Raw genomic sequence first — 72,089 nt, forward strand, 5'->3', positions numbered from 1 at the left:
GGAGGTGGCGTGCAATCATCAGCTAACTTCTTAATGTGTTTTTTCCAGAGGCATTTTAAACAAAAATTAAAAAAGCAGCAACTTCGTTACGATCATGCATTCACATGTTTAAAATCTGCTTTGTATTCGCGCAGAAGATTTAATCTGCCAAAGTTAAAAGCTTTTTATATACACAGGCATTAAACAGAAGAATAAGAACTGGTAAGTCTCTGGTGGCAGGAGACAGGCGTCCTAAAGTGTTCTCCCAGTCCAAAGACGTAACTTGTTTAAAGGCGATCTGCAGGTTTCTGAAACAGATCACTGTTGGGCTGGGTTCTGATTTATTAGACACCTCTTTCGTGGGCTCTAGGCTTTGTAAGGAGATACACTGTTCTGGAGAGTATTCCCAGGCAGGTGTCTGCGGCTGAGCAAAAGACAGTACTTGGAGCTATAAAGGTCTAATTCAAATCTTGAAAAGGGAGGCAGAGTTTATTATCTACAGGCTTATTTAGTCCTTAATGTATGTTATTAGCAGCATTCTCTGCCTGCGCTAAATATATCAGATGTATCTGAGATCAAGGCTAGATTGCTTTGTTTACTCGGAGAATTAACAAAAAAACAACAGCAACCACAACAAAAGGAATCAAATCATATAATTTGTTTATAAGTACCAACTATTTTCACAGAAGGGAGAGGGGAAGTTCTCTGTGTCATCAGATCACAAACCAAATTACAAAATCCCAAACGAACACCCACTGGCACACAAAGTTAAGAGAGAATACTGTTTTGAATTCATCCCCCAAACCCAATTCCATCAGTAGTCTCCATCTCCAATTACAGTTTTCCTCAAGTGTGGCAAATTGGATGGGGTCCACAAGAGCTGGAAGCAAGGCTGAGAATACCAACCCTTCTCATTTAAAATGAAAATATTTTTACTTATAGTCAAGTCTGGACTGAATGTAAAAGGTGGAAGTTTTCATACCTCATTGCCAATGCAATGAGCCTTGTAAATCCATCTTTAGCATGGCAAGAAAACAGGAGAAAAAAAAAAAAAAAAGAGGAAAAAATATTGTTCATCAAGCTAAGGTCAGAACAATAGAGCATTAATAAAGAAAAGGAAAAGCATTTGCTTGAGCTGCACTCTAAACAAAAGGAGATGACAAGGCTGTTACATTACAACATCAATGACTTATATGCATTGACTCCCGCGTTTCAGTCCGGTTCCTAAAGGAGAGTTGTTTTGTTTGGGGGACACGTACTGCAAATGGCTTTGAGTGGATGGAAAGATCAGGCTTTCTTCATCTCAGAGACAGCCCTTTTCATGATATCTGAAGAGGTACTTGAAGTAAACTTTTACATCTACTTATTCTATAAACAAAAACAATGTTTGGAGTTTCCGATACTTTTCATGAATGTTAAATCACTCTGAGAAAGAGACTTTATATAGAACTATATATGAAAATTAAAAGCAAGCCACTGATGAGTTACTGAAAGGAGATTACATGTCCATAATTTGGAAGCAATGATTGTGCTGAATTAAAATAATTCTAAATGGTTTAAAGACTTTCAGAATGAATGGCAAATTGATAATAAGCAATTTCACTTTGATAGCATTACAATGCCAGGGATTCTTTCAAATCAATTCCTATTTCCTCCACAAAAGAGGTTTGCAGATAGTAATTGCAGAAAACACATCTTTACTGTCAGAGAAGATCAGCTTTTGTCTCTGAAATTGGATCAGCTCGCCTCCTTCAATTGCTATTTTCCACCGAACTATAAAGCAGTGCAAGTATTACATCGTTGCGCGGTGGGATTGGAGTGGGGGCCCTGGGAAGAAACAATGGGACTGCTGCATGATCTGTGCATGCAAAGTCCACAATACTTGATCTGGAACCCTGTTGGTTTTAAGGACAACGGTGACCGAACCAGGTATTTTAGACAAGCCTGGAAAATAAGCCAAAAGCAAACCAACCTTTATCTGTGGTTGGTTTGCTTTTGGAGGTCAAAAGCTTAAGAGTCGGTGTTACCCTTCAGCATGACTCCTGAAGCAGCAAGACTATAATATCAGTATCAGTCTGTCAGGCATCTTATTCCTTTCAAAACTACATTTGTTAGACACTGAAGTTTTCCAGGGGTGAATCCTTTAAAAGCTCTGACACAGCCCCTCCTGTGCTAACATAAACCATGCGATATCACCAGCACTGTCTTTGGTGACTTCAGAAGCTGTTGCATGTCAGAGAGGAGGCAACACAACAAAGCCATGACATGTAAGAAGGCAACATTAGCAGCTAAACAAGAGAAAAAGCAAATAGAAGAAGATATCAACAGAAAAACAATAAGCAATAGTAAGCACCACGGGGGAAAAAGCATGGCCAAAACATGTTTGTGGTGATTACATGGGCACCCGTATATTTCCAAGATTACATCAGAAACCCTCCTACATTTATCAAAAATTGACAACAGATCTTTTTCCCATCCCTCTCCTTGCATTTGCAAGAAATCAAAATGCTTCAAATCAGGCACTTCACAATCTTCCAAATCCCTGGAGGGTTGCATGATCCCAGATCACGGCAAGTACAGAGTTCAGTGTCCAAAACAGGCAATGAAGAGCTGTCATTATTTCACTACCTCTTAAAGACAGGGTTCAACCTGCTTCTCAGTGCACAAAGTGACTGCACCAGCCGCTAGCTTAAAAGGCTGCTGGCTTTCCAGAAAGAGAAAATACGGATTGCGTGTAATGTATCAGGATTTTGACTGAAAGACAGGATGCCAACAAAATTTTTGGGACATCATAGTGTGATACAGCTGCTAATGTGAACCTCTCATGTCCAGCCTTGGCACTGAATGTTTCACGGTAATGTGGGAGCTGATCTATCCCACCTAGACAATTAGTGGCTTCTCCTCATCACCAGCTGTGCAGGCTGGCCATGACTGAAGCTCTCCCCAGATACCCCCTATACACTCTTCTTCATTTACAGCATTTACAAAAAGACTAGTTTCACCCATAATTCTGAGTTCTTGCTTTCTGCAGATTTCCACAAAGGCTGCAGCAAAGGAAATTTCCTTTAAATTTGCTTTCAAGAATGACCTACACAAACCTGTAGGGTTACTATGCCATGCCCTTTGCAGACAGTCCCCGTCCAGCTGAACCGCTCACGAGCACGTTCCTTTGCACTGCAGTATCAGCAACTTTACTGCAGCATAAATCACACATGCCCAGTGGCCACCCTTCAAGAAAGGAAAGGCGATTGCTTGGCTTGGAACAACATAATAAAAACAATATTGGAATCAAAGACTGGGAGAACTTCCTGAATCCTACATAGGGCCATCAGTGGGAGGTCTTACAGTCTGGTTAAGGGGGACCACTGCTCTCCAAGATAATATGTTGCTAAATCATCACCTAATACAAAATGTAAATAATTTCCTAGAATGACAGTTGATTGAGCAAAGTAGCTGCTCAAAGTGCGTCAGGATTCTGTTACCAGCTCTGAGCTTGCTGATCTTGTGGCATGTCTACTAACAACGCTGCTCACGCTTTGCAATTCTACTACAAGCTGAACAAAGATCACCATCTACAAAAGTCAGATGATTAAAACCACTTCTTCTTCCTTTCAAATTGAAAGGTGGTTTGTCAAGGGCAATGAGATAGAATGAGAGGAATGGACATGTAGTAACGGACGCTGAGCACTCCCACCCGGCAGCAATGCAGGAAGAGCTTCTGCCTGGTGAGTTTAGGGGGATAAGAAGTTATTTTTCTGTATATTCCATTTGCCTTGAAGGGAGCAAAATAAACCTCATATATTGCAGATTCTAACACAACTTAAACAACAGTCCCACGTGGGGCAGAATGTTTTGGGTTAGTAGTATAAGAATTTTTCTGACTACAAAAAAACCCTGGAAGATTCTGGCCAGCTCTGCTCATGGCTTTCATTCCTTCCATAAAAAGTTTAGGCTAAGCAAAATATTGAAGATTTGTGTTTCACTGCTGAAATGAATAACACTAATTAAATGCATTTCACCATGCTTTTGCATTCTGTGATGGTATAACTAGACAAGATCTGTCAGGGTCTGTTGGTGCTACTGTAATAGATACAATAGGTAATAATGAGTTTGCAGGCTACAGGTAAGCATAGACGGTACAGGAAACGGTTGATAAATGACACGCAAATGGGAATTCTCTTCTTTAGAAGTCTGTCTGGTCAATATATATGTCGCCCAGGGGTCAATACTTGGTCCAATTTTGTTTAATATATTCATTAATGACCTGCATGAGGGGACAGAGTGTATCCTCAGCAAGTTTGCTGATGATACCAAACTGGGTGGGGTGGCTGACACCCCAGAGGGCCGTGCTGCCATCCAGCGCGACCTGGACAGGCTGGAGAGCTGGGCAGAGAAGAACCTAATGAGGTTCAACAAAAGCAAGTGCAAGGTCCTGCACCTGGGGAGGAAGAATGCTAGGCACCGGTTTAGTTTAGGGGCGGACCTGCTGGGAAGTAGCTCTGAGGAGAAGGATCTGGGGGTCGTGGTAGACAGTAAATTATCCATGGCCCAGCAATGTGCCCTTGTTGCCAAAAAGGCCAATGGAATCCTGGGCTGCATAGGGAAGAGGGTGGCCAGTAGGTCGAGGGAGGTCATTCTCCCCGTCTACTCTGCACTGGTGAGGCCACAACTGGAATACTGTGTCCAGTTTTGGGCTCCCCAGTTCAAGAGGGACAGGGAACTGCTGGAGCGAGTCCAGCGAAGGGCAACTAAGATGATTAAGGGATTGGAGCATCTCCCTTATGAGGAAAGGCTGAGAGAGCTGGGACTCTTTAGCCTGGAGAAGAGAAGGCTGAGGGGAGACCTTATTATGGCATACAAGTATCTAAAGGGTGGGTTGAAGGAGGATGGAGCCAGGCTCTTTTCAATGGTTCCCAGTGACAGGACGAGGGGTAATGGGCACAAGTTAGAACACAGGAAGTTCCGTTCAAATAGACGGAAAAACTTCTTTACGGTGAGGGTGACAGAGCACTGGCACAGGCTGCCCAGGGAGGTTGTGGAGTCCCCTTCTCTGGAGATTTTCAAGACCCACCTGGATGCAGTCCTGAGCAATGTGCTCTGGGCAATCCTGCTTTGGCAGGGGAGTTGGACTAGATGATCTCTAGAGGTCCCTTCCAACTCTGAAAATTCTGTGATTCTGTGATTCTGTGAAAATAGAGAAGGACACATTTTGAGTTTCACACATCCCTGTTGGTTCTTTTGCTTGGAAATCCAGGAGTGTTATTGTAGTATCATGCCATCACAAGCACAAAGTAACCCCACCGAAGTAAATGACATTGAAGTAGACCAAAATGACAATACTTACTAGCTACCATTGAAATAATGTAACATTTTTATCAACATATAATCCTGATTCCTAGTGGTGCTGGTATATTATAATAAGAGGAGGCTTGAAATCATATTTGGAGGAACAAAAGTGCCCGTGCTGTTGAGATTGAAATACAGCATTTCTTCTTTCGCCGTGCAGATAGCAGGTGTCTTTAGGAAGGTCTCCCACAGGCTCCAGTGAGAGGGCATGGCAAAGGCAGCACTGCCATGGTTTTAACCTACTCTGGTTTTAATCCCTGCAATCGCTTTCCAAGTCTTGATTTCCAAGTCACACTTTCTACTAAAACCTGGCTTGACCTATGGTTTGGGAATGGTTACTTCCACAGTATGGGCCTGGTACAGCGCTGGGAGCGCTGAATGACAACTTCAGAGGAAAAAAGAAATCCAGGGGTGCGACATGGTGAAGAAGAACACTTGGGATGTTATATTCAAGGGCTGGTGAAAGAGAGGGAGAGAAAGAAGTGTTAACAAAAAGGTCTGTTAGCCTCTCACAGAACGAGAAATTTATGTGCGGTATTCTTATTGGAGCTAATAAGAACGACAGACAAAGAGAGAAAACAGCAGACTTCACACTGCTTACCAATTACCGCTGTTTCTTCCCAAGGTCTGTAAACTAGTTGTGCTTAGAAAGTTAAAGATAAATGGTATTGATTTAAGCACGTTACTAATAGTACTTTTGCTGTAGCAATTGGATTTCACCCAAAATTCTGTTGCACCTAAATTATTCTGTCATACTAGCTGCTCCTGTAAAAAGGCAAATTTGTCTTTTAAAAGCAGGATATATTGTGCCAAGTACCCCCATAGCATTTATGACCAAAAATATTTTAGTAAAAATGTCTGGATATTTTCAAATAGTATTCCAATGGGTTGTCAAATTAATAGTAAAAAAACCCAATAATCATAATTCAGAGCTGTAAGGTAATAAGAAGTTGTACTACAGCTATGGACAGTTGAAACCCACCAGCAGATAAGAACACAAATTTGGAAGAAATACAACCCTTTTCAATTGCCTGTTTTCTCTGATTGAAATGTGAAATATGTATTATTTAAACAAAGAAACTGGGTGCCTACATGGGGCAGGAGGAGGAATTTCCCTGAGCGGTTATTTCGACTATCCGTCAGAAGACTGCCATTCCGCTCGAACAGCAGTACAGTCACACACACCACAGACCCATATCCCTACACTGGTGTAAATGCAGAGCATTCCGCTCCTCTGAGTACAGTGACTCCACTGTGTACCAGCAGAATTCACAGCATTCGATAGAGGGGGCAAACAAAGCAGCTACTAAAGTCTACGGGACCTTTAGCACAGGATGAGGCTGCAATTGCGACATCAGTTCAAGAGGATTCAACATTGCGTTTGAATTGATGATAACAGCGTACAGATGGAAAAGTATTTCTCCCGCAAGCTGCATGCGGTAAAGACAAAGAGCTGCTGCATCAAGATCATGTGGGATAAGCAGTGACTAACTACCACACTTATCTTAATTCGGCAAGCCTCCCTGCTTAGAGGTTTGGGTTCTTTTAATCAGAGCTCAGGGTTTGTACCTGCCTAGTCACTGGTTTACAGTTTATACCCTCTTAGCAGCTTTAAACTGTTTCCAGTATTCTGGCAACATATTCTGTCCAGCTAGAACTGACTGAGCTGTGCCCATCTTGTTACCCTGTCTCCAACTTTGGGCATTCAGGCCTTCTACTTTCAGCAACCCATTGTAGCTGCAGTGGGACAACAGCAGGGTGTGCAGCTCTTGACAAGAAAGCAAGAGCATGTGGAATGCCGAGGCTCAGACCTATCATTGCATAAGACACTTCTAGAATCATTTAGGTTGGAAAAGATCTTTAAGATCTTCAAGTCCAGCTGTAAACCTAACACTGCCAAGTCCACCACTAAACCATGCCCCTCAGCGCCACGTCTACATCTTTTAAATACCTCCAAGGGTGGCGACACAACCACTTCCCCAGGCAGCCCATTCCAAAGCTTGATAACTCTTTCAGTGAAGAAATTTTTCCCAATGTCCACAGTAAACCTCCCCTGGTGCAACTGGAGGCTGTTTCCTCTTGTCCTATCGCCTGTTACTGGGGAGAAGAGACCAACACCTACCTTGCTACAACCTCCTTTCAGGTCGCTGTAGAAAGCGATAAGGTCTCCCCTCAGCCTCCTTTTCTCCAGGCTAAACAACCCCAGCTCCCTCAGCCGCTCCTCATCAGACTTGTGCTCCAGACCCCTCACCAGCTCCGTTGCCCTTCTCTGAACATGCTCCAACACCTCTATGTCCTTCTTGTGGTGAGAGGCCCGAAACTGAACACAGCACTTGAGGTGCTAGAGACTTTTAGGGTCTTGAATCCAACCTTCCCTTTTTGGTAGCTCAGCACCTCATGGCCCACATTGCAGTCACATGGAGATCCTAGTCAGTAGCTGATCCCTCAGCCTTAGAGACAGCGGCGCTCCAGATTAGCAGAGCAGGGGATCCTGAGTTAGGTAGGAAAACATAAAAAAATTTTTGCAAAGACAGAAGGAAGTTAGGTGGAGCAGGATTTGGAGGAGGCATCAGAAAAACAAAGGATACAATATCAAGGCAGGTGCAGTGGCCACGAGGATCCTACAGTCATACTTGACATGCGAGAGGAGCAGAACTAAGGTGATGGGTGACAAGTAAGTAAAGCAAAAAGACTGCACGGCAAAGTGGCACTGAGCCACTACTGCTAGTAATGTAGCTGCAAGGAACTCTCGGTGAAGTTATTCAAACAGGGACCTACGTGGAACATACTCTGCCTTGGTTGCAGGCGAGCAGACCCCAGGCTAGACAGCTGAGAGGCAGCACGGGGAGCTGCAGTCAGGAGACCAGCAGGGGACAAAGCGTGGAAATTAAAGACCCTGAAATGAAGGCAGAGAGTAATCCTGCGTTCGGGGGAGCGACGCTGTAGTATATAGTAAGAACAAATGCGGAGAAGAGCATTAAATAAGTGTTTGCTCATCAGGAATTGCAGATTATCACTGCATACATCACACAGAAAGATGCAGAAAGAACAAAACATTATCATGACCCACTTCAGCAACTTAAGGGAAACTCATGTACATAACTTTCAAAATCCTTTAAAAAAGTATTATTAAGAGGCAAAATTAAATACCATAGATCAGAGCCTCAACCACATTAGTGGATCAACAGCATTTTTGTGGTAAGTCTTTCAAATCTAGTTTTACTTGTCTCTAAAGGATCCTTAAAGGGCTTTCTAAGTTAGCTCTGCTAGCTTTGGCTAACTATACAAAGCAAAGAATTGATTGCATTCCTACAGAAATGCCCCTAGTAACTCCTTAGAAGGAGCTGTGGCATTTTTCTACTAATTGTAGAAATAACTAATGGGCACCTTGAGCACATTATTTATCTCTGTGTCAATTTTAAGAGGTTTCAGTTGTGAAAAACTACAAGGCAGTATTTACTCTAGAGCACGCACTCTGCACCAGTAAAAATAAAATGCCCATTGTGAACTGGAAAAATGAAGAGGAGTTTTGATCACGCGACTGTACAATCACTAAAGATACAGAATCCTGTATTAGCTCCCCAAAGAACAGGGGATTAATCTGAGTTCAGTTTTCCTTGCACAAGTTCTCGGGAAGGTGATAGGAACCATAATAAAGTGTGTTCCAAGGATCGTAACTCTCCAAAGGAGAGATATTAAGCCAAGCAGTTTTGGACTGTAGCTATATATTTCATCCGTTTCAACAACCAGAAAAGAAAGAGTAAGTGCAGTTATGCTTTTCTGCCGAGTCACTCCATGGCACACGTGTTCTACTTTACCTCATTTCAATTTTTTTCCTAAAGATGCAAGGTCCAGAAGATGAAAACAAAATAAAGCACAAGAAACTGAACAAAATTACAAATCCTAGATGGGGATATACTTCCCCTGGGATGAAGATCTTCTGAAAAACACTGTTGTATCTTGCACCTTTGTTCTTCGTTTTCCCTACAGGTCTGGTCTCTCAGTTCTTGATTCCCCACATTCTCATTGTAAGTTTTCCTACCACGAGTATGCCATTTCAAAAATGTGGGCATTCGCTTGGAACAAAACAAAGATCTTTCCTGTTTTTCACAGATATGATGAAGTCCTTTTCTTCACATAGCTTAGATGGCTGGGACATCCACTAAGGGTATGACACAGAGGCTTCAGGTTCCTCCTTTTGGCCATTTTCCCACTTTCCGGATTCCCTGTCTCTATTGCCAGGATGAAAACTGTGTTGAGGTAACCAGCTTCCAAAATTTCTTATTGAAATTCTTCCATTATGTATAAATAAATGTGGAGCAACCAGACCTTGAACCTAGATATGGCTATCTGTGGAAGATCAATGACTGAAAAATTGAGCAGTGGATAGGGAAAATTTTATCTAATCTTACGTGTTCTCAGCACAAGTCCAGTTTTGCTCAATCAGCACTTTCTAATTAAAAAAATACTGTTGGCAAATTTGTGTGTGGCTTTCTCCACTATGTTACCCTCAGTCACCTCTAAGTTCTGCTGGAGCTGAATCGGATCCAGAATCAGCATAAGGATAGCTGGGATTGGCATGAAGACTATTTAAAAAGAAAAGAAAAGAAAAGAAATGAAAGAGGAAAAGAAAAGAAAAAGCTTACTGCTGTATTTATAACTCCGCCACAGGTTCCACGCCAACAGCAATTCAACGGGGCCCCCGGGAAACCCAGTTATTTTTCAATCTGGGAAAATGCCTTCCCACAGCCAAGAAGATCCTGATACAGTCTTCTTGCAGAATTTCTGGGAAAAAAATAGAAAAAAAAGACCCCCCGAAACCACTGGGGGGTGAATGGGGGAACTATATCGCTGTGCGATAGATGCTCAGGTGCCATATTTCTTCATCTGCCTTCCTTGAGTGCAGTTTCATAATGAGTGTTAACAGGCCAGCTTTAAACACCGAGGAGTACATTTGCGGTGTAATGTGTAGAGATTTGACGGGACAATTTCCCATTAACACTAATGTGCGCTGCACGGTTAAATCCCTAAACACCACGTTGAAAATTTAGTTTCAAAAGTGCCCATTACGTTTGGGTGTTGGATTTTTTTAAAGCAGTTGTTAGTCTATTAAACATTCATTGCTCTCACACTAGTCAGACAGAACTTTCCCTTTTCGTTTCAGTTTAGACAGTTAATCACAAGGTACATTTTGCAACAACTTCACATACTAAACGAAAAATTTAAAATGAATCTTTAGAGCTGACACTGATTAACGTCTTCAGAACGCCTCATCTAAAGTTCTCATAAATGCTAAAAGCTTCAGATAAATCTATGATCTAACTAAAAATTTTGTTCACGAAGGGCAATGTTGTGTTGTTTTTTTTTTCACAAGCACAATAGCTATGACACTTTATATAATTTTTGTCACAACTTAAAGACAAAATGAGTGGATGCATATTTGTATTTGTTGTTTGGAGGTTGTTGTTTTTTTTTCTTTTTCTATTTAGGCATTTAAAGCAATAACCAGGGAAAAAAAACGTAAGGACTTTCACATTCAAGATGTGAACGCGCATAAAACCAGTTAGAATACAGGAGCAAAAACTGAAGCATCGGGCAAGATTATGATTATAAGCAAGTTCTGAGTGACAACACTGTAAGAATTAAAAAAATAAAGTATGAAAACAAGTTTGTCTCCACCTTTCCTACCATACAATCTAAGCATGCATCTGCTTTGTAAATCATGAGATCTTAAATGAAGTGTAGCGTAGCCTATGCATGAATGCCATAATCTTATTGAGAAAAGGCACACAGTATTGGACCAGTCTTTCTGCTAATTACATTTGTTAAGGAAAACAAAGAAGAGTTATCTGTGTGTGTGCTGGGGGAGAGGAGCTGAGCAAAAATTCTTGAATGTATTTCAGAGAGTAAACGGATATGAAATGCCATCTACAGACAACAGGTGAGTTTAAATTTATACTGTGTGGCTGAGATTTGTAAGCGGACGTGAACAAACAGAGTCCACTACATTTACAACAATCAGTAGCTTTCTGAAGTGGAAGCTTGCCATTACAGACAAGCATCTAATTCTTCAAAAAGCCCAATTTCTTCTTACGAGACAATAAAGTACTTCCTCTTGCAACAGCAGGTAAGCACTGAAGGCATCCTTAAAAATCTAACCCAAATGTGCTAAAGACACTTAATAATCTTTAAACTACATACAATACCACTTCCTTCCTGGTACCAGGATGTTGTAAAATGTCTAATTAGTCCTTATAATAGTGCTGACACCTCTGCAGCACATAAAAGAGGACTTTTAATTTACAAAAGACAACTCTGGTTGTCTTGATTTTTACCTTTAATTAGACTGCAAGACACAGCTCCGTAAGCCCTCAGATGACTATTCCATTAATTTGGCTGTTAACCAACGTATGAGGTATCAGCTTAGGGTACAAGATAGATTTGTGCGGCTTTTTTAAAAGCAATATTGTAATATTTTGAATTGATTTTTAATACACATTGTCTCATGGATTATTTAACTCTCTAATGAGGTAGCAAGAAATATTAAAGCAAATATTTTAAATGTCAGGTAAATGACCCAGTTTAAGGAAAAAAAAAAAAAAAAGAACTTTTATGTTGATTTTCTTGCAATGGTACCAATAGCTGCCTAGATTTTGGAAATAACTTTGTGATGTTTAGATTTTATATTGGTGCAATAATTGTGCGCAGTAGGGTACTGCACCTAGCTATGAAATTCATTTAAAAATGAAATAGGAGGCATGATGAAAAATACAGAAAAGTCAGTTGCCCCAAAGGAAACATAAATAATTTTGAAAGTAAAAGTGTTTCTGTGGCAACATGAACTTTAATAAGTCAAAATCTGCAATACTAGTAAGCTATAGCCCAATGACAGGTAAATGCATGTGTCTGAATAAGAGAACCAGTGGAAATTATAGTCTTAGAGCTGTCTAATGAAATCAGAGGAAGTGAGCAATACATGTCTGAGCACTTAATAAAAATCACTGTCCAGCTCACAACGTGTAACACAAGCCCTAAAATAAGGGGAAATCTGCACTGTGATATGTAAGGGACGTAGTGTATCATTTGACATGAGCACTTGCCTCGACTGCCATCCACTCCAAACAGGACAAAGAAGGGGGGCAGCCTGACAGCTCCTTCTTTTTTTGTGTCAGCACACATCTGGAAGTGGCAAGGAATTGGCTGCTGCCCCCCTATAATTCTCTTCCCAAACAGGAGCTTCAAGAAATCTCTTTATGCATCCCACTGTACTGATCACAAGAAGACACACGAGATACAGTAAAGTTTCTGGTGAAGTTACACACCACAGGAGAACTATAAGCAATATGTAGCATCTATCAAAAGCTGTCTGAAGACACAAATTCAGACACAGAAGTAAAATGACCTCCCTGTTTTGTAAAAAGTGGAGATGTTTGGGAAACAGAATGTCTGCCCTGGAAGTGGGAAGAAAAAACACCCAACAATTTTGATTCAGAAATTTCAGTAGGTCTACAGAGTAATTCCATGTTAAAACATTGAGTTCTCTTACATAAAGAAAATCCATCAGAAATTATTTTTCTCACCTCCTTTGGAAATGTCAACTCAGCACTCGAAGCAGAAATTGTGGTCCTTTGGCCAATTCGTACAATCAGTGTATGGCATCCATACAGACTTAAGGGTTCTGCACAGCTCTTTCCTAGCCAGCAACTCCTGCCAAGTGTCTGAGAAACTGCACTACAATATTAACAGATGGACTGAGTAACGGGATGCTGCATAGCAGGGAATCACGCCCTCAGTCATAGCCATCTCCCCTTGTGTATTTATATCTTGAGCTACGGAGATTTCAAAGTAAGGCTTAGGGTGACAGAAGTAACCAGCTCCCTTACCGTGGATACAGGCAGATCTCTTCAAGATGAGTTCTCTCCAGCTATGGACTGACAAAGCACAGTCCAGGCTAGAGGGGTTATTAAAAACTGAAAGTACCTGACCTTAAATTTCAGTGCACATATTACTGCCTGGGTAACGCCTCCTTTACAATTGTTGCTCCAGCAGTCAAGAAAAAAGTTTGGGGTTTTAATAATTGAAAAATGCAATTATCTAATCTATAAGACCTAATTAAAAATTTAGAAAGCTCATAATGATCACCTATTCATTTCAAGGGAGAACGCTGGAAAAGAGACAGGAGAGGTTTAAATATAAATAAATTAAAATAACAAAAACCTATTCAAAGTATGATGGCTGCGTTCATGGCTAGCACCGGAATTCCAATGTGCATCATACCCTCCAAGGATGACTATAAAACTTTCTCTGTCCCATATTACCAGATACATGATGCATTTTAATGCTAATCTATGCTTTGGTTACATCCAGACACCTCCGTAGTGGTGGTAAGCCTAGTTTTAAACCACATTCCCAAACCACTGGGCTCAAACAAGAAAAATGAAAATAATCAAAGAGAAAGCTTCAAAAACGATGAGACACTGAGGAGAACAGGAGTGCTTTCTTTGGATATGAGAAGACTTGGGAAAGCCTGAAAGAAGTACAGAAAAGTAATGAATGGTACAGAGATTATTGGGGAATGGCTGCATTGCCTGTATCGCTATAGAACAGGGTTAGATGAAAATAAAAAAAAGTGAGAAACATGGTTAAAAAGGTTTTTTTTTCATTCTACATCATGTTGCGGAAGTCACCAACATCAAAACCTGAAGATTAAAAGTATATTTCCAAAAGCATTCACAAGGGATCACCAAATATGTGGAGCAATAATTAATGACAGTTCACATTTAAGAAGTAAGAAAATAAGTTTTCCAACTATTGAAGACCAGAATGAGATCTATGTAAAGGCAAATGATTCTATTAAAAAAAGCAAGTGGCTCATGTATGATTGGACATTTGCATTTAAGACATATGAAGAAAATCTTTTAAATGGGACATTAATATTTCCTCAGCTGGGAGTAGTGGGTCAAGTTTTAGAAATTGCTTCATGAGATGGACCAGCTAAAGAGGTTCCCAGAGACACAAATGAGGATTACTAGAGGTCTTAAAAGCATGACCTATGAAAAAAAAATTGAGGTTGTTTAAGCTGCAGAAGAGAAGCCCAGAGGACATGACCATATTCTTCAAAACATAAATTATTGTGAAAAGGATACTCCTTATCGGTGGTAGGCGGGACAAACAAAAATGGGCTTGAATTGCTGCAAGAAATAAGAAAAGCTTTTATACAAAGTTAAACGATGGAATAAAGTTCCAAGGAAGTTGCAGTGTTTCTTTCATCAGAAGTCTTGAAAACAGCTTGGGAAGTATTTGCAAGAGATGAGATAGCTGGACTTATCTCAGGACAATCTCAAAACTTCTCTTATTTTATCTGATTTTCTATATTCTGGGTGAAAACAATAAGATGGTGCTTTGTTTTAGACGTGTCAGTATTCTAGATCACGTGACTAAACCCCTTACAGCTAGTCTGCGCCCATCCTACTAACCCAGCTATTAACTCCTGAGGCAAACAACTGGTACCCTCTCTACCTCCGCTACTTCAATGTACAACGCTGATTATCTCTGAGTAATGGAAATACCTATTCCAAACAGTTTCTAGATCAGGCAGACTCTTCTTTTTAGAGACACCGAACAGAGGAATAAGGTTATCTAGCTTTTTCCCCTAAAGCTGCCTTTCCCACAGAGATATGGTCTTAAATTGTCTACAGCTACCTAGCTTTTACTTTTAAATAAAGGCAGATTGTTAACAGCTGTTCCAGAGAAAAACATCTAACAAAAGATAACCCTTTCCTTCGCCAGAACAGTAACAACAAAACCAGAGCTTTGGCCAAGGAGGTCAACGCGGGGCAAAATGCATGGGCAGGGGAGGGGTGGCAGAGTATTCCAGCCCAGACCCAATTCTCACCTGGACTAAAAGCCGGCCGGTCTATTCAGAAGAATGGGTTCTGTGAAAGTCTCACACAAATACACCTGCAGCGAAAGTGCCAGCACAGAGCCGATTTAAAATGAGAATCACACTTCATCTTCGTTGTCTCGGTAGAGGCACACAGAATCCACAAACCACCTTGCCTTCACGCTCCTCTTTCTTCTCTCATACGTAAATGTCCAATTTAAAGTACAGTCCCCGACAGTCTCAAATCATAACCATTTTGTTTACCAAAAGCAGTGAGGAAAGCGAGTTTCATGAGGCCTCTGTAATTACGTCTGAATCATTCAAGCAGCTGCAGGGCCCAGAATACAGGCTTTGTTCAATAAAGATATACAAACTATAAACTCTGTTTTTCTCTTTCACATCCTTTTAGATGTGGATGAACCAGTTTGTGTCGCCGGTGAAAGGACACCGGCATTGTTTGCTCTAATACCCTGACGATATTCCCCGAGAGACTGGCCTTTTTCACCCTTTTCTTCTTCCCCAAGAACTGAAGTCTCATTTCTCACAAGACAGATCAAGAGGGCAGAAACACTTAAGCTCGCAGGTGCCACAGCTCATCATCATACAGTTCTCTGGGGAGACTTAAGGTTAGTTATCATAGCCAAAAAGAAACAAGGAGGCATTTCTCTCAGAGCAAAGTGATAATCCACAAACAAACCGTTCTCTGCTCATCCGAAGTTTCCGTGTGCTCTCACATCTCAGTCGGTCTGCTATCCACAGCACAAAGCTTTTTAGCAGTTTAATTCAATGTACTGGCAATACATTAAAGAAATATACACATTTCTTTGATTTTGGTGCTGGTGATCCTTTTGTTTTGCTTTTCATTTATATCTAGGCAATGTTGTTAGCTCCTTCAGTTAGAGATTTTATTCTTACTATCTAAATAAAAAGACAACAAAAGTATTCCAATCCCTTTTTACAGACACATCCAGAATTTTTTAAGATGTTTAAAGGAAGGAAGAGGACAAAAGGCCCATAGCTAAAAACAGCCTTTCCTGCCTCCAGACAAGGAGCTGGGACGCCTCACTCCTGAGCTGAGCCCTGGAGCAGGCTGGAAGCCCCACATCGCAGGAGTGACCCCCAGAAGTTACAAGCTAAGCAATAAGCCATCCGGTACGGCACACTCAGTACCAGAGTATTTCCAACATTTTTCCCACATTAGGCTCTTAAAAGCAGGGAGGAAACCCACTCTGTCCATACTTTAGAGCCTTCCTTTGGTGTCAAAGCACACTCACTTTTTCTCCTTTTTTTTTTTCCAAGTCAGTGACTTGGGCCACAAAGATGGGAGCCATCCTCGCTCCCTTTCCTGTCCAGTCAGGGAGCTCTGTCGGCATTCTCTGAGGAAGGAGACATGGTTTTAACTCTCAAGCTAGGGTAGCAAGGGTAGCAAGGGTTTTTTCTTTTCTTTTTCTTTTCTTCCCTTCCAGACTTGGGGTAAGTACTCTAATCCCTAGGCCCTTGTTTTAAAAATGACTCACATTCTTATCCATAGCAGCCACACTCGTTTTTTCTGAGGTAGTCTACATCTCCACGTGTATGTTAGCCATGGTCCGAGTGGATCCTACCGCTGGATCAACTCTGCCATCTGCTCATTTCCGAATTGTGCTGCTGCTGCAAAACTGCTTAGAACAGCATGCTTCTGAACATGCCAAACAGCAGAACAGGAGGCACTGAGAGGAATTTTAAGACAAAAAAAATGAACCAGAAAATGAGTATAAGGTCTTCCAAGGGCTCCCCCAATAAAGGCCAACTTTTGAGTTTGGGGTTGGTTTTTTTTTGACCAGCTGACTTTTATTTGGAAGTAATGTCCTAATTTTTGAAGGAGTCTTTTAGCTCCTTAGAAACTCCCAGCTTCATGATTTACTTGATCATTGCGCAAAGGTAGTTTCAATATCCTTATGTTTCTCATTGTTTTGCATGTGGCTATCCATTACAACAGAAGAAATTACAAAACTCCCAGAAGATATTATCATTTTCATATCTAGGGAGTCTGATGAGTTTTCTAGGAGCAGGACACATGAAAAGATGCATAAGGAAGCTGGATTATAAGAAAGAAATAAAAATATGGAGAAAGAGGAGAGGACAAAGAAAGGTGAGTATATTTCACATACTGGTATAAAAAGGAGGGCAGAAGTGCTATCTTTGTTTATGGAGGCTACAGCTCTCCTCTGAGGTCATTAATGATTCATTACATATCACAGGATTAAAAACAAGGAACGGGTACACCAGCAGGCTTGAGCAGCTAGCCAGATTTCTGACTCAATCAGTCAGCGTTTGCGAAAGCCTCCTCCTATTCTTTCCTCGGAAAAAAAAATCCACATCTATTTCCCTCCGCAGGACTAACATCCTGTTGTGACTCGTGAGGTCCCACAGAGCCCTCACCCGAAAGCACAGCCTCCGGCCGGCAGCCTTGACCGCAGCATGCCTGTGCTGCGCAGGGCCAGGAGAAAGGTGCTTGAGGCTGGCCTCGGTTACTGGAGATGCCTTATAACCCCCTCCCACCGCCAGAGCTGACGACAACAGGGGCAGAAGGAGAAATCAGTCTTCATTGTTGAAAGTTCTTTACTTTAAAGAATGCTCAGGTGGGCCTTTGTTCATAATTTAAATGCTTCAAATTAGAGGTATATGTTTCACTAATGGTCCCACTAGCATCAAGAGGGCATTTATCAAAGGCTTCACTGGGAACCAAAATTATCCCTTTATGATTTTGCCATTACAGGACTTCTCTGTTTTGCTATTGCAAATCATAACCCACAGTCACATCAACGAAACATTACAAAATCAAGGCGCAGGAACTCAGGAAGTCTTGGAAATCACCGCTTTTGTCTGCCGGAAATGAAATGCCCTTCTCCAGTTTCAGTTTCTCCTGTTGCGAGTCAGGTTGCATTGCAGTGCATTCTGCTAAATCAATCGCACTGTAAAATGCGTTAACACTGCTCACCCCAAAAATCCTGTTTTTCACGTAATCTTAGGATGATGGTGACACAAAGCGATCAAAGCAAGATCACTGACATATACAGCTAATGTTCTACCCTCATCTCATCCCAGCATCCTTCAAAGTTATAGCCCAAACGGTACTTACACATTCCATTGTATTCTGCTTCTTCCACCACACCCATAACAACGGCAGCAATGACATAGAGAGCAGCACAGCTAGGATCTGTCACATTCAGCTCAAGTTTTCTCAAAGGGGGAAGCCTGCTAGTGTATATTTTATATTTAGTTTCTAATTACTGTCTTAATTTATGCCTCTGCTGTCACATGTGCTTTTAAGACAAATGCAAAAATCAAAGAAAGCTTGTTTTGTTGTTCTGGTAAAAATAGTGGGGTATGGCATTCAGCAGATTTCTTCTTCAGAAAAGGGTGATGTTTCTCATAAGAGCATTTAGTTGAGTCCAGAACAAGAAGCAGAAGTCGGCAGTCAAGATTTCAGCTCTGCAGTGTTTGGATCGGATCGCACCCGCGTTCTGGAAGAGAGAGATGAGTACATGAAATTTGAATATACCTCAGGGGCTTTCTCCACTCCAGTGAAAAACAAGATGCTCATAGATTGTTATTGTATAGAGTTCTCCAGGTACAGCTAACGATTCATCATGTACCTGTTCTGATAATCAATTACTCAGTGCTATACCGTAGCTTATCAAAATCCTAACTATGTATCGTTAGATGCTTGTTATACATCTGATTGCAATATGGCCAAAAAGACAGAGAACTTCTATTTTGTAAAGTAAAAGAAAAAGTTGATATACTGAAAAGCTGTGCCTGCGTGTCTGGAAACTCAGTAAAATGTGTACAAATTAAAAAAAAAAAAGGCAAAAGCAAACTTACGTGAACAAATGGAGTATTTAATTAAAAACAGGATGAACATGGATTCTGAGCATTTTTCAGGATCAAGTGACCTGGAAAAAGAGAGAGAAAACCTTGAGTGGATAAAAAGTGTTTACAGTACAAATGAGAAAAAAAATAAAGTTCAAATAACAAATTTAAGTAATTAAAATTGGAAAGGGAACTTCAAAAAAGATTTTAAAAGAGAAACTCTGGAAATTATATACCCAATGATATTCGACACCTTATTTACACAAAGACACTTAATTTTCTCCTCATTAGTGCGTATTTCTTCCCCTTCTACAGTTATTTAGCTGCTACAGTATCTCAGACATGATCATTGGGTTTTTTCCACTTTTGTTCATGGCAGTGGCTCCAGACACCTATAGGATGCCCATATTTGAGATGAAGTACGTACAATGTAGGAGAGAGATTCCTGGTTCAGAGGTGCAACAGTCTAAACCTTTTATCCAGCAAAGGCACTCATGCTCCTTCTCTTTTCAGAAGAAAATGACAGGTTAGTGAGAAAGGCTACTCGCCAGTGAAGCTACATTTTGCAGAGGCGTAATAGACATTTCCCTGACGGCTTTGAATAACTCATTCACACGAGGACTACGTATGCATGCCAGTAAGACACTTCCTCCCCCAGGTAACCCTGTCTTTGGACTAGTATGCACGTTTCTACAGGAGAAGGTTTCCACATCTTCACCCTCGTACCATTCTGAAATTTCTCGCAGTGTTTCACACACCAATTCATCAAGAACCTCTGAATTCTGCCTGAGTTTTGGAAAATTCTGGACCCCGACATGTCAGACTGAAAGCAAGGAATCAGCGACAATTTCTTTCTCACAGCTACAGAGCAAAGTTACTCACTTCAGTTTTCCCCCATTCTGGCAATTCAGGGCACCATGAGTCATTATCCTCTCCTGCCAACTACCGTTTCAAAGCACAAATCTCCATAAGGGGAAATTAAGTATTTCTACAAACTCACCCTTCAAGAGCCAAGAGAACTGTTTCGCTTGAGAGTGTTTCTTGACATGACACACGGAAAAAAAACCCCTCAACATAATCACTGCAGAGTAATGAGAAAATGTAATCGTATTCCAGACCTGTCACTTCTTCTGTTTCTGAGACAGGCAAGTACATTTCTGACGTTCGGGGCCCGTTTCTGCTGCTGCTGAAGTCAAGGGAAAACCCTCCACTGCCTTGAACAGGCACAGACCCACTACTACGTTATAGAGCAGAGCTGCTGTAAAAGAGCACGGATCTTCCTCAGGAGGACAGATATACATAGCCGAGCTGCGGCTCTTCTCCAGCGCTTCTGCAAGGTAAGCTGCAGGGTTTCATAAAACAGAGAGAGACAGGCAGGAATAGGATCAAGCGCTGCTCTTCTTGTGAGAGGGACCAAATTAAATTTTCCTGAGATTAATTTACCTTCCCTATTTCCCCTAAATAAATAAATAAACAACACAACAGCAGAACAAAACAAGCTTATTCTAGTGCTTAACTAATTAACAGTCCTAATTAGTGTTTAATGGCAATGATAATTATAATCATACCCCTGTTCGTCTATTGAGGTTGCCACATCAGATGGATTGCAATGTTCCCCCTCCTTCTACAAACTTAAATCAATATCACTTCAAACACGACAGGGTCATTTCATGAAAAGTGATCAGAGAGTCACCTTTAATTTCTGCGCTAAACTGAGAAATTCAAAAGCCTTTTGAGTGGTGGGAGGAGAAAGGATAAAGCACCACTTTGAGTAATTAAATCGGTAAATGAAGCTCCATGCTGTCCCACGCAGGCATCAGTCTTTAGGTTTTAATTTGAAGTAGTCAAGTATAAACAATCCTAAAGCCAACGTTCACAAGCGTTGTGCAACTTGCATGTTTCTAATAAAAACACAGAAACAGCCTAATTTAGGTTGGGAAGGAACTTTGTAGTCCAACCTACCATTCAAAGTAGGGCTACCCAGACCAGCTTACTCATGGCTTTGTCTAACCAAGCACTCGGCTAAGACAACCACAAAGGACATCATAGGATATAAAGCAGACAAGAAATTCCCGTAAGGAATGGGCAGAAGAACCCTGCAGCGATTAACTCTGCTCTACACAAGGCCACACCTGACCATGGCAGGAGAACAAAAATATACAGGGAAGCTATCGAGCAGCTAAAAACTAACGTAAGCTCGGCATGGTACTAAGATACATATTCAGATACGTGTCAGGGCTTCACACGCATAATAAGCATATACAGCAGGAGTATTTTCATGAGTATTATACTAATGATGAAAACAACATGTATGAACATAACATTCCAAGAAAACAGAATTTGGAGCATCCAGAGGTCAGAGAATGACTGTTATTGTTTTCAATGCCAAAAGCAGAAGCAGAGTGGAGCTGAGTCTCATAGTGGCTTTTGATGTGGTCATTAGCTCTACACATGGCAGATGGAATCTCGTAAGAGAGAGACAACTAACGAGGAAACACAAGCTTTTGATCTATCTTAGCCAGCCATCCTACCTTATTGGGATTTGGGGGGTGTTTCCTTTTTAGAAACATTATATATACAGAAAGACAAAAATGATCCTAAAATTGTCTCTCATTTTGCAAGAAAAATTGCCAGTTTGAACAAATGCTTCAGGGACAGGGACTTATCCCTGTTCCCTGACTACCACCCTCTCTCCATCTCTCTCACTAGGAATATATCTTTCCCTTTCTGTTATGCTAACTCCAGGAGGAAATAAAATATACATTTCCACTAGTGACTAAAGCTCTGATCCTACAGTTAGTTAAACACAACTTTAATTTTATGCATGTGAGTCATCCCACCAACATTCCCATATGCCAGAGACTTTGTGGGACTGGTGCCTAAAATGAAACCATCATGAATGAACACCATTTTTGAGTTGCAGAACCGGGGTTGGAAAGTACACGAAGAACTGATATACTAGAACATAAATCCACAGTATAACATAGGCCAAGGAACTAAGCATTAAAAAAAAAAAAAAAAAAAAAGGGGCAGATTAGCTAATTCCTTATTCTGGGAAAAAAAAAAAAAACAAACCCTACACAGGAGTTGATGTTATTAATTAAGAAGTTTCATTCCTGTTACCCAACAGTTAGTGCTTCTCCAACAAAAACATGGCAAAATGCCTCATTTTAAAGAGTGCACGCCAGACTTTGTATTTAACTCTGCTTGCTTTTGGCCACTACAGCATGATAAATTTGGTACATCTTTCATTCTGGCCCCATATGTTAGAAGTAGGTCTAAACCCAACTCTTTTCTACATATGCAAACCAAAAAAACTTCAGTGATTCATAGTATTAATGAAAATTGCTAATCATTTTACATTTGAAAAACACTCTACAAACATTAACTAAATAATTAGAGCTAAATATAACTAATTAATACACTAATGAATTAATCATATGAGTACTGTGTATGCTGCTTAAAATGGCTGCAACATTTTAGTAATGAAACGGTTCATTACAACAGTGGTAACGGCTAGCTCTATTACAGGAACACATGCCAGAATCAGACTCGTAATGTAAAAGAAGATGGTAGAACAACATTTAACAGCTCAGAGTGAAATCTCAATACTTGCACTGCTGAACATGTCTAAAAGGAATGGGCTCAGAATCTCTCCCCATTGACATTTTTGCCACCTGCTAGAAAACAAGTGTATTGTACAACTGTTACTCAAAAGCAAAGGTGACATTACTTCAAAGCTCAGCAGAATCTCACGCTATTAGTAAATTGAATCATCTTCGCCTTTTTACAAAGTATTTTATAGAACCATCTTTCCCTGAGTATTAAACCCACTATTTTAATATGCATTAAAGCATATCTCCTGTAAACCCAGTGAATTTAATATCATACGCTGTACACAAGAGTCATTGTCAGAAGACAGCAAGTAATTTCTTCACAATCATCACCACTTTGTAGTTCCAAGTCTCGCTTCCTTCTCTAGACAGTTTGTAAATATACTACTCGCAGGCTACGGCAGCCAGCCGGGGATTACTCTGATTTGCGCCTGCAGAGCAAAGCCTGCTTAATGCTGTTTCTCCTATTAAGCAGATCAGTTGAAAAACAAAAATAAATTATTTGATTTTACAAGGGAAACTTTTAATACCAAAATATGAATTTAAAATGTAGAGTGTGCAAATATTTACCGTGCTCTCTTCTCACCATGTTCCTGATAGCAAACTTATCCCTGACAATATTCATCCCCTGTAAACACTGGCAAAGCAATTTCAGAATTGTTATTCCATTGCATATTCACTAGCTGTTGCTGGAGGTATTTTGTTCAGCTCTAATTAGCACAGTTAATAAGATCAATATTTTCATTACTGAATGCTGCAATAAGGCAAAACATGCTTAAAACCTTACATTTACAAAATACCAAGAAATATAATTCTTAGGAAATCCTAGTCTTCTATTGCAAAAACAAAAAGCCCTCAAAAATTGGAGGAAAAAACCCACTTTCAGTGTTTCTCGTTTTGATGAGGACAAAGAATTAAAATTAAAACATCCATATTAGTCAGGAGTGCTTTTAGAGAAAAGAAGTATCTTTTTTCTAATTCCTTTTTTAGTACTATTTACAGGAGTCCAGTGGCTTTTTCAGGGGAAATAAGCACTGGATTCGGCACGACTCTCATAGCCCTTAGTGCTGACACTATCACTCTTTGCTCCCTCTCCTACCTTAAAAAAAACCCAGAAGCCTGAAAGAAAAGCAGAGGCACCTCAGTCTAGGGGCAGTGTTAAAACTCTACTGCAGGAGTGGCAAAGAGAGACCAAAGGGAATGAAAACAATAGAGCTGCAGCGGACAACATGAGCACAAGGTGTGAGAAGACCTCAGCATCCCTGCCCTGCGAGTGGAAGCACCGATCCTTGGGGCGTTCGGGCAGCTCTTCCACCTGCAGAGAGCTTCCACTTCTGCCCACAGGAGACACAACGGTCTCTGCCTTCTCTGGACCCTGTGACATTCTTGTTTTAAAGAAGAAAGCTCAGATCTGCGCTTGGAAAACACTCTTCCATCCATCCATCCGTCCACACAACCTCTCCAAATACAACTTTCTTAATGAATTGACAATTCACTGTGCCTTCCCCTCTGCAGAAATGTCAGTCAGGAAATTGTCGCTGTAAACCACCCTAAAATAATTCCATGCTCATGTTGAATGATTCTTTTCAAAACTGTTCCTGCAGAAAAATATGATCAAGTATGAAACAGATACTGTATAATTAAGCAGCAAGACACAACAGGGAACAGAGCGTAGGTCTAGGTGCTTTATTAAGCCTGAGGCTGAAGGTCCAGGTTGTGAAAGCAGAAAGAAGCGCATTATATTGTACAGCTTGTAACATAAAGCTGTTTCCTACGGTAACGCATCCTGCACCTCTTGAGGTTTTGCCACCCACTGTGTCCACTTGAGTTAGTTTTCTTCGGTTCCATGACCACCTTTTCTACTCAACTAGTTCTGTTTCCTCTCCAGCTAACAGGCTAAACTTGTGATTTTCAGCATCAGAGATGACAGGATATTTAGAAGCCAAAGCCACAAAAGACAAGACCAATTTGGAATAACACTTCTAGGAATGGCAAGTGAAAGTGCTGATGAAACATGCTAGGCAGTTCCCCAAGCATATTCCATTTGCTATTAGCTATATGGGTTCTCATAAAAAACCCTGTTCTTTTAAGATGAAAATTATAGCAGCACAGCCAGCTTGATCTACTGTCCAAATATGAAACACTTAATTTAAGAAATGGAGGAGAGCTATTTGATAGGAGGAACATAAAGAGAAGCCATTTGGGGACTTACCTGATTAGTAAGCTTCACATATTCATTTTCTAACAGACGCAAATGCAGTAAGCTTAGAACTATAGGAGGTGGTATGTGCGCGGCTAACTTGCAGACTCAAATGAGACAATATTTGAACTGTATTGCTGTTTCTCCAGCAGGAAGGAGCTGGCAAAGGCCTGGGAGAACAGAGGGTGAGAGCAGATGGTTACTCAGAAAACCTAAAACCAAACATGCAAATAGAGTCTCCAATGGACACTAGATCAAGCCAATGCCACCCAAGCATTTTCTTGATTCTCCACTTCCACTTGATTGAAAAATTAGTTAGATTCTTATCTGCAAGGGGGCGTTAAAAAAAAAGGTTTGATTACTTGTGTGGACATATCACTCTGGCAAGATGCATTATTTCCAAATGTCACAGCAGATACGAACCGCCATTTCCAGAAGCAGTCTTTTTTTCTTTTCATGGAACAGGGCCGCATTTTGGAAAAGAACAAAGGCATTCATCATTAAACCCAATCCCTCGACAAGATGTGCCAGGAGCCCTGGGAATTTATCGGTCACCAGCGCTGTCCAGAGAACTCATAAACTACAAGTCTGTGGCTAGTCCGAATTAGGACAGCAGGAGAACACTGGATCATCCTATAGAAGAATCTCAACCCAAAGACTGTACTGAGAATAATTCAGGTTTATACTGCATCATTTCCCATTTTCATTATGTCACACAACAGATTTAGAGACTGTTGTACTCCATTGTCTGTTCTTTTTACTGTCTCTGTCACTAGAATGAGACACCCAAAGCGTAATGCCAAGTGCAGTCTGTGAAAGATAGTAATACACTAAACTCCTTCATATTTTATAAGTCAATTTGCCAGGCGCTCCAGTACGTCCTTACAGGCTGCCGCAGCTGTAAAAGCGAACAAAAATAGTTGGCCATTCTTACCACAGGGTAAACCATGGCATGACAGACCTTCCACAGAAGAGATGTCACTACTCGGCGTACCTTTGTGACACAGGCTGGATAAACTGCAGAGCAAGAAATGGTGCAAACATAACACATTGTGGTTATTATTTTAATACTGTATTTGTGAGACCTATTGACAATACAATGTTTATGGGTGTGCATATAATATATACATACGTGCCTGTATAAAAAAAATGTATATTTCCATACAAGGAAAGCCAAAATTCCTTGCTTCCTTAGGTGAGGAAAGGCGAGTTACAGGCGAGTTCTCTGTCAATGGAGAGAGAGAGAAAGAGAAGGCAAAATAAAACTTCCCTGCTTGAATCTAAGGTTCATCACTGCTGCTGTGGACAGTATTTAGTCTGGAGACTCTGGAGTTGTGGTTGAAAGGGGAACAGCATCGCCCTCGTCTCACAGCATCCCTACTCAGGGTCTCATTAGGCATGTTTTGCAAAGGAAAACTGGAATTTATCCTATATACAAGAAAGCCACTGCAACTCTCCTCCAAATTTTTGGCTGCAGAAACCAAAAGCAGAATTATACTCTTATGTTCTTAGAGATATAAGAAAACCTCAAAAAAAAAAACCCCAGAAACCCGAAATGTTCAGAAACAATTGCCAGGAGTTTTGTATTTATTTGTTTGTTTGATGGTGGTCTGTGCCTAATAAACAATGCATCCTTCTAAGCCATCCAATTAAACTGAAACCAAACAGAGAGCCAAAATCCATACATCTCTCTTCCCACCCCCATTCACAGGAAAACTTTGATCTGTCACGCTGGCAGTAAAACCGAAAAAACACCCAACCAAAAACATTCCTATCACTCCACTGCTTCACTTTAACTCTGCTAGTTAAACTCCACTCAAGTAAGCAGTTACCATTTATTGGTCCATTTATCTCCTAGCCTTTTCAGTGTAGTATCTCTATAATCAAATACAAAAATAAAATACTGCAACTCAGTAGGAGCAACGCAAACACTGTTAGGAAGGGACTGTGCTATTTGAAGGTCAAGTAAAACAGCATTTGGAGTCAAGTGGCAGTCAAAACCCTGCCATATCGCGCTGCCATTACAGAGGTTTATGCTCTCCATTACACTGAAATATAACTAGAGTTGCTCTGGAATTTCTGCTCATTTACACCAGAGTAAATCAGCAAAGGTTTTGGATCATAGGAATTTAGTTCACTGATGACTGAGCTTAGTCACATCACAGAGGGGTACCTGCACAGTCTTTAATCAGAGAGAGTTTAGTTCTTTCTTTATACAGAAACTCTAGATCTTGGAGGATACAATTTTCTGTTCTGTCATTGAATCACGGCTTGAAGTTTGCTTAATTCTACCACAGCATGCATCTCAGGTAATGGTCACCCCCGGGGACAAGATTTCTACCCAAAGTACCAGGCTATTTTGGGAAGAAACCACTCTTATTTGCCTGAAGTTGTTGGTATGGTACTTAAATAGCCACATTCACCTACCGATTTCTCTAAATGCTTGTTTTCAAATGCTTTAAATTATCTTTGTTTTTGTTAAAGTTAGGAAAAGTTTAGGTGAGTAAGGAACACATAAGATTTAGAATAGATTCATATCAATCGCATATTTAAATTGGGAGCACGTAAACCAACAGCCATATTAAAAGCTGGACCACCAACTGACATTTCTAGGAGTGCTAGTACTATTTTAGTTAGGCACAGAAGCATTCAAGTGAGAGAAAATAAAAATAAAAAAAAAGAAACAACAAAACACCAAAGGACAGAGGGACTGTGTAAAACCTCAGGTGGCTTTGACATTTAAGTGTATTAATTTTCATATAAGCCATGGACTTTGACCACAACATGTGATAGGAGAAGTCAGAGAACTCAGCAATGGAAGAGAAGAATTACCAGTGCATTACGGAGCTCTGTTCCAGTCTGATGGAACCATGTGTATTTACTGGCCACCTGGCATATTAGGTTAATATGAGAGGGTATCAAATGAGGAAACTGAAAAGCCAATGTGTATTGTCTATGAAAGTGCATGAAAATGATCATGCACTTAATGAAAAACTAGAGCAAAACCCAACGTCCCGCATCACTATTAAATAACGACGGGAAATACATTATTTTGATAAGCAGTTTCATAGGAGTTATGTATCACAAGTCTCCACAAGTCTAAGTGCTTCCATTGGCAGAGGGATTTCATTCAAATGTCCTTTGAGGCTTCATCTCATTCCCTAGGACAGTACGTGGTCAGTTACAGTTATGTTGAACTCCTCAGTATACTGAAACCAACGGGAATCCAGATCTCTTTGGTCTTCTGCATATATTCGCAGAGCGTCTCAATCTGTCAAGTGTTTTCACTCCTAGTACAGTAAAAAGATTTGGACTCCAGATTTTATATTGCAACTGAGTAGGTAAAAGTACTCAGTCCAGAAAAGGGAAACCTTGCCTGAGTAGAGCTGTGGGTTTGACTCCCAACTCTCCCCCTCACCACAGAGCGCTCTGGTGACCAGACACTAAACTACCCTCAAACGGGGATCACGCTCCACCTTCTGCAGGAATCGCTGCCACAGTGAGCCACAAAATCCATGCAGGATACAAGGAACCCAAAGAATAGATCGGCAGTCTCATGGTTGGCATGCGACGCATTTCTGTCTCTCCTCTTTGACCACGCCTGTATTTCACCTTTAAAGGAAATTAAAGATAAATGGGAGTCGCTACCCTCACCTTCAGTTCAAAGGCGGATGGCAATCTCTTTGCGGGCTCTACAGGGTACAGGGCTGCAGATCTTAGACAGATCTCTGCAGTGTTTAGCTACATTTTGGGGAGACAGATTTAAGCCTCAAATCTTTCTCTTTTCTTCCCTGTCTCCACAATGGCCTGTGGAGAGGGCCAGTTACCAGCTGAAGCTAACGGGTTCTATTACGGGGCTGCTCACTATGTGACTAAACCCCTTTATTACATTTCATCCTAAATGACCTTCAAAACTGTCTAAGTTAGCCTCAGACTCCGAGGCTATACGGGCATGTTCAAAGCACGCAATGGACCATATTACACGCCCAGGAATGCAGTTCACTGGCAACTGAAGCATGACTTCCCTCTGGATGATACGGCACGTGAGGAGCAGAGGTATCCTGAATCCCCACCATGAGGAGAAACAACCCAGCGGAGGCCTGGCCTGCACCGTGGCGCTGGGACCCGTGGGGCAGCAGTGCTGTCCTTGGCCTGAGAAGCAGATCTTGTCCCCATCTCCCTCTTGGCACTACGAAGCACCATGGGGTGTATCTCAGGACTTACATCCTTTAGGATACTTAGCAGCACGTCTGTTTGGCCAGAAAGACTGATTACCTAGCCCCACAAGCACCAGTATTCCCAGTTCTGGGGTCATCACAAACTGAGCTAGCTTATGCAATCTTCACCTACTGCACGGACTTACCCAGTGTCTCAGTGAGAGCTGACAAGCCTCCCTTAAACGGAAGCCAGGGCTAATGTTTTCAGAAGCAGACCCCTACCTTCTCACCTTTCTCCTTACACTGGGAAAATCCAATGGATTATCGTGTGGGGAAAGAAAGCTCTTGCCCAGCTTTATTCTTATACCACTGGGCTTTCAGCAACCTGATCTAGTGACAGATGTCTCTGCCCATGGCAGAGTGGAGGGGTGGACAAGCCGATCTTTAAAGGTCCCCTCCAACCCAAACCATTCCAGGATTCTCTCAGTACCCAGCCATCCAGGCAGCTACGCAAAACCAAACACGAGAAGAATTTATCAAGTTTGCTAATGGCATTGACCTGTTTTTCTTTCTGACCTTTTCTTTATTTTCCAGTGACTGCCTTCCTTCACAGCCCTTAATAACATTTAGAACCAGATTTTTAATTAAAGTGCCTAACAAGCAGATAGGCAATTAGGACAAAGACCTCATAGACTGCACATATCAGCTCTACCAATGAGGTAAGCGTAAGTGCTTTTGAAAATCTGTCAGACATCTATCTGCAGCTTAAAGCACCTAATGACCTTAAAAATAATCTAATCCTCAAGTTCTAAATATTCTAAAAAGCTTTGGGTTTTTTTAGCTATATGCCATGCACATATACAGAGGGAATATTGTGGAGCCTCTTTCAAGCAAGAACCACAAAAAATATATACACAAAAAACAATCCTTTGAGCCCCATAAACTTTCTAAGGAAATTAACTGTCCTGTAATCCTGCTGGTAGAAAATGAGTGCAAGTTGCAAACAGTATTCCAAAGCACGGTAGCAAGAGTAATTGGCTTCCCCCTCCATCCCAAAGTTCTTGACCTTTTGCTCCTCATTAGGGACATAAAACATTGGGAAAACAGTTACATTTGTCATATTTCTTGTAAAATTATACAGGTAGAAGTTGAAGTGGTTTGGAGTCAGTAAAGTGAATTTGAAAGGCTCCCTGTAGGAAATGGCTAAGAAAAGAATTCTTTAAATCCCCTTAAAGTAATTCTAGCAATAGTTGTGCCACATGCACTTGTACGATGTACTTAAATGTATTAAAATTTTAACAGAGTAAAATTTTAAACAAAGCTGTAAAATTTAAAGATGGTAACACATCTGTTGCTTTTCTGGTATTTAAACCACAAATCCTGGTGAAAATACCAGTAATTATACAAACGTCTGACTTTAGAGACTTTCTGATCCCTCCTTTTCTCCCTACGATTCATTACTGGCTATAAAGCTCTCATTAAGAGAGGACTGCAGAATCGAAACATATTGTCCCTACATATTGCTACTTATAAGCTTGCTCTTTCCGATTTTAGTGGTATTTTTCATTTAAAGTCAGGAACCCACGAAGGAGAATATCATACCAGGTAGGTCCTACTTCAATTGACAAAAGTTTGTGACTTGCTGCTAAGAGAGAACAATTCTATGAATTTCAAGCCCTACAATTTAAGAGATAAGTAATCTTAGGCAACATCTGACAGCATGTTTCAGGCGTACATATTAATATGTACATTAATACGGGAATTAACATTGCCTCTGACAGAAGCGTAAGAAAGTAATATTGATAATAATAATTCAATTCAATATGTAACATTAAAATAACTGATGTGTCAGCACAGAAATGCTGTGCTTCCGAAATTACAACACAACATCTCCTGAAGGTGATTCAGCACGTGAATTTTCATGCTGTAAATCAGCAATGAAAGAAACCTACTAGTTGCCATGAAGGAGCATGAGAACTCCAGTCAAGGGTGTAAGAGTAATTGCCACTTCAATCTACCACTCTTGAGTAATTTTCAATAGTCAGTCGGCTTCTCTGTCTTCAGAAGCTGAAGCAATAAGGCAAGCAAAAACCATTGAACCTGCAGTTTTTCTTGCACATGCCTACTAGTTCTACACATATCATTGTTCTATACTATATATGTATAGAACATCTATAGTTCTGCAAACACTAGTTCTTCAAATATAACTTTACTCGCAATGAAGGATAACCTACAGATACCTAGCAGGGTATGTAGGTGACAAACAATATTTTAATGAAAAGATAATTACCAGCAATGTCATCTCATGCAAAGTATTGAAATATTTAGGAAACCAGCAAAAAAGATCCGAGCAGTTTTGACCTGTATAGGATGCAAAGTAGCAGAGTCCTCACACTTACTTTTTCTCTCATGTTGTTTATTTATTTTCTAGTTCTTGCTCTGTGATTTGAGTGTAGCAAATGTCTGCATTCTTCTGTTATGTTTCCTTACAAAATGCCCCATTTCTGTCTCCTGCCCACTGCCACACATAAAATGATTCATGCAATCAGTCAGCAGCACAAATTTTGTTCTTTAAAAATCTGGCATATTTAAAATTTCACAAGGAAATTCCATGGCAGACATATTTGCTAATTATGTTTTAGGAATGAAACCTGAGAGAGAAACAGATATTATCTCTTTCATTGTAACTCGTTCTCTGATTAACACATAAAGTTAGTTAGTTATTTACAGCAAACAAATTAATGTTCATCTTTATAGTCATAATTTGGCTTGTGAAAACTTACCTCCACTTCTTCGGGAAGCCAGGCAGTTCCAAGCATGGAACGCGCAAATATAAACTGCCAAAAGGACCTATTACGGTTCTTTACAAAAATGATTTTTCAACAAACCTTGATATCCAGGTTCTTCATTAGTTTTATTAAATCTACCAGTTTAACTGTACAGAAATCTTTCCAGAACACACCTTCTGACACATTGACATTTATTTATTTATTAATAATCAACTTGTTTATTAAACAACTTCTCTATTTTCTGATTATAAAACAAGGGTTTTGCACATCAAAGGTTAATTAAGAATTTTAGGATTTTTTTTTCAATATCCCATGCTGAAATACATTAATAAAGCTGTCTTGTGCAGACACTTTAAAATATAAATTTAGAAATACGTTATACTGCTTGGGTAACACAACCAATATTCTTAAATAGAGAGAAGATATTTTTGCTAGAAGGAAGAACCGTCCATAACAACTGCTCTCGTACAGCGAGGACTCATGGCTCCTGGAGACTGTGCTTACAGACCTCCAGCGTAGCAACATTCTTCTTGTCTAGCCTTGTAATTTTTCCCAGGTACTCTGTACATCAAGTTGTTTCATTTCAATTGCCCTAAGGGTTTCTTGCTCACTAACTAATGGGGAGCTTGATGCATCATTACTTTAACGTAGCACCATGTGATAAAGCTGTAGGATTCTCTAGTAAAGAAATTACTGGTTCTGTTCTTAATAGATTAGTTCTCATAATATTTAGCCACACATCAGCAAGGCATTTATATTTAAAATGTTATTTAGAAGAGTTATTTTACTCGGTTCAACTAATTTCTATAAAATAAAGGGTAATTTCAAACACAGTCTACCTGCACACACACACACACAAAAATGGAAACAGGGTGAAGCTATGAATTCGCTTCACACAAAAAAATACAGAACACTATATGTTCATAAATGTCAAGAGCAGGTTTGGGTTTTTTTAATACCTTAATTAAACTGAAACAGCATATGAGACCTTTGGGGGGTAAAATCCTTATAGTTTACTAAACGGAGGGTTGTTTGAAGGTTGCAGAGGTTGTGCATTGTTATTCATTCTATAAGGCCCTGATCAGAAACTTCAGAATGGCTTATGAATCATTTCCAAGTCATTTACACAGAGCTGAGGCAGTTCAGATAAAAGCTGCTAGACTGTAGACAAACCTCATTCTGTATGCATTCTCATTGACTCAATTCCCAGACTACATGCTTACCTCTATAATTTGCATATTCTTTGTTTAAAGTTGTTAATTACCATATACAGGTTTTCCTCTCACAGCAATCCCAACAGGGAGAGTCTATCTTAAAAAATGTTTTACTGATAGTTCTTTTTCTCTTCAGCTCTGTATGTTGAGATAACAGTTTAGGTATCTCCTATTAACTCAGGCTACCCACCGTATACCTTGATCTATTTGAATTTCACTTAAATCCTCCAGCAGTTTCCTTGTCGACTCTTGTGTATCTCTGCCTATGACCTTCTGCCTAAAACGTAAAGATTAAGAGCTCCCAAATTATTGTATGTATTACTGCAAATGCCTTAAGAGACATAACTGGTGGGTTTTAGAATAGTTCTGTGCTAGTTGCCAAATCCTACAACTGATCTAGAGCCAGAATATGACAAGGGCATGGCATCGACACCACGAACAAAGTCACAGTCCCTCATTTCTTTATCGTATTTACTCCAGCGACAATCTGGATGTACACTACATTCAATAGCATAGACGGTAACACAGTTCCTGCTTCTTGGCAAAAAAGGTGGCCATTCTTGTACTAAATTCGACTTCCTCCCCAAAATACTTGTTTTACAACATGTTTGATTTCTTCTGAAAACTTTAGCCCTTATCTATGCCTGGGAAAGAAAAATTAGTCATTTAAGTAGTTGAAAGCAGGAAGTATCAAGTATATTAATAAAATATTTGGTAATCTACCTCTTCATGTTCACAGTGGAACCCTCCTATGCACTGTGGCTCAGTGGACTGGAAGTCCTGGCTGGGTGTTTGACCTGTTACAGCTCTTTGGGGAAGTCAGGTACCTTCTGAATTTCCTTTTATAAAGCATAGCTGGATCTGCGCTGGACAAAACTATTGGTTAATATTTCAGCAATTATACAATAAATTATGATGTTATAAGGTCTCACTCATGTAAAGGGGCTGATCTGGTCCGGGTAAAATCAATAAAGTATTGTTATTGACTTTGCTTGGAGCAGGATTGATCTCTAAAGGCAACAAATGCATTGAATTAGATTAGTAAATTACTATTCCCACAACCAAGTTAAAAGACAAATGAGTAGTTAAGTGAGAGTCTGGTAACAATATCACATCACAGGGCTTCCTGGTTATTTTCTTGTGGAATTCACACAGTGGAATTTCAAAGAAAATATTCTCCCATCAGTACACACGGGAGTTTTATTTAAAATACATAAAACCTTTACAAATAGAAAGATTTTAAATCTGTCTCATACCAAAAGGAACCTAAAATTCAGTTAAAGACACCCTATTTTAAAGTATGCGTTAAGATCAACTGATCTTCTCTTGACTGAGAGTTTCACACAGTTCTAGCTAAATACATTAGAAAATACAGTCCGGCAGGACCGAATATTTAATTTAAATATGTTTTCAAAAATTCAGACTATATCTTGATTAATGAAGCTTTTCTTGATTAATGGAGCACTGCAGAAAGTCTCTGTGGGAACATGCTATGTTAAAATGAAGAAGCTTTTAATACAGACTTTTAAAATTCTTCAGAGTGAATATTCATACAGGTCTTAAGTCTTGCACGATCCATTTATATGCACAGATTAGAAATGATGGCATTTCCTTTTTGTAGGGGTCTCGTGTGTCTGCTCCCAGTGATTACATGGCAGAGTCAAGCAGCTCTCAGGATGAAACACTACAAAAAAAATGACCTATAATGCAATAGGTCATGTGCCACAGAAGACAGCATATAAATGTTTTAAAATGTAGAATACATGAAAAAGCATCCTACTTTTATATGCTGTCTCATGCCAAGGGCAGAAGCACCTTCATTGGTAAAGATACCAATCCTGCATTGCTTATATACACATAGATACATGGACAGATATTACTATATAATAATATAACGAAATGCCATGATTCCTGTGTTTACAAAGTCCCTCTTACAGTGAACTCATTGGCAAGCAAGCATTCGGCCAATAAGAGTGCTGCAGTGGATAAATTCTTAATGACGGAAAGTAGGCTAACGCTTTGAAATTCTGTTTGCATATGACCTTATTTTCCTTCTCCCCTTTCCTTAAACTGGTATATTACCATTTTTCTCCAAAATGGCTACATAAACTTAAGTCCCACAGAGAAAACAAGCCAGTGCAAAGCACTTAAATTCCTAAACAAACAGCCTGGACTGAACGTAAAAATGACCTTTTTGATTTGAGAACTTTTTTGAAAATTCAACACGACGCACATAAAATCTTTATTGTCAGCAGCCAAGCGGTTCAGAGCTAGATCTGTAATCCCTGTGTGGGACCTAAAGTGCACACAGGAAGCTGGATTCAATTTTTCACTTAATTCCAGAAGTTATCCATTATGCTTCCTTACTGAGTAAAAGGGGTTACTTTTCCTTGGCAAGCTCCTTGGTATGCAGAGCTAAAATTGGGTCTCAGTCACAAAAGACCTGTCAGTAGACATTAAATTATCTAATTACAACTGAACATGTTATTGAACAAGTCATATTTAAACTATGAATGACACAAGTCAAAATCCATTCTTAAAATAACCCTAAGTGATCCACATACCCCAATATAGCTTCATCGTTTTGCTACTGTCTCATGCATGCAGTGTCCGATATGAGTCATAATTGAGACTTGTGAAATGACACATACTCAATAGTTTATGGCTTAATAGGAGATGTGGCTAGAAGCAATGCAAGAAAAAGAAAACCGTCCAATCAAGATTATATTTTTTCAGAGACAACAATTTCAGCCCACGGAGTTTTATTCATCAATAACAATTGCAGTGAGACCCAACGCAAAAAGTAGATCTTTAATATCAATAACACAAAATGCTACCTTGCTAATGAAGACACATTACTTTATTGATGAATTGTGCAAGAATTTGTGTTGGCTTTGCTTCTAGTTGCTCATATAAGGATGAACTCTTCAATTTTACTCCATCTGCACACAAAGACTCATAGAAATGGTTGTAAGTTTTCTTACAGCCCGTCTCCCCCTCTCCCATCTCACAGTCTCTATTTCCCCCTAGATGGGTTCTGCTATACCGGGTATGCACACAGCATAGGCAGAATAAAGTAGGCTGATGTTTAGCCTATGGAAATCCAGCTCACTTTAATCAAGCATGGATTTAGCAAAGGTAACTTGGTAACCTCTCCCTTACCACCTCTTTGGCTTCTTCAGCTACGCCTTTTTAAAAAAAAAAAAAAGTTGTTAATAAATAAGCACATAAGAATAACAGCATGGATCTAACAGCAGTAAGTCCCAAATGATTGTATTTGCCTACCCAGTGTTCTGCGGAACAGACAGCTACTTGAAAGGACAGCTTCTTATTATTCCAGGAGGGAAAAAAAATACACACACACACACACACACATATATATAGTGCGTAGGATTTGACCTTCACAGCTCTTTCCAGTCTTTCATCATTTCTTAATGAGGAACACTACCCCATTAAGGCCCATAAACACTGGCCAATCTCCACTGCCTCTTTACTCTCCACTGCAAGGGACCCGGGCTGCATGCAGAACGTGCAAATGCTTCCACAGCATCAGGCACCAACAGCTGCCAAGAGAATGCAAATCATTAAAATCATACCGAGGTCCTCGAGATCACTTCATTAGGACAGCCCTTTGAAGGATATGATCCATAGACATTTGCCTGTACTCTTTATCACAAAACTACCCGCCTCTAAAAAGCCTGCACCTTAAGACTGCTTACATTAACTTCACTTCTCAGAGAGCAAGCTGCACAATCTTTGGCTCTTGGAGTAGGGAAGAATGCTTAACCTTCAAAGAGCATGAATGAAATAAGTTTTAATATACACACCACTTTCTAAACCTGCTTTGACTTTTTTTTTTCTTTCTGTTTGATTTCTTCTATTGATATGGACCAGATACAAAGTTCACAGCCTGATCCAGCTCTAAACTTACGAAGTTTCAGAGGTGTGCAGATTAGGAGTTTGGTTTTATCCGACTTCCAGAAGAAAACATCAGGACAGTTTTTCTTCTGTTAAGAACAGCTGTTTCTACTACTACTGTCAGTGACAAATTAAGACTTTTGTATCTTTAAAGACGGAAAAACCCATAAAAAATCAGCTTCGCTCAAGAGTTTATTCTTAACATTTTTCTTACTGAAAACCGCAGAGGAAATCAAGAGGGAACAGCTTTTAATTATGTTTTCTTGCATGTTGGCCACTTCTAATTTTACTGCCTGTGGGCTATCTGGGAACTAGCAGGAGAGAATACCCTACATTCCAAATCAAAACCAAAAAAACTAGAGCTCAGTGCAAAACTACATTGTACAAAACATACAGTGTACCATATTTCAGTGTATAAGCAGAGTTTCTTCTGTCTTTATTTAAAAGCATATGCACTTCACAAGAACACACAGAACCGTTCTAGGAAACTGCCCTGCCCATTTCTCACTGCTTCTGCCTGCACTGGGACTTTGTGACAAACAGGAACGGATTTATCCATTTTAGCTACGTCCAGGTGACTCCAAAGATCTCATCTCTCAGTTTGTCAGTCAGACTGCAGGGACATAGAAGTACAGAGATTTCTACAGGCCATTTCGGTCATTACTATTCTTCAAAAAGCATGACACGCTACGTGTCTGTCCCTGCCTTCCCGTAATTGTTTAACCTTTATTAAGATCACTTTGCAGCCTATGAAGACCTCCAAAGTACACTTGGAGTACTGGAGCACTTGTTTCAAAGTATCGACTCGTCTACCAATTTCGTAAGTCAGTATTCCTATTCAATTGTCAATTAAAAAAATGAAAAGGACCCAGAAAACAAGACAGAACATAATGAAACCTCCATTAGTACTGTGACAGGTAACCACCAATAATTTCTGTGTGGGAAACAGCTATTTAGCCAATTTTGTGTTGATTCTATAGCAGCCTCTCAGGAGAGCACCACAAGAAACAAACAACTCGCCAATGACAAGATATATGACACCTGCTTTTTCCTTCTTATGCACAAAGCGTGATACCTGTAGAAAAGATCTGACAATCTTACATCTGAGCTGCTTTGACACAATCCACAAATATTCTGTTTGGCTGTTAGTTTCAGTTTGTTTCAAGAAGTTGCTGTTAAGCTGACCCCTCTAAAATTCCCCTGAATTTTCTTCCTTTTCCCATTTCAAAGATAGGCATTAAATTTGCCTTTTTCTTTTTTTTTTTTTGACTAATTCATTTATATTTCATACTGAGTTTGAACAGTAACTACTAGCAGCTCTGAGGCTCTTTCATCTATGTCTCCGTGTGCTCTAGGATCACTTCATATCTGTTTGAATAAATGGCCTTGTATACCAAGAGGAACCATTTATTTTGATATCCTTCAAAATCCCACCATACATTTAGCGATCTTTTACAAACCTGACCCTGGAATTAAATCAGAACTGTTAGGACACACTGTTTTTCCTCCTTGAAATTCAGAGACACAAGCCAAAGGTGAAGGCATGGTAAATAATACTGCGGAGGGCACTGTGCTTCACTTAGCTGGGAGGCACCATTGTGCAGAAGAGCCGGCAGCCTGCCGGCACGGTCAGCTTAATTGCGCTAATGGATTGCTTTGTAGACAATGTTTTAATAGAGAAAAGGATAAAACTGGTAGGCAAAGTTTTCATTTAAAATGAATTTTAGAGAGAGATCAATACAGAAGTGATCGTGTTTTCTGAAATATTGAAGTTAACACAGGCAGAATACGTACCATACAATTTCAGTATTAGGCTAAACTTGACAAGGATGGAGGCTTAGTGTGACTGTTCTGCCCAAGCCTGCCTAGAAATGCCTGCTTAAATAAAATTTCTCTGAATCTCATTGATGAAGAAGTAGCTGTCGGCCTTAATTGTTCACTGCAGGTTTTAGTCTACAAAAATGAAGGCAAAATGTTTACATTAATATTTATCTCCTTTTCATTCCATGCCATCAGAGTCCATAACAACATATTTCAAACATGTCAAAAAAATATTAACCTAAATCTGTGAGTCTACCTCCAGGAAGACAGTGCAAGCCCTCAAGAAGTTAGTTACATTATAGCAGCTAGCTATATAGGAACTCCTTTGAATACCCACACAGGTTATTAGAAAATGCTATCCTGTCTTTATTACTCTAATCTAAAAGTGCAGGAGCTGTGACCTTTTTCCCTGGACAATAAATACCTGGTTAAAATTTATTTTCATTCCAGAAGAGAGCAATTTAAAATTAAAAAAAAAAAAAAAAACAACAATATCAAAATCAAATTTATTATGTTTATGCATTCATATGCTATTACAATTACCATGATACTAAAAAAAAGAATAATAGAGTAAACCAACAAATCTTCCAAAAATGTTTGAAATATTTTTCTTTGATATAGCTATGGATCCAACACACAATACGGTCTCTTTAACAAAAAAAGTTTTTGTGAAAAAAGATTTGACAGAAACTACCAGTAAGTTCTTTTTAAAAAAAAAAAAAAAAAAAAAAAAAAAGCCATACAGATATAGAGTAAAAATCTACTTCTTTGACTTGTTCAACAGGATGAATAAAAATTGTAATTTTCTACAGGGCTCCTTCCTAAGAAAGAATCCCATCTCCTCTCATGCAGTCCCTGAGAAATCAGGCGATGTAAAACTCCACGGGGAGTGGCTTTCCAAACCTGTGGTCTCTTTTCTTTGAAAATATTTCAGATATATATAGGCAGATATACTATTAGGCCATTACTACAGTAGGACTGGATTTATAGGTCTTTAAAATAAGAAAAAAAAGTTAGTAGGAACATATCACTCAGTGCGCATATTCTATTTTGCACATTTTAGGGCCTGATGTTAATGAGTCCTTATAAATTAGTGTAAAACTTCTCTTGCCCCTTACTTGCAGAGATGTTCACTACACCTACAATATGCTTATTTATCATCTGTTACTTTTCAGATATCAGTCATATTTTAAGCTGAAAACATTTACTTTGCAGTAGAAATGATACTTAAATGAGAATTAGCAGTGGGAAAATACTTGAAACTCTGATCTCCTCTCTTTTAAAGATGTCAGAAAAATTAATTATTTTCACTGATATCAATGGGGCATTAAATCTGTAACTAATTCCATATGTGTGAAAGCTGGAAGGATTAGAAGTGTATAAGGATGTTGTAGAATAAATCAAAACCATAGCGAATTCTGCAAGGTTGCTGAAGTGAGCCACTCTAGGCAATCAGGATATTAAAATTAAATCAATTTATGGGAGGACAAACCGTGCTTACCCTCTAAGTATTAATTACTTCCAGTACGGTGGCACCTGGATGATTCAATCCCTTTGTTCATGGAACTAGACGCACACACATGCAGAAAGAAGGTTCTAGACCCAAAGGATAAATATATTAACTGCATCCTTTTCGCTTAGCTTTTAAATACACAAGAGTATTTGAAGAGTCAACACTCACTTTACTGGGTACATGTTCACAGAGAAAAGTGGTTTTTATATATATTTCTAACTAAACATCTATACATGCAGGCTCAAATCTAGGGTTATTTCTGCTATTTAGAAAGACTATCATGATACAAGAAATGAAGCAAGAGAGAAAATTTTCCCACGGTTAATTTATCTCCCTGTTAAATCTTTTTTCTATGATCAGCAGAATTAGGCTTGATACCCACTAGCCCCCATGTGACCTTCACTTGCAAAATCTTTAAGTCATAAATTAAATTTCTTTTGTCTAGCTATTGTTTACAGACTGTATCTTGCTCACCTGTGCAATATTCAGCATCTGGTACGATGAGATCTCTGCAAAGCTCATATCCCACAAGGAATATGCAACTGGGAAACTCGAAACAATCTTTAGTGTAGCCTGCCAGACCAGATAGCACTGATCGAGGCAAAGACCACAAAAGCCACCTCCTCACCTTGTCCATTTCTCTGTCTGGGACTTCTTAGACAGTCCCCAAGGACCCTTCTACTACAGCGATGTGTGCTGCTGCTGCTTCTGCCTAACACGCCTCATTTTTCTTATCCCGAACAGTGCACAAGACTGGATAATTGTGCTCTTTGGAACAGATCTTCAACAGATCTATGCCAGCGGTGACCTACTAAAAGCAGTGGAGATAGGCTGGCAGAGACAGTACCTGAGATCATCTGCCTTTAACCAGTCACGTGGTAAAAAAATACAGATTTTAAGTTCCGTAAGAAAGCTCTGGTATCCTGGTACTGCGAGGCCCACAGGGCAGGCCTCTCTTTTTAAAAGTCTGATGAATTTCTTGGGCTGTCTTCTGGCACGCTTCAGTCCTGTGAATCAAATAACTGAGGAAGGCTCATAAAAATGAGTAAACAAACATAAAAGGCTGGCCTTGAGCACTATTGTATTTCAGAGCTGGCTCACTGCTCTTGTTAAAGGGCTGCTGCAGACATATACAAAGAATCGTATGAATAATGCTGGAGCCATCTACCTACAGCACAGAAATGTGATCTTTCTGTTCAAATGTGGTTGAAATTTGTTAGAACTGGAAAAAAGATTACTCTTTCCTTAAAAGGGCATCATCTCATGCTCACTGCCTTTTCTTTTTTGGTACAGGACTAGGAGGCGAAAAAAGCCTAAAAATCTATTCAGCCCCTGCTGGCTTAATAACTTTAACATATTATTTCTGATGAAGATGAAAAACTCAGACTTGTAAAAACTGATCCTAAAAAGAAAAAAGAGGCTTCAGCTAACAAGGGGGAAAGGAAAGTATGGGAGGCAGCTTAATGCCTCCACATCGGTTAACAATACAAAAGTCTGAAGTCTTTAACTCATTAATTTGAAAGGGTTTGGCTCCGGCTCTTTATTTTGGCTTTTCATTTCTGTTTGTTTGTTTTTCCCCTCCCAAAGGAAATCTGGACTGTAGACGATTACTTTGAAAACAAAGCAGTACACAATTCTGGCAGAGAGATTCTCTTCAAAAGAGATCATTCGAGGAATAAAACATGCTTTAAATTAACAATCAGTTGCAACAGTGACAGGCCTCAGGGTCTGATGACACAGCCTCACATTAATTACTTGCTAAAGGAATGGGATTGTGTGTAATATAACACAAGGATAAATATTAGGATAAGTAGTTTCAAGAGGTTAGGCTAAAAGAAAGCCCCTTTTTGACATCAACACTGAGAAATCTGGGGAGGTTAAACACAAAGCTGAAACTAATACACATACACACACACAATATCCTTTTCAAATTAGCATGAACCTCTGGCTATGGATCTGCTCACAGTAGTGCATTAGAGATAAGACAGCTGTTAATGTCCAAAATTACATAGGAGGTTTTTTAATCTATTAAGAAGGATTTGTACATTTTAAGTAGCAACACCAGTTGATTACTAATTTAGAGTACACTGAGTTGTGCTACATTTTCCTAGTACTACAAACCAACTTCAAGTTAATCTCCACGGGAATTGGACCTGAACTAGTGAACCACTGCTGATCAAACAGGATCTTTACAGACCACCAACACTCTGTTCAAACTTTTGTGGAAGTCTCATCATTTAGAAAACGTTCAATAAGTTATGCCGTGAGCTAGAACTCTGCTACCTGGGAGAGCTCTCACGGGACACCTCAAATGATCCTGCTGAAGCGCTCTGCTAATTGGTTGCACATTAGGCGAGCGCCTATTATGAATTTGATGCATCAGAAGAAGAAGCAGGTTTCAAATTCACTCTATGATCGAGATGGAGAAATGAAACCGTTTTCCCATTAGTTACTGCCTCAGCCTCTGACAGCCCACGGCCTAATTATGTTACCAACTTCAGTAACGCGCCTAGTTCGTCAAAGCTGCCTTACATTATTGTCTAGTCTTAATAAATACATAACAGTTTCACAAGGGGAAAATAGCTTCTTTTTCCTGAGATCAGGAGTTCTGCTTTTACAGCAGAGTGGTAATCTAGTCTGAATACGCTTGCCAGAGGCCTGCACTCACTGTACGTCCTGGAAATTCCTCAGCTAGGGAAACGCTCTTTCAGTATTCAGTACAGCCTCCTATTCAAATATGAATTTTTAAATGTCATGTTTTATCGTAGTTTTCTAGTTGAATTTGTTTTGGACAGCAGCTAAAACAATGCATTCTCCTGTGGATTAGGAAAAATAATTGGAGAGTGGGCTGGAAGCAAACAGGGCTTATGCCACTACCTGTGGCTTGAAAAAAAACTCTAAAATTGCAGCTCAAGAAAAATCACGGTTGTCCCACACCAAGTTTCAGTTGTTACGTTTGCTGAGGGCATCACTCCTTTTCCATTTTCTTTTTCTTTTCTTCTGTCTCAGAGTGAACTACCCCTAACTTGCACAAACTTGTACGCAATTCCAAATCTTGCCCCTGCTTTCCGTGAGACCAGGGGTAGGGTGAGGGGTCATTCAGCCAAATTTGCCAGAGAATAGAAACAAAACATTTCAAACTCTTACCTCAGCAGTAAAACCCCATCCTAGAAGATTTCACAGACAAGAGAGAGAAGTGGCAGGCACCAACCAGCTGAAAAGCATCCTCTTTTGACAGCAGCTGTTTTGCTTCGCAAAACCTAACCGGCCACTCCCAGAAAATCGTGATGCAGAGATGTCCCCATAACCAAGTAGTTCTGTATGACAGACAACAGACGAAGGGACTGTCACGAGAAGGCTCTGAGATCAAGAGGTGGATACCAACCATGCATCATAAAGCCTCATAGAGAGGAGGACTAAAAAGATAGTGCTGTCAAGATCAGTCGTGATTGACACTTATTACGTACACCTAAGACATAAGTTTAGCTTCCAAGCTTCCACGAGCCAATTAGATCCAGTGTTCTCAGGCAGACATTAGGTGAGATAAATCCCCCACACCGTGCATAACTCCCTCTGAAAAAGCGTTACTTGGGGCCATCCTGGGATTGCCGAGGACAACTCTGGAGAAAGTAAACAAACAAATAAATAAATAATTCTCAGCAAAATGAAAGTCCATCTCCCCCTGGATTTTTTTCTCCCGTCAAACTAAGAAGGCGTTCAGGAACGTGAACAAAAATAAACCTTCCTTGACTGTGGAGGTGGAGTGCTCTGACTTCTATGGATTTTTAGAATTAGCTAATAGGTTCAAGGAAAAATTAATATAGTGTTCCAAACACTCCAGGTGACCTGTGCCAAATGCAGCAGCTGGCATTAATAGAGTAAATTACATGATTATATTAAAGATGAATGGCACAGCTTTACAAAAATAAATATCTAACACTGTTTAGAATTCAAATCAGCTATAGCAGGAGCAGACCTAACAGATAGGAACGAACATAGTATGAAAGTGTAGAAATGAAAATCAGAGTCTCCATTTACCTTCCCATCATGACCAGGATTCAGACTTTGTGAATATAGAACAAAGCTGATGGCATTTTCTCAGGGCTTTCAAAGTCCCTACCACTGCAGTATTTTAAGAACTACTGACATCTTGTCACCTGGGAAAAGAGTATACTGAGATCAGGACAAAGGTATAGTTTGATCTCACTGGAAACCAGAGTTCTGTCTGTAAAAAGACCTTGATGCTTTGCTCTGTGGTAAAATGAAAATAAAACTTTTCATTTTGGGGGCTGGGGAGTGGAAAGGTGAACAAACTTTCTCAGAATTGGCAGTAGCCCAATGCTTATAGCATTTGCCATGGATAGGGTTTTTTTTCTGAAGTAAATAACTGAAGCTGCATCTCCACGTCCCTGTGAGAATTCTTTAATCTGTGCTACTGGCAATTCTGAGGACTGATCTCTCTCCTGCTCCAGAGAATATCTAACCTTGGCCCAAAAGGCTAGTATGTTTCTACAAAATATTCAAACATTGACGCAGAGGGGGGAAAAAGCTTCCTGGAAAATTCTTCAGCGAATTCTAGTTATGGTTCTGCAGCCTTTCCATAATGGGAGTATTTGTGTTGGCAGTAATAGGATTACCTGCATCATTAAAGGTTGCAGGAGCTCTCCCTTGGCAGGTGCAGTAAATGAAGAAAATGATTTTCAGAGTATTTGGTTTGTAACAGAAGGGCTTAATTATAGTTCCAATGAGGCTGAGCTGCACAGCTGACGGTGATCAACATCAGCTCCAAAAAAACATAATATGGTACATCTGAGAGGTACTGAAAGCAGCACTGTGGGCCACAGGATAACAACAAGCATAAGCAGTTTCTCAGACAGGTTGTGAAAAGGAGAGAGGTTTTTCATGTTTTTCTTCCCCTGTCTAAGGATGACTGGAAAGAAAAAGCCTTCTAGGGTGCTCGCAATACATCCCACAGTGTACCCAAACTAACGCAGTTTCACATGGGGTCACACCGCCTACTGAGTGCTATTGCAGCACTAAGCCTCAAACTATGACAAACCTTAGGACACTAAAGAATCAAAGCCAAAACCAGGAGATCCTGCTCGCTATTACGGATGAGGTTGTGGGAGAGGGAAAGGAAATTAATTGCTAGCCAATAGAAAACATTACTTTTAACTTCTTCTAAATCCAACAGAGGGCTGAATTTGGGGTGAATTGCCCTTCCACCCTCTCAGTTGGAAGTGCAATTTCTTTTTTAAGTTTACAGAATATGCCACTTAACTAAGACAGTCTATTTAATAACCTGATTCTAAAAAGTCTTCCTCTTACTATCAGTCCTATTAAAATCAGTAGTTATTCAATCAAGTGTATACGAGGATCCAAACAACCAATGCCAGTCTAAGCTCTTAAAGGAAAAAGTTTGCCTAAAGCTAGTGACTATCAGAGATTGATCTTTATTTAAGACAGCAATTGTACTTAGGCATCTGGCCAGTGGCCAAACTAATAAATATAATCTTGAATACATATACACACACATATTTTTCAGGGTTGTTTACTCAGGTATTCATTATATTTGAAACAACACCAGTATCAACATGGAGCAGTGACTAAGGACATGATCCCACACAGATCTGAAGACGGTTATAAACTCCACTAAGTCCATCTGAAAAGAAGAAATGGAGATTAACTGTACTGGATACAAGTCTGGATTTGTACTTGCAAAACCAGGTCAGGCTGCCACACAAATCAATCAGGAGTAAGCCTTGTACAGAACTCTTGGGCACAATTCTCTATTGTTTCAAGTATTTTTCGTCTGCAGAAGAGCTTACTCTCACAGGCAAACGCTGAAGCATCCCAGCAGCCTGGCGAGGTAGTGATAAGAAATACAGTGGGGAAGATTCCTTTCCTTATCCAGCCCACAAGACATCTGCAGAGGTGATATACTGCAACCCCTGGAGTCTAGAATATCCGTCATTACTTCCTCTAAACATCTAACACATAATAATGGGTCTGGGCCTTACACTTCCCTTCTGTTCCCCTTCCTCAGGACGGTTTGTACCAGTGAATGTCTTTCACTGGGAATTTGCCTGTAGCAGAATCCATGCAATATGACATTATGTGGATGCACACTGCCTTTTTTCTCACAGATCCTCCCTCTGAGCACACATTTGAAGCCACGCCATTTAGCTATTCCTGTATGCAGTTCAGTGCAGGAATAGTATTTCCTGTTCTGTCCCTGCCAGGGAAGCACACATGCAAAGCTGTCAACAGACCACGCAACGACAATTCTCTATGAATTAAAGGAAATGTAAGAGACGCCTTATGTAAGCTACTAACAACTATTAATAATGATAAGTCTTTAAGTTGACCCTGTGGCCCAACGTACTTCACCGAACATTTTGCATCAGGCGAGCTGGAAGCCAGAGTCTCCTTTAAAGGCTTTGATATTGGGATTCCAATCACTGCTCACCAAAAATAAGGCAGTAGTGTCTGTCTAGCTCAAAAGCGATCACCACACAATCATTTTGGACCATCCCTTTTCTAATCCGATCCTCTTGTTGAGAGGAGCAGGATTGAGCAAGATTAGGCTCCCTTTCCAGTTTTTGCAGTGATTCTTGCAGTTCTGGGGAGGAAATACATGTCCGGGTAGTACGCAATGATTTTCCCATCCCGTCCCCAATAGCAGTCTCTTTTCAGTTACAACGCCCTGATACTTTTAACAAGCACAAATAGTCTGACTCAAAAGTTCTTGGAATCAAAACTCAAACTTAATTTTAGTGGATCAGGTGATCAAGAGAAATTATTCAGCACAAACAACATCACATTAAAAACAAAACAGGTTTCCTGAAAATTACTTCCATTTTTCACTTTATTCCATACCCCATCTGCTTCTGATGACTTAATTTCTGCCTCTCAAGATCTGGAGAGATGGGTATTCATTAAAAGAATCTATACCAGCTCAAGATTCTAAGACCTAATGCTATGGTTTAAAAATATAGACAAATTGAATTCACGTTAGTAATGGCAATTACACAATTGAATTGCGATGTATTTATAGAAGCAGGCTCCAGAAAGTCCCAGCTGAAGCAAAACTGACAGCAGCCAAGATGGCCTTTTCCTTGTCAGTTCCAAGTCTGCCAGCACTGCCTTCATGGTACAGAAGCCACCTGTTTCCAAAGGATGCTGAGGAGCAGCGCATAACTCTAGATAAATGAGAAACAGTTATGCAGCTACATTTTTAGTCTTACTGTTTGCAGTACAGATTACTATCCAAACTAAAATGGCATAAGAAAAACAGTAATTGATCATGCTCACAAGTTAATTACTTCTGTTTGAGAATTTGGCCACTAGACTCACGCATGCGGCGTGCCACAGAAGCCGCAGGTCTTCTACAGGAACTGTGCATTGTACTGCAATGCCCTTTCATGGTGGCCGGGCTGGCTGCTTTTATAAAAGCAAAAAGGGTCATTCAGCTGCTCGCTTAAGTACCCTCTTCTGTACAAACGAACTTGAACCAGGCACAAGATGGGATGGTGCAATGAAAGAATGCGGTTTATGCCTTGGATATCAACAGCATCATTGACTTTGGATACTGCAAAATTTTAACAGCTGTTCCATCCATGAAGAGGAAGCTGGCATTTTATCCTTAGGGACTTTGTATCTCATTACAGAGAAGATGCATGCTTTACAGCCTCTCACCGAGACTTTTCCAGATACTGTTTACTGTCTTCCTTAACCTTGGATACTGAAAACACAAGAATGTCCTTTGGGAAAGGAGAAATACACTTCCTATTTTCTCATGTTTCTTGATCTCCACCTCACTTCATTTAACCACACTGAGGCCATAGCACATACAGAATGGCTTATTTCTAGTAGTGTTGCTGTTACAGCACTTACAGTGCAGAAATATTATTAATCTCTGTCTAAACCAGGAGACTGGAGGTATTGCACAACTAACTTGTTTGTTTAGGAAGGAAACCCAAAGGAGACTTAATAAGCTCTCACTGGTTTGCCAGTTTGGATAACCACAAGACCAGGACCCTGAATTGACATGCAGCTGTTTACTCTGGATTCTTGTATTAGTGTTCAAGTAAGACAGCGCAAAAAGATGGAAAACTTGCATTTAACACATTATGGTATTTAGCACAACACAGCAGCTGTATTAAACATCCTATAGCCCCCACTCCAGAGCCCTGCCTTTAAGAAAGCAGCAAAAAGAAAGGAGAAAGTGTCCTTTGGCCTTTGACGCACGTTCTCTTGCTTACACAATGATAACTGATTCCTACACAACTCTTCTGCATATCTTGCCAGCCCAGGGCTTAGCCTAAGCCGTGTTGCTCTTTTTAATAACATACTTAATATTAGCATCCAGGTGTAAGCAACAACAAGTAGAAGCTAGCACAGTATCTCTGCTCCTGCACGCATTTTAGGGTTTCCCAAGATTAGCACTGTATTGTTCCTAGAAGAAATAGCCAAACTCACTAGTACTGGATTTGACTAGTCTTATGAATTCTATTCTTTCTAATCTTCTTCAGTGCTCTTGACTTCCATCTAGTAAATCATTTTAGACAGGCTTAGCCTTCATGCTCACATAAACTTTAATGGAGTGACACATAGAGTAAGCAAAATTTCAGGTTCAGCATGAGTCTTTTACAGAACTATGGCTGGCTTTCAAATGAAAATGTCTTTACCATACCTAAACTTTGCATTTTTTTATGCTACAGTACCAAAGCTTGCTCTTGATCCCAAAGGAGCTAATGTGCCTTACCTCTTATCTTGTAAAATCAGCGTTTCACAAGACCTCAGACTGTGCCGGTTCTAAAAGAAATGAGACAATATTTGCATCTCTGTTCAAAGGCAACATCAGAGTGTTTCAATCAGATTAATGGATTCATATTTTCCCTTAGATTTGAATTTCCAGGCAATACTTGCTTAATTGAGAGACCTGCAGCTTCTTCCCATTTCAGTGAAACATTGTGGCAATGTTCCAACTGTTTCTGTCTTGAAAACAAAATGCTAAAGGTTAGTCTGGGTTTCCAGTGTCTCTTCATCATTGTCGTGGTTTAACCCCACTCAGCAACTGGGACCATGCAGCCACTCGCTCACTCCCCCCATGGCAGGATGGGGGGAAGAATCAGAAGTGTAGTGAGAAAACTCATGGGTTGAGATAAGAACAGTTTAATAAGTAAAGCAAAAGCCGTGCGCACAAGCGAAGCAAAACAAACAATACATTCACTACTTCCCATGGGCAGGCAGGTGTTCAGCCATCTCCAGGAAAGCAGGCCTCCATCACACGTAACGGTTACTTGGGAAATAAAACCACCATAAATCTGAAGATCACCCCCTTTCTCCTTCTTCCCCAGCTTTATATACTGAGCATGACATCATACGGCATGAAATAGCCCTTTGGTCAGTTGGCATCAGCTGTCCCGGCTGTGTCTCCTCCCAACTTTTCATGCCCTCCCAGCCTACTGGAGGTGGAGCGGTGTGAGGAGGCCTTGACTGCTTAGCAAACAACCAAAGACATCAGTGCACTATCAACACCACTTGTCCAAAATCCACAACGTAGCCCCGCACCAGCTGCTAGCAAGAAAGTTAACTCCATCCAAGCTGAAACCACGACAATCGTGCAGACTGAGTCTTCCAGGAAGAGGTGTGGGGTGGGTCCTCCCCCTCCCACCACTTTTATTAAGATGGTAGGTTAACATGTATCCAACTGGGAAACAAAACAAATATTTGGTCCTGATCCTGTATATACAGCGTGATTGCTGGGGACTTGGTCATTCCAGAGAATTTAACTGAGCCTGAGGACAATCACCATCTTACCAGACTGTGCTGTAAGGCATTTAAAATAATTGTTTAAACTTGAATGTGATTTACAGTTGCCTGAAAGAGACAATAAGTTGTATATTTTACAAACATCAGAAAAAACAACCTTATTCTTACTTGCTTTTAAAAGAGACACTAAAATAGACTAACACGAATACATATTGGAATAATTTACCATGGCCATTCAGACGTAATTTCTATAAGGAAGAAAACACAAATAGCTGAACTTTAAGGACATAAAATTGCCTTGAAGTATAAATAACAATTTACATTTACATTCATCTCAGTCTCTATAGGAATGCATGCTCCTTAAAGCCATAAACGGAAGGCAAACAAGCAAAAAGAAAAAAATCAGTCTTGTAAGCAGCCAAGAAATTTGAGGGTGTGCTTTCCTTCTAATCCTAGCTTAAGGAATGCTGATTTCTGTCCTGTTTCTTCTCCAGCCCTACCAAAATATAAGCACATGAAGAATTATTTGTAGTCAAAAAGGTGGGTTGAGAAAAAAAAAAAGTTAACTTTTTAACTTTAGTCAGAAATACAGTATTTTAAGGACTGTTTATTTCCTATGTTCCCTCCATACAAAGCCAACAGTGCATAGTGAAGTGGGACAGAGCTCAGAGAATTACTGTATTTAGCAATTGGCATCCAGAGGACTTTATTTAATACTTTTTTTTTTTTTAATTAAATCATTTTTAATAGGTTTGAGCATTTACATAGTGTTCAGGTCTGTCTCACTTCAACTTTTAAATTGAGGAGAAATTAATTTATACCAGAAAATATATTATGATATGTTCAAGTGGGCGGTAGTTATCATGATCTTCATTAAGAAGTTAATATTAACAGAAGAGAAAGGTGCTGGACAGAAAGACATAGCCTCTTACTTCTCTTCTACCATGATCAATATAAACAGTGTGGGTATTAATTACCATGCTGAAGTCCCAAAGTAGATTTTATTCTGAGTAGTAGTTTGGCTCTGGATCACATTCATGTTCATTCAGTCTTTCTCCTGACACAAAGGAAAACAATGTTAACCAGAGAAGAAAGTTAAGTTGCCACCCCAGAAAGTTCACAAAATCTTGATCCACAACAGAGTTCTTGTAGGACTGCAGACAAGCATTTTAAGCCAAAGCTTCAAAGGTACCAGCTTAAATCAGTACCTATCCCATTTTGAAGATATAAGCCTTCATCCCTTTGCTTCATTTTCTCATTTGTAAAATGAGGATAGAAATATTTACCTAACTGTTGGGGTTTAACTGCATTAAAACTGTAGGGTGCTCTGATAATACGATAAAACAGGCATGTAAGAACGTAAGATTATTCATAGTTTTGACTGTGGTCCCTATCTCAGGAAAATCAGCTGGGATCTTGCTGCAGAAACGAACATTGATGAGACAGCTAGCGATTGCCTGACATCATATGAAGGCATAAGTTTTACCACATACCCTACACAATTGAGTAATGAATTAGCTATATCACCATCATACAAATACCGGGCAGCAACTTCAGCTTTTTTTTAGCAACTAGAATTTGAAGTTGACCTGAGGTTAGGAAAGACGGGAAGTCTTGTAGAGCGAGACAAGTCAGGGGCTGAGAATATTCTGCATTTATCACTCTGTGTGTGTGCATGTGCAAAAGTCCATCAAATTGCCACAGGAGATAAAACACCTCTTCTCCCAACCCCACCTGCCTCAGAAGCCCTATTCTCAAAGACTGTGTGGGCTGTCTAAAGCGTATCTATTGTTCACAAGCGTTGGACAACATATAACTAGGTCATCTTGCCTAGACACAAAACATGATATAACTATGTAAAGGAACCACAGGTGACCGTTGTTATTACTTGCTCTACACACGGGCTAGGCCAGACTATGCAAAGATTACAGTATATGGGGTAAAATAATGGTATATAAACCGAGAGGAAGTTCTTGAGAGAAAATCTTAACCTTGAGAAGTTTCCCTCTCCTCCTTCCTCTCCTCTTCTCTAGGAGACAAAAGAAAGAACGGGAGTCTGGGGGTAAGAGGGAAGAGAGGAGAAAGTACTGTTTATTTACATAAAAAATTACAGCTTGGCATAATTAAGTATTTCAAAACTCCACCCAAAATTCCAGGGGAAGAAAAACTGCTGCTTGCTATAGCAATTGACTCTTATTAAATTCTGCCTGTATTTTATTCTGGCTTAGTACAGTTTTGTATGGATTTTGGTTTTTTAAATTCTCATCTGGTTTTGAGTCAAAGTGTAAAAAACAGAATTCTTTAGAAAGTAGAGCCGATCAGGCAAATGTTTTAAACTAGCAAGAACACTGATATTTCAAAAATATTTTCATCCCATTTTGGTATAAAGAGGAAATGATTCAATGGCATTCCTCAGACTGCTTTCCTGAATAGGAAGTGATTCATGAGAGCAAGTAATGAATCCTCATCGAATACCTACATGTCTAAGAAGCTCCACAACTAACTGGCTGGAGAATTAGCCTCTCTCTGTCCCCTTCACATTCAAGTTATTTATATTAACTCAAAAACCTCCCCAAGAAGCAGCTTACCTCCCCCATACTGTGTCGGTCAGGGGACTCACCTGACCTGTAAAAGGTCCAAGGCCAAATTTTCCACACTAAAAAGGAAGATTTGGAAGACGGTATTTTACAACACCACCTGAAAGAATGTCTTGCCTTACCAGGTATTCTAGAATGGTCTTATTGATTTTTACTATACGTTCCTCTCTACTTTTGGACCTTGAAAACTTTTTCTTCTGAACATTTCATCCAACCTAGCATGTTCCCATGAAAACTTGCAGGTTTCAACTCAGGGGGTTTTGTTGTTGTTGTTTTACAGAAAAAGTTATGAAAAAGAAATCAGACTGAAGTCATTAATGTTCTCGAAACCTATTTCTAATACAAGGAGTTTCTGTAATCCTTTTTCTTCACTTTTCTAGGAGTTATTCATACAAGTCTCATCTGTACAATGTTTAGGGAGGAACTCTTATACATGTGAATGAGTATTCGGGCATGAACTATATTATTCGTATAGTCTATACATTTGCTCTAGAGAGCGAGTCTGGAAGCATTTCATTATAATACCACACATGCAATTACGCGGTGGGAATATGATAAGATGAAATTGGTAGACAGCCAAAAAATCTCAGTTTCTCTGAGTCAAAAAGAAAAAGTTATTAAAATCCGAAATCCACACTGTAAAGTTAAACATTTTGTTTTTCTTTCCCCAACTAGCTCACATCCTGCACTGTCTCCTCACTTCCCCCACAGTTTAAGTCACTTAAAATCCTCAGTTCTGATATCCTAATCCTACCAGAAAGCAGAAACTCCATTTTACCCTAGCAGCTGACCGCATCCCTCAAATTTAGAGTACCACTGTCGTCAAGTCAATAGCAGCTAAAAAATCTGAAGGCACATGGGTGACAATTTCAGAAGATGAGCAAACGGACAATTTTTTCCTTTCCACCTTTATGTTTGCACTATGAAATGGAAGAGTTCCAGAAAACTTGGGATGTAAAAGTGATGGACATTATACAAAAAAATTCCTTGTATTATTACAAACACTGGATCTGTCTCGTGTCAGTGGAGGTTTTCTACTGAAAAAAACAGTAGATATTTTTCTACATGTTTACTAAAGAGCCATTTGTAAGGACAACATCATCTTAAAAGAGTCAAGAACTTCCATTCTCAGGCTGTCCCCTTTGCTAATTTGGGCCTTATCCAAAGACCATTGAGATGCCAGAAAGTTTCAGTTAATTGACTTCAGAGGGCTTTGGATCAGACGATCCTAGCAAGTCTGACTCTACAACAACCCTTGAAAGGGAATTGAAAAAGTCTGTCTTATCCCACTATATATAAAAAAAATAAAAATTTAAAAAAAAAAAATCAGAATGGCACAAAAAGGAGTGAAAGGTATTCCGAGGTACATATGTGCTCTTTAAATCTCCTATGGCCTAAAAAAATGTGGGGGATGAATAATGTACACTTTCAGAAAATTGAGATTACAGGGAAAACCACAAGGCAGTTTAGCTTTAATTTTATCTCCCTGTCGACTGCAAAGCCACACGCAACCTCAGAAAATCTTATCTTGGTTTACCCATTTTTTGAAGAAAATGAGAAGAAATGGGATTGCTATCTCCAATATCCACCCAAATGGGATATAAAAGGAGACAGAAAACACACTTACATGCAGTATCCGAATTTTGTGTGGCCTCATCCCACCACAGGCGCCAGGCTCCCCATACACTTTCCCTCTGAAACTCTGCACACAGAGCTACCTTCTCAAACACCAACACTGTGCCCTTTTCTAATGGTATAAAAGCCGCGCTAATGATCAGCCCTGAGCAGAGATGGCGTGACAATTGTCCTCACTACTTTGCTCTTGGGGACCTCTGCAAACAGTTCTCCTTGTGGGCAAGAAGCCAAGTGCCTTCTCGCAGTGGGGAGGTCACAGCTCTGCTGCTCAGCCTGGGGCGGGCAAGGAGACGGGCCTCTCCTCCGGCCCCACTCCGCTTCATGGAAAGGCAGGAGAGTGATACCGAGAGCAGGTTCGCAGCTCTGCAGCGTTTTCGTCCTGACCAGGATAGCAACAGGCCCTTTAGTTGCAGAGACCTAGGAAACCCAAGTCAGCTAGGGAACCTGCACTCCCGTTTACATCAGAAAATGATTTCTTCAGCTCTCTTTAAAAATGCTGTTTCCCTCAGAAAAGTCCGCGATGATCTGAAACATTGCTACTTTACCAACACCCACCCACGAGCGCTTTGACATTCACTCTCTCTGAGAGAGCAAAGACAAAATGATCTGTATTACACCAGGACTAAGCTTCAAAATTAGGTTTGAATATCTTTTTTTTTTTTTTTTGCTTTTCCGAGTTTATATCGGGCCCCTAACATTACCAGCATGTATTTGCTGTGGTCTGGTAAATAGAACAGAGAACACAGCACATGGTAGTGATTTAAACTGTGTCATTAGCACATGGCAGGGGGGAGGGCTTTACTTGTATAGTTCACACATACCATACAAATTCTTTAAACAAATAAAGAGCTGTGGAGGCAGGGAGGGAGGGCATGAGGGAAGGGGAAGAGACCTATACAAACCCCAAATTTTCCATGCTCTCCCACTTTTGTTTGGAGGGCTGGCTTTTTTTTTGTTCCCCACAATACGATGGAGTCTCTCCTCTTACCCAGTTCATCAGGAATTCCTCTCACGCTGCACACACTGAGGTGGCACGCTGCCTACATTTCAGGAAGATCTTGGCAATGCACAAGCAGCTCTAGAACACGTACTGCGGGCAGAGAACATAATCTCATATATTATTTAATAGATGCAGTCACCATTTCACATGCAGTATATTAACCCTCTGTGGCTGTGAATTCTTGACAGCAAACGAGTACTGCAATGAACAAAGTCCCAAGTAGAGGGAGGGAACACGAGAGTCACATTAGGCTGGAGACCACGATGCCTTGCCCTTTTTAAAAATTTAAGGATGAATCTTTGTGTGTGTTGGAGTTACACAATGAAATGCAACTCAAAAGAAACATTTGTCAAAAGTCAAGATGGCATACCAGGCCATCAGGGTATCCGGGTTCCCACCTCCCTGCTGGTACATAGCATAAGGCTGGCTGCTGTGCTCTGGTGAAGCCTATCCTTTACATTACGTTCAAGGACACAAGGAAAACCAAAAGGGGAGGGAGAGTACTGGAAGAGCGTGACATATCTGAAGGTGATTTTATATTGTTTAATAAGACATGACACAGTTCTTGATTCAATCCAATTCGTCAGTTTTTTAACATGGTGCCGGTCTACAAAACGTGTTTCATATGGATTAAAATTACTAATACTTCACATATATTATTTCGTCACGGCTTTCAACAACCTTGTAAATAGGTAAATAAAATTACCTCTCTTTTATTTTCAGGAAACCTTAGGCAAAGTCATTCAGCGTCAATTTTACTCATCGGAAGACACAAATATTTCTTCAGTGACTTCCCCAACGGCCCCAAGGTGTCCAAGACCTGTTGATTTCAGCAGTCCTTTTAAAATAACAAACTTGTTATCTTGAGCTATTGAACAGTTCTCAAAATTAGAGGAGCTGGCTTTATTCGGATCCGTGTAAGGATTAAAACCTAGGAACCTGCGAAGGCCAGATATGCCCAGAGATACACAGGGCAAAGCTCATCTGCAACGGTTTGGGCCTTTCGCTCACAACCATTCTACATTACAACCTGTGCTGAGCAGGCAGCGACTGGCCCTGAATAACAGGAGAAGATGACAACCCCACAAGGATGTGGGGCAGACTCAATAGAATATTTAGATATTTATGTGTCACCCAGATCTGCAGCATCTAAGAGAATTGATTTATTGTCCTAACAGCTCATGAAGGAGGAAGAATTATTGCTCAGACAGGGAACCGAAGCAGAGAGAGCATGAGGGGCTTTCTTACAATCCCACAGGAAGCATGCTTTATTTCAGTAGACTGCTGCATCACCTACAGTTTCCAGGTTAATTTTACACAAAGATTAGCAGTTTAGCAGCTCCCACAAGTGTTTTCAGCAGCAGTCTATACCCTGTTCTCCAGGATTCAACCCCAACTTAAAGACAAATAAGCATAAAGGAGCTCAGAGAGCTTTCCAAAGACACAGGCAGTGATCAGCTGTTGAAGCCGACCAGTGAAAATGAAGTGTTTTCTGAAGTCTCCTCAACAGACGTGGAGTTGGAGCACAAGAGGACTGGAAAGATTTTGAGTATGGCAGATGTGATGTAGAGGAGGAGAAATTACTGCTATCTTAACATATCTCATTCCTGAAGGATTTTTGGAACTGTAATTTAATCCAGATACATTTCTTACCAGAATTAACACCATCCTGCACAGATAGACACATGGTAAGTAGGTCTCCAGCATTAAGAAGAAAAGAGATTAACATCAGCTTTCCATCCTCATCACCTTTCCTACCTCTGTATCTCCAACCTGTGTCAAATCAACAAGACTTGTCCTTTCCTGACCTTTCCTGTTCCACACCTGAAAAAGTGTGGAGGGAAAGGAGTCAAGAAGAAACGACAACTAGATGGACAGAATGCAGTGTACATCACAGTGGTGTATTTAAAGACTGCTACTTGGGATTCCCTAGTGCCGCCTTTGGTTGAAGCTCACCAAGTGTGAAAAAGCTTGCAGGCCTTCCCAGGAGAGAATGAAGTTTCATTTGCTTGATAGCGCCTCATTCGCAGTAAGAGTCCCCCTGGATTTCCTATCTTTTTTCAAGAGAAAATCAAACACTGAATTCTCCTACCACAGTGACTGAACTGTATCTCTTATTGCTATGCCGTGACTGTGCCCCCTGAAGCGTTGGCTGGAAGAGGCTCACTTGATTTTTCGTGATTTAGCATTCTCGTGCACTATGGGAAAGAGGTACAAGGAACCTGCTTTGAGAGGTTCACACAGTAATGCCTGAACAAGAAGGAGAAAGGACCAAAAAAGCCTTCTGTTGTTTCAGTTACCAGACACGCCCTGTGGATTTTTGTGTATTCTGGTCCACGGTTATAGCCACAAGCCTTTTGGGCCAAACCCTCAGAGCACATCAAATGCTCCAGGAAAGCCAATGTAACATTTTTAGCAGAGTTTCAGCAATTTGCTGTTGCCAAGAATTAGGCCCCGGAGTATAACAAAGAGAGTTGCTTAAACCTATTAATTAGTAGCGCACTTTTACCACCTCAGTATTATAGCGGTGACGGACTGAAAGCCACTTCAAACATATATGTAGGTGGTCTGCTTCGGGGTGCAGAAAACAGGGAAGGAAATGAATTGAAAAGAGAAATGAAATAAATTGATATGGATGCACCTATATACATAAAAAATACGTGTATATATATTTATGGATATTTGTAAATATACACATATGGATCTATATAAACACAAATATATGCATGTATGCAAACAAGACACACAACAGATATATAGAATTGCTTCAACAGGATATAAAGGGTTAACTTAAAAATCAGGCCAAAAGTTTTTTAGCACACAAAAGCTAACCTTTGAAATATCAAGCAAAACAGTCATTAAGAAGCTCATGGACCTGCCAGCTGCTCTTCTAAAGCTTCAAGTTAACAGCTGCTGAAAAAGGCCCTTCGGGCTTCCTTCCCCGCTGAGAATCAGGCAAACCTCACTTCTAGAGAGCTTCAGTAGTCAAGATGTTCTTCTGTAGTGGTAGCATTGTACCGCTGAAACAAATGGGTTTCCTTCACAGCTCATACAACTAGGTATTTAGAGGGAACTTGCTTTTGCAAGGTTATTATCCACTCTGTGTTGTCAGAAACCAGTTTGTGGGTTTTTGCAGGAGTGGTCATACTGCACTGTGGGGTTTTCAGACAGGGTTGAAGAGTTGAGCAACAGCTCCTCACCTTTCTTCTACTGTTCCTCTTCTTGGCATTTTAATCCCATAGTGGGAAAGAGGAAACCCAGCAGGAAACCCAGCATTTTTTTACTACTAATGTAAAGCAGAATGTCATTTGCAGAACATATTATCTGTAAATTGGCAAAAATAGGGATACTGCTATTCCAGGTGTCTTTTCAGGTCGTGATAGAAACACCTTTGCCACCATTTTATCTCCCGGCAATTTCACTTTCCATCCGTCCTTTGCTTTTTCTTTTCTTGCAGTAACTACACTGTCACTGGGTGCCTCACACAGCCACCATCCACTCCCTTCCATCTGTTCTCATTCTTACACAGCGCTACTGCAAAATGCATCCCAAAGAAGCCTCAGGCTATTTTACTTGGTGCCCTAGTAATGATGTTCTCTTATGCGAGCAGTTGAGAAAGATGACAGGTTGACTCTAATCTACTCCGTGCAGGTGCCATTTGAATGTTAATTATCCCCAGCTAAAAATTCTACTTTCTACTTCTTGAAATTTGAAATTAAGATGGCAAATATCATACGATGAGATTCATTCCTGGTGGCTGTAGACAGCTAATAGAGACATCTAGGTTGGAAGCAGATTATTTCTCTCTCCAGTGACTGAATGGGGCTCAATTAAGGGCCTGAAGTTGGCTCAGGTGAATCTAGGCTCTATTTTCTAGTTCTCATTTGCAGAGAAAGGATCCTGCTCAAGAAGAGTTGTCCTCTCAGAAGGTGTTCTCAGGGAAAGTGGAACTCGAAGAGGACACTGCTGCTGCCTGTCGCATGATGGGACATGACAGACATAACGTTATGTTTTCATTGTTGGCCGTCGAGTAAGGGCGCATCTTCGTCTCACCATCCTCACGTTACCATAAATAGGGTAACAGGGAATAAATACGGTATACAGGGAAGCACAGACTGTAGTGTCATTAAAGCACTGTAACTCACAGCAATTCAGATGCTATAAAGTACTTTATTTCTCTCTCAGTCACAGGCAACCTACTCTAAGCTACCTTGCCCTGACTGTAGTCCTGCAAAACGTGATTACAGTCAGATACAGCCGAAATGCAGCTGAAATGTACTACAGTAACTTGTTCACTTCATCCTTAGGGAAGAATTTAGGTCCTTTTTTATTATTATTTTATTTTAAAGACAACGCTATTTCTGTAGCCTTGTCAATGATTCTAGCGTTCTATTCAATATTAAGTGTCTAGGTGTCACTGCTACATCCTGCATATGAAATAGAAGGAGAGGGGGAAGAAGAAACTAAAACCAGTTTATAATTGATATTTCCAGAACATAATCTTGGCATCTCTTTAAATCCATTCATAATTGTTTCGTACCTGTTCCTGAAAATGAATAGGTTATTTCACCCATGAAGGGTGAGTGCTAAGTTCCTTCCCCGGTTATGAAGATCCATAACTCAAAAGGGCTGCAGGCCAGAGCGAGTGGCAAATATTTTCTTTTTTTTTTTTTTCTCCAAGCAAGTCGAAGAATCATAATCACCCTTCACGGATGAGAAAGTCCATTTGTTCTTCTTTGGTTGTATTTCTTTTAAATTAAGCTTTTTAAAAAGGGACTGAACCCTGGCATCAGACAGTAAACAGAAGGTTGGTGATAGATCTGGGTTATTAGTACTTTGGGGCACACTGAATAAGCCAAAACCAGTAAAAAAAAAAAAAAAAAAAGAAAACCCCCAAAACACCAAACAATTATTGTGTTACCAAAATACCAAAACTGTTTTTTTTTTCTTTTGGGCATACTTTCACCAAAGTGAGTAACAAAAGTAACATTGAAGGAAATGTTTTGTTTGACTAGACATGAAATAGATTGTTTCATTTGGTGGTATATCTATAATTTAATTTTTTTAAAACTAAATTTCAATCCAACATTTTATTTCCATGACTGTTAAAAGAATCGCTAATCCACCTTAGTCTACAAGGGACATAATGAGAAACAAAACAAAGCTTTGAAAGCACAGCAATGCGAATAGGACATCTGAAAACTGGCACAATCACGGAGAGAGAAATAACCATAACTGTCAAAGCAGAAAGGGACAAAAATGCAGAAAGACAGAAACATAGAACAGGTTGCACACCTGAGTTTGATGCTGTTCCTCCTACCTTGACTCCTTTGGGCAACACCGTCCTAACCCATACAAGCTGGCCACATCACCTTCTAGGAACTCACACGGGGATGCTGGCAGGACAGCCAGCCCACAGCCCGGGCCGTAGCACTGTCCTTTCCCTAGGGTCCACTGGAGATTCACAGCAGAAATCCTTTAAGATGATAGCACAGACAGCTCTCTACAACAATCCCAGTTTTCTTAAAAGAAGTACATGGAAATGCTATCCCTGCAATAAAAATCAGAGGCAGGTAATGAATAGTACTTACCAGACACTTTTGACTTCGTATTCTACTTACTAATACATTTCTGCCAGAAGTGTTTTGAACGTGTCAAACATCCAAGAGCTGCAAGAGGTTTAGACTTGTTTTGTCACCTTAACAGGTTTCCTCCTCCTCACCAGCATCCTCTGTTACAGCATTTCCCTCCCCAGGTTACACTGGCCCCAAATGCTGAACCAAAAAGATTGAGCGCTGAGTTTAAAAATCAATATTATGCCACTCTACAGAGCTAGAAATGGGAGCTTTTTCCTCTAGTGGTTAAACGTTGCCAGCTTCCCAATGGGTTTGAGAGTATTTGTTTCCAGCCCCGAAGGTCCCAGGATTTTAAAGCAGTGACATTTTAACTATCCTGACAGGAAATGCATATTTATCATATGAGCAGGTTTTAAAACCTCAGGGAGCATATCCTGAAATGACATACATAGCTTTTACAGCACAACAAATTGGTTACTGTTAATTGTACTATTAGTTGTACACGGTCAACTGGGTCACCCGTTTGCTTCACTTGGCACAGGTACTTGCACTGTAAAAGGGCAGGAGTGCTTTAGCTTACAGTGCTTTACAGATACAGCTATAGAAGATTAGCGTTCCGATAAAATGCTAAGATATTTGTAAAATAGTTTCTTCCCCAGATCATCTCATAGACATAGTATGAACGGAATGCAAATTCTTTAGCCAGTAATAACACCGAAAAGAGCATTGGTAAATCTGTAACCTACAATTCCCCTTTTCGCTTCATCTTCAATTGTCATTTGTTCATTAATAACTTTTGAAAGCTTTTACCTTCTAGGTGAAATACGTTGGTCTAATCTTTGCTCAAAAGTTGAGCAGTTTTCAAATTTAAAAACAGGAGTACAAAAAGAGTATAAAATAATATTTACAAATATTAGAAAAACATGCTAAAAATAGAAAAAAACTAAAGCGCGCGCACACACAGACGTTTTTACGGCCTTTTATGCTCAGTAAAGAGCCGAACATTGGCAGCGGAAGAAAACAGCTCTCAGCTCACCACAGTGTTTTTCTATGTGCAGCACAACTAACAAAACTTAGTTTCTTATAGCTTCATGTCCTTTACTGCTGCCAAACAAAATATAAAATGGTTGAATTCTTTCTGCCGTCTTCTCTATAGGCAGCATTTTGGGTGTCCTTCCTCTACCTAGCTACCAGTTTTCAAATTCTAAAGCATTATTACAGTTAAGGGAAATTAAAACATGCATTATTGCAAAATAAATCAAAATGTTTTGCTTTAGATCTCTTCCATCTGCCGTCGCCTTCAAAGGACTTGTAGTTTCACTGCTTTTACCCTCAGTTCCCAGAAGGAATTGGGATACATAACTGCCCTTCACTTCCCATAATGCATTTATACTAAAATTATACTAAACTTCAGGCTGCTCTGTGGAAATGTATTAGAGATTATACAGCAAGCACCAGCGTAGGCAATAAGCACAATCTCTCCATTTCTGTTACACACTCCTTGCTGCCGCATCAAACAAAAATGAGAAAATTAAAACACGGAAGTAAGATACTACTACATTTCAAAATTCTTGAATTTAAGCCATTATTTCTGCTTGCCTCTATTATTGCTATTATTAAATATCTGCCTCATCTAGATATGAAGGCTGAATTTTTCTGTATTCCTTAACCAACTCAGATAGTCTCGAAGAGTTCATTTTCTATTCGTAATTCCCAAAGCTTTCTGAACTGGATGTAGGCAAGGAATTGAAACAACCCTTGCATTTTGGAATTTTTCCCGGTTAATCAAGGATTTCCCCAAGATAAATCTTCAGCCCTTTCAAAAAGGAGAACAAACATAAGCTTTGTACGTACATATCACATATAGAATGTGGACTTCTGAATGTCTGCGCCAACATTATTTCAAAGGCCTGCTGAGATCTGAAAAAAAAAAACAAAAAACAACCACCATAGACTGGTTAGATTGTAAAGGACCTTAAAGACCATCTAGTTCCACCCCCCTGCCATGGGTAGGGACACCTCCCACTAGACCAGGTTGCTCCAAGCCCCATCGAGTCTGCCCTTGAACACCTCCAGGGATGGGGCAGCCACAGCTTCCAGTCTCTCACCACCCTCAGAGTGAAAAAAATTCTTTCTAATATCTATTCTAAATCTCCCCTCTTCCAGTTTGAAGCCATTGCCCCTCATGCTATCACTCCATGCCCTTGTAAAAAGTCTCTTTCCAGCTTTCTTGTAGGCCCCTTTCAGACAATTTCTGTATTTATTTCCTTTGTTCATTTTAGCATGAATTATCACTAATAATTAAGAATTAATTATAGAAATTTTATTATTGAAATAATAAAATACAGTCGTGAAAGACTCTCAAACTCTAGTAAAAACTAGAGCTACTCTAGTTGCTCACTGTCAAAACTCCTTATTTGTGATATCTCAGCAAACCGTAGTGGAAATGATCATACGATGAATGTAATTATTATTTTCTTGAAAATATAAAGAGCTGCAGGTTATTTCCTATGAAATAAAAATCTTGCAAGCATTTTTATTAGTATTAAATACAAAACCGTGTTAAGCAGGGGTGTGGAACAAGGTGTTAAACATTTACGTTCTTTCTCTCACAACGCATTTCCTAGTAGAATTTTTTTCAAAGTTACGGCAGACATCAGCGATATCAGGCTTAGGCCTTAGAGCAGGAGGCTACTGTGCATTTTCCAGAACAAAACTGCTTGTTATCTGTATGTACTGGGTCTCAATTCACTTCAAGCACTGCTTGCCAGACTTCCTGCCAGCAGGGCATAATATTTTTTAGAGACACATTTTAAGTTTGTGGGTTTGAAGAAATATGTATCTCAGGCAAACATGCAGATAAAGTAATGCACAACATTTCATCTCATTAGAGGACTGTATTACTGAATCCAATCACGTCTTCCTTCTGTCATGCCTTTTCTTAAGATAAATGTCCACATCCCGGTCATAACGAGCCAAACTATTCCTAAATGTGACTTTATTCAAATCAAAGATGGTCCCACAGAAGTTCAAGCTACTAGCAGTACTTTTTACGAGAATGTTTGATCCTTCAAGAGACATATGACATATGAATCTGATGAAGAGATCACAGGAGAAAGTTTTTTGTTAGTTATATAAACACAATGATTACGAGTTAACTATGTCTAATTTTCTCCCAAGCATTTCCAGCTAAGTTTTACTGACAGAAGCAAATAAAGATGTAATGATGAAAATTTCTTCTGAAATCATGTCAGGACTTAGCATTTCTAATTTTCTCCTTACTATTTATGAACAGAATTACATCTGTGAAAAATAATGAATTAATTTTACATCCAACTTTCAAATCCTCCAGACTGAATTCTCTCGGGCATCCTGCACTGCTTTGCTCAACACCACTGCCTTATACTGACAGCCCTGCGAAGGCCATTGTATATAATGGCAGAGAGCAGCCAGTTGATACCTTTAATTAGGCACTAAATATCCCCATATCTAGTTGCGTCAGGATTAGAGGACTGAGGTTGGACATTCATGCCATAATGAACACAGAGCTTGACTCACGTGGCACGCTGCTCAGCTGCCACTGAGCTATACTTTCCATGCGTTCCAACTGTATAAGCCAATTCCATTTCAACACTATCAAGCAATCCATTTTCGCTGCGTTTGCGTAAAGCAATGAGAGTCTCAGTCAATATACGACGTATTTCTGATTGTTTCCTAAGAATGCGCATTTCTGATTATCTTGGATATTTTCCTGCGTTGCTTTATCAAAAGGTACTTGTCTGAATTGTAGCTACCCATCATGCATGGCATTGCTTTACTTTTGGTTTATAGTCATGTGATTACTGTTATGATTTTATATACACATATATAAAGCATAAATGCTTCTACAGCCTAAACAGCACCATTACACGCTATATTTCTTACATGAATCACTTCATAATTGTCATTGCTAAATGCTAGGGAGTTATGTTTCCCTTTCCCTGAACAGAATCAGAAAGTTCAAGTCTATATTTAAAAATACAGTACCACCAAAGGTTTTAAATAAACACTGTATAGCACAAAATACTTGTTGCTGGCATCAGATGCAAGGATGAAGTCATTTTACCTTTGTTCATATTGTTACAGCTTGGTTTTAAAAATGCAACCAGTTCTAAAGGAATTAACCGATTTCCCAAAGGTCACTCCTGTGAAATAGTCCTATGCCAGCCATGAGAATGTTAAGCTTGCAACATTTTAAAAGGATTTAACAAGAAAGCTTTATTACCAAGAAGTAATTCTTGGCTGTTGCTGTGATAATCTGTATGTCAGACGCATATACACAAACACATCCGTCCACAGTGTTCACACACTAAATTTCCACAATCAAAGCGCTCGCAGTTTGGAAGCAGTAGAGCGGCCAAAGGAGGTTTCACCTACTCCTATTTTAGGCACACGGATTTTCATGCACTCTCTCATCACAGAGGCAGTGCACACCTCTCCCTGGGGCAGAACCCTTTTCTGCATCTCATACCTCACCACAGTCTCACAGTCTTATTTTTCGTGCTTACCTGTTTCCAAGCTCATCTACTCAGGTACCTTCTCTGAGCACCACAGTTCCTTCCAATTCAGTTTCCGTGTCCAGCCAGTCCCAGCTCTAGCTGCCCCAGTAGTTATTTCCCTCCTCTTACGTGGATCTAAATCTAACCTCACCAACTCCTCTGTCAATGGGATGCTGATCATTTCTGGATTGGAGATGGGCAGCTTCTTCCTTCTGATACCTGAACTTCAGCAGAGAGACCTCAGCCACCCAAGATTAAAAGGTCCCCGTTCTCATCCTACTTCAGTTTCCCCATTCGTTAGAGGGGGTGTGGGAACACACTCAAGTACACCTTTGAAATGCATAGCCTATAGCAAAGTCTGTACATTGCCACAGTTAGAAAATGAACGTTTTTCTCTTTTCTCTTAAACATAGTTCCTTAATGTTATACTGCTGCTGCTGTTTCCTAAAAGAAAATAGAAAAACAAACAAACAAACAAACAAAACCAGATTTAACATTGCAGCTGAACTCCCCCAGTCTTTCACCAACTATGGCTTTTGAACCCTGAAATTTTGATGTTGGTTTCTACCACTACAACAATGGGAGTAGGTGAGTATTTTGGATATGGAGCGTTATTTCAGCCTTTCATGAGTGTGGAAGAGGATAATGGAGAATGTTAGACACTCAAGCCATCAATAATCCCTCCTTTCTTATTTATATTGTAGTAGCACTCAACAACTTTAGCCGTGGGGCACCAGTTGGTAATCTACTAACACACATCAATACATTTCAGTTTTAGAGTTGTACAGGTCTGCCACAAACATATTCTCATAAATACCAACTGCTGGTGATTTAACAGCCATCCACTACCACTCTCTCAAAGCACAACTAAATCCAAATGTTTTATTTATCAAAAAAATTCAGCAAACAGGTCTCCACTTGGCCGGTGCCACAGAAGCTGTGTTACCCCGGCCTAGGCATTATTTTACCAGGCAATACCTAGATGTATTTTTATTTGCTGTCCTTTGGGTCAAAAAAGTTCTAGTTCAACAGCATATTCTGACAATTAACAGGTTCAACAGCGCCCCCGGGAAAAAAAAAGTAACTGGGAGTCTGGAGAGACTGTGCCAAGTCTAAAGGCAGAGGTGAGATTTCCACTTAGCAGTCTCTTCCAAGTTACTGATACTTAGGAGAAGTAATGTCAAATCCCAGCCTCTTATTTTGGGCAGTCCCCAATGCAGCTGATGTTATGGTGAATATGACTACCACTGTTCAGTCCTGCACCACAAGAGCTGTGAAACAGAGGTTTCTGAAGAAACGCTGTATGTACTTAGGAAGGCATTATGGTCCTTTCTGTGAACCGAGTGCTCTTCTGGTGAAAATCTAATGACATCACTCAGGTATCTTCGTGCTCACACTAGGATTTGGCCTATGTGTCAGAAAAGCCAACACATACAACTGTAAGAAAAGAGAATAACAAAAGTCTGCCCTTATTCACGCAGATGTCTCGCAGAACCGAAACAGATAGATATTTCCTTTCATTTTCTTATCCTCTAAATTCTCTTCCCTTTTCAGAATAGGCAATTGTAAAAACACAGAGCAGTTAATTCCCCTCCAAACTGTAATTTTGCTATCACAACACGAGGTATTTCTAGACACAAACACAGAGAAGGCTATTTGTGCCTAATGCTGTTATTAGCACACAGTAGCGTAGTCCCTACTGCACGTGTTGAGTAACCAATCGTACTAACTATGTACAATTGGTAAGGTATACAAAACCAGGCAATTTACATATGATTCAACTACTTAATTTCTAAATTCTTTACTGCATATTCTGTAAATCACGTGCTATCATTTATTAAAGAACAATGGATTGTTGCCAGAGGTGGTAGCTATAATTAAGAATTGTTTATTTAGTGCAGAAAATTCACGTGAAGGTCTTATAAACGAATACTCGCCACTGGACATACTTGGCTCACAAGGCTGATTTTAAAGAATAACAAAAAAGAGAGAGGAAGGTGTTTGTTTTATTTTGGTTTGGTTTTATATTAAAAAGGGGTGAGGAAAGAGATTTACATGAGTTACTTGAGATATGTTGTATGTGAAGTTTATTTTCCAAACTACCGTGCACTTTTTTTAAGTTAGTGGTGCCATAAATCAAAATTGTATAATACATTTAAAATGTCTAAATATGCTCCCAGTGTGGACTCTAAAATAAGCTTACCAAAATCTATATGCAGAGCCAAATCTATAAATTGATCCCATTACTCTAAAGGTTAGAGTTTAGTGTTAACGTGCGCTTTTCAGTTTGTCTGCTGGACCTAGTATCTTGTCAGGCAAACTAAATAACATGTATATTGTACAGATTTCAATTAATACTTCACAGATATAGAGTAGGATTAGTTTTAAATTGATGGTGCAGATTTTACATCACTATTTGAGTCCTCTTGCCGAAAGTTGTTGTACAGATGCTTCACTGGAATACATTTAGCTATTACCCTGTGGAAAATGTGGGGAAGTGTCAGGGAGAGAAAGTAGCGCACAAACAATAATGCAGAGTCAGCAAGCCTGGCATCCGAGATGTCGAGGTACCCAAATCTGAATTGTGAAATCAGCCTGGTTATGCAGCATGGGATTTTCTTGTTGGGCATCCCAACCACTCTAAACTGTCTTAAAAGTTTCTCTCTCCAGAAGCAGAGATCCAGTCATTAGGATTATTTTCTTTTCAAAGACACACTCTGTACTTGTTTTCTGAATGTTCCCCTTTCAAAGAAGAGGGCATATCCTGTCTGAGAGACTCATAGCAATCAATGTCCTAATTAGTTAGGATTCTTGCATTGAAAATGATTTTTCATTTTAGAAATGGCATTTCTTTAAAAATCAAAGCTTCTCTGCAGAAAGGCATTACTTTCCAATAATTAAGGTCTGGCACGAATTAACTCAGGGCCTGTGATTAGCTGAAGGCCTAATGATTAAGGCACTTCCTGAGGATGTGGAAGATTCAGATTCAAACCCGGTCTGCCTGATTCAGACCGGGAATTCAAACCCCAGTCTCTTACCTCCCCAGCAAATACTTCACCCTTGGGGCTGGGAAGCCAGCCCCTTCCCCTGTCAAGGGATATTTATTTATACAGACTAGAGCAACGCCTATAGCAAATATTTGGAGATTTTCATCCCTAGCCTGTTGTAGGCAACTGTAGCCTATTGAAGAGTCTACAGTACATTGATCGGGGCATCCATATAGCATATAGAAGGCTGAGACAACGTTCAGCTGCCTAAATATGGGACTCCAGTGCGATTTCAAATACCTTGGTATGAGGCATCTTTTCTGTAGATATAACAGAGAATTGCAGACCTGGAAGATGACCTGTGCCCAGCTGGAGTGGCAGGGGAAGTCAGATGAGAGAGTTTAAGACATCTCCAATGGCACTAATTGCCTATGTTTAATCAGCTAAATCTCACTCTGAGTTCCTGATGTAACTCTGAGGTGGGCAAGCCGAAAGCCTGAAGGTGCATTGCCCACATCCTCTGTGAATAAAGTGAATTAGCTGAATACTACCTGCTCTGAACAAGCCTTCTCTCAAAGTCTCGGTAGGTCACAGTTAAATTTCAGTTAGAAACATACTTTTTTTTTTTTTCTTTTTTTTAAATGCTGAAAACTTTCTGGGATGGAAAAACCATTGATCTGTTAGGTCAAGTAAGTCTAGAGATAGGTGATCTAGTGTGCTCTCCCCGCATGGCTTCGCATAGGCAAGAAGGGGAGTTAATAGCAACGCTCCATTTCTGGGTGAGCTCTTAAATAACGTTGAGGTAGTTCAAAAGGAGAAATCAGCCCACTACACTGCGGATCTGTAAGTTTTCTATTCTACCCCAAACCAAAATACATCTGGTTTACTAGGTCAGGCTGCATGTATGCGCTAATAAGTATGTTTCATTGCCTGACTGGCATCTCCACTGTTTTCTCCAGGACAAAATTACCTAAAGTAGTGTGTCCTTGAGGACAAAACTGCTGTGAGCTCTCCATGGGAATCCTATGGTATAGTTTACAACCATTTGTGTCATTCTTTTTAATTTGCTATTTCTTCCTTACAACATGTGGGTAATAATCACAGCAAATTGATTCCCATGAGCTCCTTGGACAATTAAAGCTATTTGGTTATTGCCACCTGCCTGCTGTTTCCATTAATGCAATTTTCAAGATTTTTTTTTTTTCCTTCCTGCTTCTCACCCCAGTAAATTCTTTGCCCAGTCTTGACACATTGCTGTGCTGCAATTAGTGATAAAAAGCTGTGGAGGCATCTGTCCCTGAATCTGACCATCCACGTTGCCAAATATTGCTTTGTCAAATGCAAATTTAGTTTTGAGAATTTATGAAATTTAGCGCTTTTTTTTAATATACAGTCTAAGGGAAACGTACTTAGTGACGCATGACACTATTTTTAATCAGAATCTGGGAAGCTTTGCTCTTATTAAATCTCTTTGCAACCATTTTATTCTGATTCTCTCTGTGATATTTACTAAATCACCTGCTAAGTCCTAACCTCTTGGTTAAATACACACACGGGAGAGGAAAATAGGTACTGTATTTATCCTTTTTTCGTGTTTTTGCTGTCTTGTCATATCTTTAACCTTTTCTTTCTTGGAATATTTTGCCTTTGTTCCCCTATTTCTCTAGCTCACTACCCGCTTTTTCAGATCTGCATTCTCAAATAACCGGTACCATACAGACCTCTTGTGTTGTGATCTCTTTCTTTCCAAGATCAAACTGGCCACTGACTTTTGTGGAGAAGAGGGGCAAAAAGCAAGATAAGGTCATGGATCAGAGAAGTAAAGACTGAAAGGGGAAGGATGAAATGAAAGGTCTCAGTCCCAGTTCTGTTAAGGAAAATTCGAGTTTTGCTTTATGCAGAGGCTGGAACAAGAGGGAATCTAAAAGCGATTTCACCTTTTAAAATGCAGTCAAATGGTCCTAGATTTACTCATTAACCTCCTTTAACTGCTACGTTGGTTATAGTCAGATGCATGTGCCGTACACAGCCTGGTTCTCCGTACTAAATTACCAAGATTGTGAGGTTGTAGTGGGATAAACACATCATGGTGCCTCATCATGATAATCACTAATAGCCTATTAACTTCTTGACAAATTCTGAGGGACTCAGTGACTTGTCACTGCACAAATATGAGCTAATAGTGTTCTTCATATTGCAGTAGACTATGAAAAAAAAAAAACAAACCAAAACTATGAAAATAGCCTTGATTTCATTCATTGGTATTACTCATTTTTCAGGCAGGCAAGGCAAGTTTGAACACAAAAATATTTAGATCCATAACCTAAGCACAAATATGGATTCGAGTAAGAGTCCTGCAAACAGAATGTGCACGGAGAACATAAATTGGACCTGCAACAGAGAGAACAGACATCAGTCCGATCCCAGCTCTGTTCCCCAACAAATTTGGCAGAAAACTGATGGGTAAAAGAAGCAGCAGGAGTCACCAAACAATCCCTAGTTTAGGAACAAAGCTTAACCCACCTTTTTTTATTTGCTTTGATTATCTAATGTGCCACTAGATTTTAAACACCAGGGTAGAATTTCCAGACTTTGCAGATCATTTAAAAGCTTAAGGGATTATCAAACCAGTCATTTAAAATGACGTTTCCACTGTGCAAATATTTGTCTATTAAATAGGCTGTATGGCACAGGACCTGATCAGCCTTGGCAGTATTACAGGTTCTTCATACACTGCAAACCCCACTGTTTCCTCATAAAGCTGTCAAGCCTCACTTTAATGAAACATACATAAACTCAATGATGTTAGCCATGTCTCGGCTAGCTAATTCATTTTGTTTTTTTCCTCTTGAGTTCCTCCTATCAGGACTTTTATCAATTTACCATTTTAGGAGCACCCCAGCACGTCTGCTGCCGGCACCGGCATACAAAATTGAAGAGTAACTTAATTTTCAAACAGCCAAAACATTAACATATATAAGAATACCTCTTGTATGACCGTTATTATATTAACTCAGGATAGAAAATTAGGGAGCTTTAGTAAGAAGTGTCTTCACAATGACCGTAGAACCACTCGCTCTTCCCACCGTACCATGAATTCCTCCATGCCCTGTGCTACTGTTGTCTGAGATGGATTCCTTACCACTTCTCTTCGTTTGTAATTACAGCTGAGGGATTTTACTACACATATCACCTGACTCAAGGTCTGAAGGATCCAGAAGATAGGAAGTTTTCATAGTTTAGGGTGAGTGCTGTAATCAGTCTTAGAAAATTAAGACTATTATCCCAGTTGTGTGGTATGCAGCCCAGAAGACGGATCACCATCACCTCAATTCTTCTTAGCAGAAAAGAACATTTCTACCACAATTTTTAAGTACTGGGAAAAGGTGGTGAAAGAAAATAAATGAATAAACAAAGCCAAATATCTTGCTACCACCTCACAATACGTGACACTTGTCCTCTCTAAAAACTTTAACAATTCTACTGAAAACTTGTCTTATCCCAGAGTATGTTCCTGCTATATTTTAATTTGAAATCTGGAAGGAAGGACCTCTCCACAGTATTTCTACCAACAAACAAAACAGCTGATGTCTGCCATTAACTAATTACTTTAACAAAAAAAAAAAAACAACAACAACAAACTAGTGCACACAAACAAATAAATAACATTCTGTCAACATTTGTCTGAGT

This window comes from Vanellus vanellus (genome assembly GCF_965231255.1).
Source record: "Vanellus vanellus genome assembly, chromosome: 8".
Classification (NCBI taxonomy): domain Eukaryota; kingdom Metazoa; phylum Chordata; class Aves; order Charadriiformes; family Charadriidae; genus Vanellus; species Vanellus vanellus.